The sequence below is a fragment of the Saimiri boliviensis genome, chromosome 1 (genome assembly GCF_048565385.1).
Source record: "Saimiri boliviensis isolate mSaiBol1 chromosome 1, mSaiBol1.pri, whole genome shotgun sequence".
NCBI classification, from domain to species: Eukaryota; Metazoa; Chordata; class Mammalia; order Primates; family Cebidae; genus Saimiri; species Saimiri boliviensis.
Window position 1 is genome coordinate 249,364,223 of NC_133449.1, and position 72,089 is coordinate 249,436,311.

A 72,089-nucleotide genomic window follows, 5' to 3' on the forward strand; every position below is an offset into this window, starting at 1 on the left:
CAGAAAAGGAGATACATTGAAGATAAAATATAGCTTTATGGTAAGTGCTGATAACAATACATAGAAAAAGGCAAATAGAGAATGTCATGCTTTCTAGAGAAATGAGTTCCCTACTAAGCTCCTTTTTGATGTTTTCTGTAAGTCTTGTGCACCATGATGACTTCATACTAATAAAAGGAGTCTTCGTTTTATTCCATGCCGTGGAGTCCATGCTTGGAGGCAGACTGCTTGGCTTCCATCCCAGCTCTTCCAGTGTGAACTTGAATAAGTTATTTCACTTCTCAAAGCTTCAGTTTTCAGCCATAGTGTCGTGTCATTTTATAAACATGCAGTGTATGTTCACTGTCATTATTGGGGCTTCTTTGGTGGTGATTATGCCATGCAAATGAACAGTGAGAATCAATAATAGTTACTGATCTTTTAGCATCTATTATGTTTCAGACAATGAGTTAAGAATTTTACATGTATTGTTGTTAGCCCTCCCCAGAACTAAAGGCAAGACAGAGCAAAAGCTGTGCTGAGGTTCCTTGTTCTGGAGAAAGTGAGTGTTCAGCAATTGTTCAGAAGGATGGACACAATTAGTAGCTAGTCAAATGAGAAAAATGTACCCATCTGAGAATGATGTAGCATCCTACAAAAGGAAAGCTTCTTGAGATGAGATGTGACTCTTCCCACCAGGAACCTAGAATGGAACAGTAATATCAAAAAAAAGGCACCGTTTTATTTGGAGTTTCAACAAACTTCAGCACTCTTTCAATATAAAAGAGCATATTAAGTCATGTTAGATGAGAGAAAAGCCAGTTCAGAAAACTAGATTTTGTCAGCATATCTTGGATTTCTAAAGAATTGCTAGACCAAATGTTGAAACTATCAGTGATGATCAATTTTCAAACATCTGGGTGGTCATAGAGGACCAAAAAATAATGACATGGAACTCAACTTAATCTCATTTTTCCCTGCTGAAGTCATCATGGCAATATTTAAGCTCTGAGTCAAGTGCTTTCTGTGTAGTTAGCATGCTTGGTTGTGGAAGAAGCCCATTGGAACAGTGCTGACATTTTTTTTTTCTGTTGCTATTTGACAAAAATGGGGAAAAATAAGAAACACATTACTTCACAAGATTTGGCCATTCAACCCATTAATTATAGGGTGATATGTCAGTTTTCACATCTTCTTGGTATTTCAATTAGATAAGATTTTAATATAATAGTAAGAACAGACAGAACTGGAAAAAAGGGAATGTTGACTGGGAAAGTTGAAATCTTCAGGTAAAGCAGTTGGGTTGGAGTTATCTGTGGGTTGCGAGGAGTCACAATATTATAGGAGCAGTGAAGGTCCAGAAACTGTAAAGAAAGAACATTATAGATGGGGAAAGTTTCCAGAAATAAAAAGAGAGAGAGAGAAAGAAAGAATGAAAAAAATGGAAGAAAAAGTTGAAAAGAGCCAAAGATAAATTTACCAACTTTCAAATTCCATGTGACTATAATACCAGTAAACCAAAAATTTCCTTGCAAAACTATCTTGCTACTTAGGGCAAGAAAATTTTGGAAAAATTTTCTGCATTATATGTGTAATAACTGATTCAAGGTAAAACTATAGCCTATGCAGCTTCTGACCACTTCTTCATCCACACCGGCCTTTTCCAGGGAGCAGGGCTCACGTCATTGCTGGAGGGAATTTAGCTGGCTTAATGCAGTGATTGCCAACCAAGATTCTCAAGCAGGGTGCAGGGATTCATACAATTGTGAGGTGCTGCTACTTGTGAGTTGTTGCTGGTTCTATATTTAATAAATTAAACATAGTTAATAAATAAACTTATTATGGTTAGAAAAGATTCAAATAATACAAAAATATGGATGTATGGAATAGCATGTCTTATCTCCCACCCTAATCTTACTCTCTTTCCTTAATATAAGCACATATTCACAGCTTCATGTTTTTCTTCTTGATATTCATGATTCATGTCTCTATACCCCAGAAATCATAATAAAGAAAAATTCTCACATTGTCTTCTAATACTTTTATAGTTTTATTTCTAAAAGTAGCTTTTGTTTCACTTGTAATATAAAATGTTTATATATGGCATGAAGTAGAAGTTTGTGTTTTATTTTTATTATTTTTTAAACAACAAATTGCCAATTGCCCCAACATGATTTATAGAATGGTCCTTTTCTCTACTGGTGAGGAATGCCTCTTTGATGATATAAGTCATAACCAAACTTGGGCCTGTCACTGGACTCTATTCTATTGATCTTATTATCTATTTGTGTGTAATTATCACTCTTACAGTTTCTACAATTTTATCTACATTTTGTCCTCTGTAGGGAAAGTCTTTTTCTGTGTTCCTTTGGGGTAAAAACAGTTAGCTATTCTTGCAATATCTACTAGATAAACTCAAGAACCACCTTCTCAGGTTTCAGTTTTTTAAATCTTCATGGAATTTTTGTGAATTTTTAATATTAATCTTAGAAAAAAATAACATTTGTGTGATTGCTTATTCCCATGTAGTAATGTGGATTTTTTCCTAATGTATTAAAATCTACTTTCATGCTAAGTACTGTGGTTCTTGTTATATGTCTGTCTACTTTTTGTAAAATCCTCTCTAAGATATTTTGAAATTTTGCAGCTATTGTAATGAAAATATTTTTATTGAATATTTTAATGTAAGCATCATGATCAAAGAATTACCTTACTAATAATTTACTAGTTTTCTATATGTTGTAAAACAAGAAGAAAAACAAAAAGATTAAACTTAATAGAATAAAAAGCAACCATCTCCTGACTCACCTGTTCTCATTAGGCACTTAGTTATCCTAGTGCTCAGTATCACAAGTTTTTGGTTTTGGTTTATCACTTTTGGATACTATGCATTATCTCCTGCTTTAAGGATGATATCATCCTGCCACCTATTTCATGTTGGTATCTAAGAAGCTCTGTTAATCCATCAGTGACTGCTAGCTGATAACAGATTTTGCCTCCGATGATTGTGGGTGTCTTTGCTGGTCTTGTTGGGATATTCTAAGGACCCATCTTCTAGCTGCATTATTTCTTCCTGGGTTCAGTGGTTACCTATAGCACTGGTCCTCCCTCCCTCCCTCCCTCCCTTCCTTCCTTTTTCTTTCTTTCTTTCGACAGAGTCTTGCCCTGTCCCCAGGCTGGAGTGCAATGATGTGATCTCGGCTCATTGCAACCTCTGCCTCCCAGGTTCAAGCTCCTGCCTCAGCCTCCCGAGTAGCTGGGACTGCAGGCGTGTGAGACCACGCCTGCTAATTTTTTGTATTTTTAGTAGAGACAGGGTTTCAACGTGTTAGCCAGGATGGTCTCAAATCTCCTGACCTCATGATCCACCTGCCTCGGCCTCCCAAAGTGCTGGGATTACAGTCATGAACCACCACGCCCTGCCGGCGTTTTGCTATTTTCTGTGCTCATGGTCACCATTTCAATACAGGGAAAAATTCTGCTGCTTTTGCAAGGCCTCACATAGAGCTAACCCTTTTCTAGTGCCCCTGAAAAACCCTCCTGCTCTTTATACTGGTTTTCAATTCTGAGCACTCCCCAAAATAGCTTGCCAGTCATCTCCTGTGTGTGTTTCGGGCCATGAGGCCCTCTAGTCTTGTGTCTCTGTCATTCCAATCCTATTTGACTTCTATACTTCAGAAACGTCTTAAGACTTCTAGTTTTCTAGGAAGATTCCTTTTTCACAGCTTGTTTTCTTTTAAAAATATAGGTAACTTTTCTCATTTCGAGGCATTCAAAAAGGAAAGGGGCACAGATACACATACACCCAGGTAGCTATCTTAGTCCAATCTTCAAGTAACTAAGATTATTTTAATATTTATTTTATTTAACATAGAACAACATGAGAGCTTTCAGGAGCCTATTAAACAGGGTAAGATGGTAGGAGAGCTCTGATGAGTATAACCACGACTCAGCTCAACACCTCTGCTTCCATCTCTGATCATACAGCGTTATATGCTCTTGCTTTATAGTCACCAATTGTTTAATTTAGACTTATAATTGACCATTGTTGAAAGACAGGAAGCATAAGGAACACTGACCTTGGAACATAAATGTTAAGGACAAACGATGAACAATGACAATTCTACAAATTTGCCTCAGTGATCTTTGCCATATCTATAGGTTATATTCATTTAATTCAAAATCTTTTGCATAATAATAAGACGGTTTTACAACCTTTAAAAAATAACAATTTTTAAGGCAAAATACGTTATTATATCCATCTCGGTTTTCATTTGTTGGCAATAAAGAGTAGCTATATCAAAGTGGGATACTGGTAAAACAAGGTTGGCGTTAGCAGTTTAAAACATTCTCTCTCATGTGGTATTTTAGAAAATATAAGACATCGGCCGGGCGCGGTGGCTCAAGCCTGTGGTCCCAGCACTTTGGGAGGCTGAGGCGGGTGGATCACGAGGTCAGGAGATCGAGACCATCCTGGTCAACATGGTGAAACCCCGTCTCTACTAAGGGTGCAAAAAATTAGCTGGGCATGGTGGCGCGTGCCTGTAGTCCCAGCTACTCCGGAGGCTGAGGCAGGAGAATTGCCTGAACCCAGGAGGCGGAGGTTGCGGTGAGCCGAGATCGCGCCATTGCAGAGCGAAACTCAAAAAAAAAAAAAAAAAAAAAAAAAAAAAGAAAATATAAGACATCAGTATAAGCCGCCAAAATTAAAAAAAAAATCAGAGTTTATATTGAGTTATAAAAGCAGTTTGGTATAATTTTGATTTCTAAAACATGCTAACGTTTAACCTACATTTTCATATAAACTGTCACTAAACCAACATAATCTGTCACTAAAAGTTTGTCTGAAGTTTATTTTTTATGAAATAATTTCAAAAAAATTAAATTATGTGCCTTTATAAGATCAGTGTGAAAAGTTGCAATTTTCTTTCATATAATGACTGTTATTGAAAAGTGCATTAAAGTAAAATTCAATTTTTACTTCAAATAATATTTTAAAATTTAAACATTAAAATAATTTTTAATTTTATACCTGAAGTAAAAGATTTTTATGAAACACTTTTTTATTCAATATTCTGCAAAAATAATGTAAAGACTAAAAAGTGCTGAGTATTCAGAACATTGTGTGTTACTGTGAATGTGAGTCTTCAGTCAAAAGATGTTGCAAAATGATTTTTTAAAATAATGCTAAGGAATACCTTAGGGATTGGACATACAGAGTAATAAAGCTATATTAGAGATTGTTCTTTGGAGAGCCTCTTTGAAATACTTTGCTTAGTTTTCTAACATTTAGATGAGTGTCGCTAGTCAGTACTTTGAAAATCAGATCAGTTTCTAAATATTTAGCTATGATCAATCTCAATAATTATCAGTGATTCAACATTAACCTGAAGACAATATAAAATTGTATGTTCATTAATTATTTTGATGAACGTAATATCTATTGAGTTTGGCAATATAGCAATAATGGGTGATCTCCGACTACCAGTTTTATAATTCTGAATGAGTTTGTTAATTTAGTAAAAATAAACCTAGTATAGTTATGTAGTAATGGCTAGAATAAATGCCTCCTTTTTTGACTATTGTATCCTAGTATAATCAAGTACCTATAGCAGTGTTGGTGTGAATTCCATAATGATAGTATGGAAAACAGAAATAATGTCCTGAATAACATACCAATCACTTAGAAAACAGAATTGCAGGTGTGGCAACTTCTTTCAAAATGGCTCTATTGTGAGAGCAGTTATCCTTGAAGAGTTGGTCTTACATGGCAATTACACACGCTAAACATTTTACTATGCTTAACCAGGTTTGTCCCAAGCACGTTAGCTATATTTCTATTTTACGAATTTCAAGGAAACGTACGAGAAGTTACATGGACGAGAGTCATGCATTTTATAATGGAAAATCTTAACCAAATCCTATACCTAAGACAAAAAAGTCTTAAAAGATATGTTCTCACTGTAACTATTAATACTTAGAACAATGATGTGTAATAAACCTCACACACTGTTCTCACACACCAGTGTATTGAGATGTCCTAATTAAGAACCATCACCTTAGGGTACCAGGAAAGTATATCTTAAAGATTTTTAATATGCTGGGTACATTAGTTTGCTGGGTCTATTGTAACAAAGTATCACAAACGGAGTGACTTAAACAACAGAAATTAATTGTCTCCCAGTTCTGGAGATGAGAAGTCCAAAATCAAGGTGCTGGCAGGATTGGTAACTTCTGAGGGCTGTGAGGGGAAAATTTGGTCTAGAACTCTCTCTTTGGCTTATAGGCAGCCATCTTCTCTTCGTCTGTGTTTCTTCATTGTCTCTCTGTGTGTCTTTCTGTGTTCAAATGTGCCCCTTTCATAAATGTAGCAGTCGTATTGGATTACAGCCCATTCTAAAGATCTCATTTTAAGTTGATTACCTCTGTAAAGACACTGTCTCCAAATGAGGCTACATTCTGAGATACTGAGGTTTATGATTCCAACATATCTATTTTTTCATTTTTGTCAGAGACAAAATAGGATGCTAGTCTCCCCAGGGTGGAGTACAGTGGCTATTCACTGACCCCATCATAGCACACTGCAGCCTTGAACTCCTGGGCTCAGCCTCCTGAGTGGCTGGGACTACAGCACATGTCTAATCCAACATAGCTAATTTCTGAAGGGCAGGACACAATTCAACTCATCCCACTTGATTTGAAACTAAAAAATGCTTGGAATGTTAAAATTAATCTCTGAGAAGATGAGCACACAGCTGCTTAAGTCCAGAGTACCAGCAAATGCCAAGTGAGGAAGAGAATGCAAACATTTTTGTGAACAATTCTCACAGAGAGAAATTAAAACATGAAAGACCAAGAAATAAACATGGGAATCGGGAGCAAAAAAACCAGTTTGAGGAAAGATGTTGAGGTAAAACGTTAGTTGATCTAGGTGATAAATGTAAGGAAATCTTTAATTACTGATGCTTCTCTTAATTTAGGCCCAGACCTATGAGTATTCCTAAGGGAATATATGGCTATTCCTCCTCCAGGTGACCCTAAAAGCTGATAATTGTAGATGTATCCCTATTCATGTATTTCTGTCTGCCATTCAAAATTGCTGATAATAAAAAATAATTAGTTTTTCATTAACACATTTTTCTCATGTATTTTCTCTTTACCCACTAAAAATTAGATGAAAAACAAATACATTGGTTAAGAATGATGTGAAATATTTCCAAGAAGAAGCAGGTACATTAAATAGGTTATAATTTCTAAATATAAACATCCTTTTTAGAAATGATTCTAACAACTATTTTCAAAGATTGCAGAACACACACACACACACACACACACACACACACACACACACACATTCACATACTTTCTGTTAAATGAGGCTATCAAGGCTATAGCCTAGGGCTTGGCTTGATGTCCAGGACCAGCTGTATAATTTGTGGTGTCCAGTGCAAATGAAAATGCAGGGCACCTGGTTCATGAATTATTAAGAATGGAAAGACAAAGACAACAGAACATCAAGCCAAGTGTGGGTCCTCCCAAGCATGGGGTCCTGTGTGGCTATGAGTCATGAGACCATGAAGTTGACCCTTTAACATCACATGGCCCCTGAGAGGTGTACAGCTCTTCTCTAAGCTCTTATGCCTCAGAGAATAATTTTCACTCTACGAGACTTTTCTCATTATATAAGAAGAAGAAGATCTTAAAATTTAACAGTTAGACTAACAAATTATTTGAAGACTTAATAAAATTTGAAGGATAAGGAAAGGAAAAACAGGATGTGACCCCATTTTTGCATACAAATAAAAACTTTTGCTCTCTTATTATTTGCTTATTGTTGACTCTTTCCTCTTCTCCTTCATGCCCTCATCTCCCCCTTCCACACATCTAACCATAATGAGTGGAAGCATGATCTCATGTGCTTGTGTAATTAGGAAAGCATTGGTTATGTTTTCTGTTTTATTTTTAAAGGAGTTAAATCAAGAAAAATAATAAACGTTGTATAGCACCTTACAGAAATGGATTTGCATACATTACTCATCTTTGCTTTAGGCACCATCAAGAATTCAGATGAAAAAAATGTTTTGTGAATAACAATTGTGCCTTTATAAAGGCTAAATGAGACTTTCTCCTGGGTTAGAGGTAAAAAACCAAATGAACTGAGTGAGTTTTTGTTTAACTCTCTACTTCTCATTAAAGACATGGTGCTGTGTCATATTAAGGCATGATGATTTGACAACTTGAATTCCTGAGAACCTGTTCAGCTGGGGAGAAACCTCTTGGTCACTATGCATCTGTGTGCCCTAGAATCTCCCCTAAGTTGCTGCTCTTATCTGCAGCTGCTCCATGGGCTTTGGAGAAAACCCTGTCCTTTCTGTGATGGCGCATCACTTTTCCAGGGACTTCTGCCTATTCAGCAGACGCAGGGAAATCCCTGAAAGAATAGATGAAAGGCCAGGTTCACAAGCCTTCCTCAGCCCCCACCCAAGAGTGAGTGATGGGGAAAAAAAAAGATTAGTGTGCTTATAGTAAGTAAATTTTAATAAGACCATTCAATAGGAAATGTTTCTGTTTGCATAATATAAGATCAGTAGCATTTATGATTTCAGCAAAGCAGGCTAATCTAATTTCTGATATTTCAGGTAGAATGATATGTAAGATAATTTCTCTCAAATATTTACTCTGTAAGATTGCATTTCTAGAAAGATTGTGTCTTGGGGAGGAAAACAGAGGAGACTGTTCTTTTAAAAAGGGTATCTGGATCCCTTTACTTTCTCCCTCAAACCGCTGATGATTGACAAGTGATAGCCATTACTTTGAAGAGCAGGAATTTGTGACTTCTTTGACCTATTGCTTGCTATAGGTAGCATCACTTTCTAGCAATATTCTCAAAATTAATATTATTTAATTTTATCATTAAACAAATAAAATTAATATTTGTTCTGCATGGATCAAATTATAAAATATATATAAAAATAATAAACCCTAATCTCTATGATAAGATCATTGTATTTTGATGCATATACCTAAATATAATATTGTTAGCAACATGTAATACCCATCCCAGTGGAAAGAGAAGTATTAAAATATTTTCTATTCTATGCTGACTTTGGCCCAGAACTTCCAGCACCCATTTCTCCACCCAGGCTGCTTTTAACAGTTGAAGATTCTAGATGCATCACTGATCACACATTTGAAATAGCCGTTTCTGTTATCTTCAGAATGTGAAACCGAGTTACACCTGGCAAGATTCAAAATCCTGACTAAACAACTTCCATCTCCCAAATTTACTCTAGAATACAATATTTTATCATTAAAAAAAAAATCTACATTCAGGCCAGGCGCAGGGGCTCATGCCTGTAATTCCAGAACTTTGAGAGGTTGAGGCGGGCTGATGGCTTAAGCCCAGGAGTTCAAGATCAGCTCCGGCAACATGGTGAAACCGTGTCTCTGCAACAAAACAAAACAAAACCAAAAAGCAGCCAGGCATGGTGGCACATACCTGTAGTCCCAGGTACTCTGGAGGCTGAGACAGAATAATTGCTAGAACCTCAGAGGTCAAGCCTGCAGTGAGCCATGATCACACTACTGCACTCCAGCCAGGGAAACAGAGTGAGACGCTGTATCAAAAAAAAAAAAAAAAAAAATCTACTTTTAAGGCGACTTTTCCTACACTGCAAAACAATGTGGCTATACTGTACAAATAGCAAAGGCTATTGTAAAAATAATCATTAAGCCACAAATCTAAAGCTATAGAGAAATTAAAAAGAGTTTAAATGTGCTCTGGACATTGACTTAAAAGCATCTTCACAGAGATGGTTTAAATTTTACGAATTGCAAATGTAACATTGGCTTAGCTACCAGGATTTAGATTTGTCACTCACGTCTGCAGAGCACATGCTCTGAGAAATAAAAGAAGATTGGCTAACTTGAGTTCAGTTCAATTAAATTTCCCTTGAAATTTTCAAAAAGGGCTATTATTTGAAATAAAGATGTTGAAATATTTGCACCCTAGTGCTTTATGATAATTTCTATAGTATATTTCTTTACAAAGCAATTTAAAAGTTCTTTATTGTTAACACTGAGTCATGCAACTCTTTACATTTCTTCTAATTCAATCTGTCATATTTAGACATGTGGCAATGTTTAAGATTTCCACTCCCTTGTAACAAGCTTATGAGCATTGTTGCAAAAAATGAAACCCACGAAAGCCTGAGGAAAGACACATACATGATGTATTCAGGCGATATAAAAAAGCAATTACCCTTTGAAAACTGGTGAGTGATTGAAAACATACTTGTGGTGATACAAGATGCTAAGTAAAACATGGCTCATGCTTTGAGTTTTCTGAGTCTTTGGAAGCAGATCGGGGTTGTTTGAATATGAGACAGCTGTCATCTGTCTGCCTGCGTTGGTCAGTGACTTAAGATCTCACAGCCAGGCAAGGACTTATTTTCAACCTCTCATTTCATGAATTCTTCTTTTACCAAAACAGGACCAGAAAAGCAGAGGGTGATATATCTGTCAAGACTAGCTAACAGGTCACATATGTGCTTTTCAGGATGATCACTAGCTGCTATCTGTGTCAACTTAAAATAAATGGTTAACGTGCATATGGGCATATGCAGTAAAAGTAGAAGGAACAACATGAACAGAATAGTCCTTGTTGGGTAAATTGCCTTGCTGGCTATTTTTAAAAATGGAAAACACGGTACTCATTGTCAGCTTTTTTACACACGTTTCAAAGTTTAACACCATCGGAGGATGAGAGATCCCCTTTGTTGGTGGAATACCCATTGGATTTAGCTCCTTGAGAACTTCAGAATTCTAAGCCTGGTGTGCCACCAACATGGCTTGACAGTATCAGAATCAGCCACAGTATGTGGCACAGATAGCCAGTGTCTTTTTTTCTCAGAACGTGACTCTGGTAAGCCTTGCTTTCTGTTGAAATATTCTCAACCTACTGATATGCACTTTGAGTTTTTGTAATTAAAAGTATTTTAAAACACTCTTTGTCTCTATTTTGGGGCATTGATAAGACATCCACACCCAATTAATTTGATTGGAGTTGTAAGTATATCATCACATGACTACAAATAAGTAATTAGACTAATTAGAAAATTTTCTGCAAGATCTAGACCTAAAATAGAAATTTGGTTTAATATGCAATGACTTAACCAATTGTATCACACTCTACTTAGGGAAAGACAGTAAAGAGCTACGTAGTTTATTGAGTGTTTAGTCAGCGTTGGGTTTACAAATATCATTGCACTGAATTCTTCCAACATCCCTGATAGGAAATTATTATCATACCTATTTTATAGATGAGAAAACAGAGGATCTGAATGATTGTGTAACTCTCCCAAGTTATTTTTTATAAGTGACAGATCCAAAATTTTGATTCATGGCTGTCTGATATCAAAGAACAGGGGTTACCAAAAACAGTGTCTGTCTGTATCAGAATCCTCTCAACAAGAAGATTTCTGAGTTACTTCCATTGAAATTCAGTCGATCTTGGGTTAGAGAGGGAATGAGTGAGTAAGGAATTGGTGTCTATTCAAAGCTCAACAAGATATTCTGCGGCTTATTTAGGCCTTGAAACCACTGACTCGTAGATGGAAAAAGAGAAGCTATGCCCATTCCAGCACACTATTTAGGTGAGTAGTACCCTGTCAAGCCAGGAAAAGGACTACCCTTCCAACAGATGTGACCATTATGAAGATGTAAAAGTATGAAACCCTGAGATGATTTAACATTCTTACTTTATAACGAATTTCTTTTCTTTTGGTTCTAGTTCATCACACTCATGAAAACATGTCTGCCCAGGTAGCTCATCTCCTGGGAAAGAATATATTGACCAGCTAATCTAGACACGTCAGCCCTTTCATTAAGGTTTAACACAGTGATCTCTGTGAGTGGTGGTTTTGTGACTCCCCAGCTTCTAGACAATGTGTGTACCAAGAATTCACCTTCAAGTTTGAAGGCTGGACCCTGGACCTTTATGCATCCAAACAAGCAAGTGCCACCCTGAATGAATGTCTAGCAGTAGCCTTCTCTGGGTGATGCACACACCCTCCTCTCAGAAGGGGACAGCAAGGCTTCCACTCATGCCTGCAGCTCCTGGTGTTAGAATTTGGTGGGGAAAAGGGTCATTGACCTAGTGCCAACAAACGAAAATAAAATAAAATGTTTACAGATTGGTAGACAGTCAATAAACTGGGTGCTCTTCCCTCAAATATAGCAAATTACAATTAAGTTTTTGCTTACTAAAATGCAACTTTATTTTAGCCTGAGATATTCCCAGAGCAATCTGACAGAAGTCTTGAATGCAGAGACACAGATTTAGAGACAAGTTCTTAGTTGTTTGTGACATTTTGTCAATCATACAAAGTATATGTGCTTTGCTAGTTAAAATCTGAGATAATATTATTTTCTCTATTAGGCAGGGATTACCTCACCAAAGGCCTCATACATTAAAAAAAAAGAGTTATATTAATTATTTGAGAATATTTGCCCTAACACTAAGACAAAAAGTTTTACCAAAAATAAGTCTGTAGAAATTTTTACAATGTTAAATGATAGTTGAACAACAGACTAGGAAGATAATATTAGAAACCATGCTTTCTAATAGTATTCATTAGGGTGATAATGTGAACTTTGTTATCACTTATCTTTGGTAAAATCACATAGGTATGTCTTGGTGTTGGCAGCAATAAGATTATCTCAAAATCAGGTTAAACATTCTCAAGTGTAGAAATCCATTCAATCCTTAAAGCAAGGCAAATATTTGAAAAGTAAAATAGAAACCGATTACATATTATTTTCAGCTGACGGCTTCCACTGCAGAGAGTTGGGATGGGCAATAGATTCACAGGAAGCTATTTCCCTTCTTGACACACCTGCTCAGAAGTTTACTTGGAACCAGAACATGGAGCAAGGCCAGGCGTTGGGCCCAGCGTCCTGTCGCCTGTGATTCTTTCTTGTGTTCTTTTTTTTTAGCAATACCCTTGATTTCAGAGTTGGTGGGGATGAAGGAGCAGGGCTGCAGGAGGGAGAAGCTGAACCTTAACAACTTTCATGGGGAGCTGTACTGAATGCCAGTCACCAAATCAGCTCCGATGTCCCTATTTAAATGAAGACATTTTTGGATGGAAGTATTTTTACTCTGTGCCTACCTTCTGCCTATTTTTTTTTAAAGTAAATGTATGTAGTTCATAGACTTTAGAAAATATAGTTCCAGGGCCAAACACGATGGCTCATACCTGTAATCCCAGCACTTTGGGAAGCTGAGGTGGGCAGATCGCTTGAGGTCAGAAGTTCAAGATCAGCCTGGCCAACATGGTGAGACTGCCATCTCTGCTAAAAATACAAAAATTAGCCAAGCATGGTGGCACACACCTGTAATCCCAACTACTTTGGAGACTGAGGCAGGAGAATCACTTGAACCCTTGGAGGCAGAGGTTGCAGTAAGCTGAGATCACACCACTGAACTCTAGTTTGGGAGACAGAGCAAGTTGAAAGGGAGGGGAAGGATGAGTATAGTTCCTGAAAGGAGAAGTTGTAGTGCATATTATTTACACAATAATAAAATATCTATCCCTCAGTACTAGAGGGTATGTGCTTAGTTTAGTTTTCTGATGAGGTATATACTTTTAACATTGCAAAATCCAAGAAGCAGAATATCTTTTTTTAAAAAATGGTTGGTAAACTATGGCTAAGGAAGCCAAATCCCTGCTGTGGCCTATTTTTGTAAATAAAGTTTTATTAGAACATAGCCACACCCATTCATGCAGTATTGCTTCTGGTGACTTTTTTTTTTGCCCTCATGAACCTTAAATTTTATTTTTTTATTTTTATTATTATTTATTTAAATAGCTTTTGTTGTTATCTGGATGAGTTACATAGTGATGAATTCTGAGATCCGGTGTACCCATCACCTGAGTAGCGTATGTACGTTATACTAGTTTTTTTTATCCCTAGCACCCCTCTTACCTTCCCCCTTTAAGTCTCTAAAGTCCATTATATCACTTTGTGTGCCTCTGTATGCTCATAGCTTAGCTCCCACTTACAAGTGAGAATATACGATTTTTGATTTTCCACTCCTGTGTTACTTCACTTAGAATAATGGCTTCCAGCTCCATCCAAGTTGCTGCAAAAGACAGTATTTCATTTGTTTTAGCTGTTGAGTAATATTCTATGGTGTATATATAGGTTATGCTAGGATTAAAACCGGCACATCAGAAAGAAGAGGCTGTGCTGGAATTTGGAGGCCATTCAAAAATCCAGCCCAGCAAGTCGAATGGTTTGTTTTCAACATTTATTTAACCTCCTTCTGCTATCAAGAAACCTGAGAGCCCTCTGAGGAAGTTTATGCTGACGGAAATGGAGAAAGTGTACATTGTTTTTGAGTTGTTTTGTTAAAGCTCCTAGATGGCAAGAGTGTGTGTTTGATAATTAGGAATGTTTGCCCAGCTTGTAGAGATGTTATAGGCTTAAATCTTTGAACCAACCAAGACTGGGTATCCTGCCATGCTGACTTAGGAAAGCAAATGTTGTTAGAAGCCTTGAAATAATCTTAAATTCTGTCCTTGAAATAGCTATAAATGAACTTGGCCTCTGTTCAACATAGGCCAGTGAAGAGAACATGCCAGGGGGAAATGTTTTTGTCCACCCTGGAATGGCCAGCTGTCGCTGCGTGCCAGCAAACGGAGGGCACAGAATGGCCGGATCTGTGGGAATAAGCAAACAGTTCTGTTTGCTCCACAGAAACTCATTTCCCTGGGCTTCATATTGACAATTGTGAGCTATATTTACAAAGGGATTTGTATGCAAAAGAAGCATCCACGAGTATAGTGGCAAATATTTATCTCAGCAGGTCTGGGAGCTACCCCACCCAGCTTGCTTTTTATGGAACCAGGTGATAACACATTTCAAAGAGCTGGTTTGAGAGGCAAGTGTTTACTAGCATGAAAATGTTCTTTAATTAGTATTTATCTCAGAGCCAGGGTGACATAAGTTGCTACTTATGCTGATACAGGAAGAGATAGAGATATTCTTGCAGGGAGGGAGAAAGGCGTAGTAGACATGCCTTTTGGATTTGGGGTATATGTTTATATTGGCTTGATTTGCCCCTAAATTATCTGGACCCAGTCTGGTCTTTGGTTAACCTGTATTTGAAATACGTAGTCTTCATGGTATCTAAAGGCACCGTGCCTCCTTTGGTCTTGAGAACAATGTCAAGTTGTACACTGCATAGGCAATTCAATATTTCATCTTGGTGCTTCATAAAAGTTACTTTTTATCCCAACGTGGATGAGTGGGAACTTTATACATCTCCCAGGAGCTGATTATCTCAGTAACTGCTAAAAATAAGTCATTTTTTTACTCAAAATAGTCAATGAAGAAATATCCTTTGCATCTTCCTGGGCTTTAATAATAAACATTAAAAACCTTGTTTCCATATAAAATGATTTAGAATCTGCGTGTTGCTTATAATAGCTTGGCACATAGTATGGACTCAATTACCTATTTCTCTATTAATTTTTTCAAGTATTTGCAAGAATGATTATTTATAGCATGGTTTTTTAAAAAGGAGAATATAGACTACATTTTCTATTTTTCTCATGGCCAATAATAATACTTACTGCTTGCATAGCATTTTTATGTGCTAGTCTCTGTTCTTAACACTACCATATAATAATTTATTTCATTCTCAGGCAACCTTATGAGACCCGCATTAGTAAGTATGCCTATGTTTTCTGATGGGGGCACTGAGGCACAGTGTTCAATCATTCGTCAGGGCTAATATAGCTAATAGGTGGCACAGCTGAGACAGAAACCCAGGGTGTCTGAGCACTGATTGTGTGTATTTGGCCATTGTTCTATTCTACCAATCCAGAGGTCAAATGTATTCACATACTAAGAAATGCCCCAGAAACTCACTCTTCTTCAGCACTCTCTTAAACTAGCTTCTTGTTTATTGGTGCTTCTGCAGCACTTTGATAGGTGTTCATTATGGCGAACACACACCAAGATCCTGAATTCCATGTGAATCAATAATAGACTGCACAATACTTCTGTGATATTTAGAGTTGAGAAGGTAATCAACAGAGAGCACAATAGAATTAACTTATTAAAACATGTCATTAACTAGGACGTCTGTTTACTCTTTTCAGCATGATAGATCAAAAGTTGTTCTTACAGTATTTGGGAAGATAGCTTTCAGATGATGACTTTTAACCTCATAAGAAGATCAGAGTTAATGACTCTGTTTATGGGAAATTTTGCCAGTCTCAGTAACACTGCATGTTTATTTTCAAAACTAAGTAATCATTGCCATATTTCTGGTGCCTTCCCATAAAAGCAAGAATACTTGTTCTACTCATTTCTAATATAGCCTATTAAGAGGACTTTTTGTTTTTGATTTCTAGCAATTCATGTCTGTAACCTCTAACATGCCAATTTATGATTTTGAAGTACTTTAAGGATTTTTTGTCTATCATACTTGTCCTTTATTTCCTTCTCTACTAAATTTAGAAGATAGCATATGCCTAAAAATATCCATCCAGTCAGTTTTTATATGGAAATACAATTATTGTTTAACTAAAAATCTCTCCTGTTATTTTGTTATTTCTATCTATAGCCTACTTCAACAATAAAATTTACTTACAAAGCACTTCAGAGTCAAGCCTATTTAAACACATATTTAAAATGAAATATGTGTTAGCCCTACAAGACCAGCATAACACTGGTGTGATTTGTCGTCTCTATTATGCTGCTAGTAGCTTCACATGCTCCAGGAAGAGCAATGATATGCTATGCAGGCTTTGAGAAAGACCAATTTTAGGTTTCTTAATTACCGATAGTTGGAATGTGATTGGAATTTTCTGAGATTAAGTTAGATATCTAATCTACATTGTCTCATTCACATGCTCACAAACTCAGATTTATAAGAACCATGAGTTCCTTTGTTTTCAACAACCCAATTTAATATCTATTTTGAGACACAATCCTACTGGACTGGCAGGACTTTTAAACCAAAGTGTTTTAAAAAATATCCTCACCTTCATTCCTTCCATCCCATCAACCTGGGCACCATCAGACAACCATTTCAGACTCGGGGTCTTCTCTGTTCCCAGGAGCTAAGGGAGAGCCAGCAGCTCCTCACTTCAACCTTCTGACTTCTCCCCCATGACTAGGGAGAATCACTTGTTAATTCAGGAGCAGTAGTGCTATTCTCATTTCTTATGACCAAGCCGTTTCTACCCCTTCCCATCCCATTTTGCAATCCTTGTTTTAAAAAATATTATTTTAGCCGGGCGCAGTGGCTCAAGCCTGTAATCCCAGCACTTTGGGAGGCCGAGGCGGGTGGATCACGAGGTCAAGAGATCGAGACCATCCTGGTCAACATGGTGAAACCCCGTCTCTACTAAAAATACAAAAAATTAGCTGGGCGTGGTGGTGTGTGCCTGTAATCCCAGCTACTCAGGAGGCTGAGGCAGGAGAATTGCCTGAACCCGGGAGGCGGAGGTTGCGGTGAGCCGAGATTGTGCCATTGCACTCCAGCCTGGGTAACAAGAGCGAAACTCTGCCTCAAAATATATATATATATATATATATATTATTTTAACCTTCTTTGCAAAACTTTATACATTTCCATAAAGGCCTGGACTTTTGCAATGCAAAAGTTTAGTTCCCAGCCTGAACTGCTATGATAACAGTGAGAAAATTTAGAAATGGAATAAAGAAGTCCAAGAAGAGCAACAGAAGATAATATTTCAAAATATTGCCCTTTTCTATAGGAATTATTATAAACTAGGCTTTTGACATCATCCTCAACTTGTAACTGAGAAAACTGAGGCACAGAGAGATTTAGTAATATACTCAAGGCAACTCAGTGAGTAAGTAGCAGGGTTGAAAGTCAAACCAGGCAGCCTGACTTCAGAGACTGTTCTCTTAACCACCACACTCTACTGACTGTCAATATATAGAAAGGGCAATATTTTGAAATATAATCTTATGTTGTTCTTGGACTTCCTTTTTTCCATTCTGAAATTTTCATTTTATATTTGAGTTTACAGGTTTACGGCATTGAGAACAGTTCCTGGTACAAAGTAAGTGCTATGCCACCATTACTGCTATTATGATTATTAGAACAAAAGTCTTATTTTTCACTTGTTCCTTGTGGCTGAACCAAAAAAAAAATCCCTCGATGTAGAAAGCTTGAACCATGACTTTCACGCATATTACATTTCATTCAGTAAGTGTACAAAACACTTGAAATCAGGTATGTGTATAGAAAATGATTAGTTCTTAGACTCCAGGAAGAATTACGTAAGATTCAAGAATTAAGTAGGAACTCTCAGTTGAATGCTCAAAGCTGTCATGTTGACAAATATTTAATTATCCTCATTAAGGAACAGAGAACAGTCTTCTTAGTAACTCTCATGAAGAAATGTAGTGAAAGCTTTGAGAAACAAAAATGCCCTCAGTAATAACATTCTACTATATCATGTAAGAAATAATAAAAAGAAAGAAAATAGGGTCCTAAGTGACACATTTCCCTTTACAATGTCTCTGACCTGCCATTCATCAGACACTCTTCTCATAGAAACATGGCCCTGCATCCATGGAAGGACTTGCTCATTACTGAGCTCTCCACCCAGGGTGCTCCTTCCCCACATATTTACACGGCTCACTCTCTATGTGCCAGGTATTTAATCAACAGTCATCTTCTCAGTGAGGTCTTCTATAGTCATGTGTCTTCCTTCCACGCCAGTTGTCCATGCTTAAGTGTTTCTCTTAGCACTTACCACAATCCAACATGATCTGTGTTTTCAGGGAAGTTCTTCTGGGTCAGGGATATTTCTTCGTATTCTTCACTGCCATCTCCCCAGCACCAGGCACATAGTAAGCACTCAGTAGATAGCTGTCCGGTGAATGGATGTGTACTGTATGTTTCAGACTATGCTGAGTCTCTTATAGGGGATATCTGATTTGACCTTACTACAATCCCAAGAAGTTGGAGTCACAGGATAAATAACATGAGCTGACTTATGTTTTATTAGAATAACTTTGACTGTTGGTGACAAGTTGGGAAACTATTGCAATAATCCAGGGCAAAGAGGCTGGTGTTTTGGCGCAGGGCAGCTGCAGTGGAGTTTGTGAGAAGCAGTCAGATGTTCAGTAAATCTCTCAGTACATGAGGACAGTGAATTAGAGAAATTAAATGCCCTGTTCAAGGTTACCTGGCTATGGAATGGCAGACTCTGTGTTTAGATGAGAGAAGCTGGATCTTATCTATTAGTCTCTGCTGTTGCTTACACTACAGACTTCAGGAAACAGCAAGGCTTCAGGAGAGCTCCTGCTCATAGCTAATCATTTAGTTTAACACTTGGTTCTCAGCAAAATGTGGTTAATATCTACACAGCCAGATTTTTTGGACTACTAAATAAGATACATGCAGCATCTGTCAAATTGTCAGAGAGGGTTCCTTGATAAAAATGTGGCTACCTAGGGATCAACTACTTTGTGTAGCTATAACCTAAGTTTTTAAAAATATGTATTAAAATAACTTGTTATATAGCAATTTTATTTCAGCTTTCTTTTGCTGGAAGCGTAACTGAGAATATTAAGAAGGATATCCCAGTTTCTGCCTGAGGAATATTTTAAGAGAAAGAAAAGAGGGACTGGGGAATGATAAAAAGATTCACAAATAGCAGCTGCCATCTTGAGACCAGCATGAATCCCCATAAATAATTTCTTTAAGTTAAGACTCATAAAATTCTAAAGAATCTGACTTTTTAAGATTTGGTTTGTAATTAATTTGATAACAGAGCCAATCCTTTGAGTTGCTCTGGCAACCAATTTTAGTAACATAAAGAAGTGCTAGATGTTAATTGGTATTCAGAGTTAGTAGCTGGTGTCTCTGCTTCTGTCTCCATGGTAACCTAGCTGTCATGTTTTCATCTCTAGCATGGTGGTGTGATTTCATATGTGTGTGCCTTAATACACAGGTCCATGGTCTCTGGCACAGTGTTTTAATTTAGTATCTCTAAATGTGATCATTTTTGAGCTATTGGGGTTATTGCTGAAAAACATTTGCTCCAGAGAAGCCAGTTTCATCTTCTCTCATCATCTTCCACACGTTGCTATCTTCCATTTTGGGGGATGTGTGCATTAGTGCTTGTATGAATATCTGCATGGGAATAAGTCTGCCCTAACTCTGCATACATGTGTCGAATATAGATGTTTTGAATATGCAAAATAGTGCCAAGTGGTATAAATAAGAAATGATGTTTCAAGAGTGTTTATCTGAGACTAGAGGTCATGAATATTGTATTTGAAAGATAAATGTCAGACTAAAGAAATGAGATTCAGTGTTTTCTGTGTTGAGAAAAATACTCTCACACTGTTAGATAATGCAGAGATGCTTCATATATCTAATTTCTAACAATTTTCTATTTAACAGAACGTATGTCTTTGCTATGTTACCATCTCTCTCTTCATTTTTCTACTTAAAATTAAAGTTAGCTCTTTTACTTTTTGATTTTTACTAGTCTTTTTTCCAGTATCTGAATTAAACGGAATTCTTTCCCAACCAGAAATGATCAGCCAATTAGCTGTAGTTAGTCCTCATTGTTATCGTAAACATAGCAATACCATGATGGTGGCAAGGAAGATGATTCACGATGTATAGTAATTAATCCTCTTAGAGAGGCAGCATACATACTAAAAACAAAGCTAGCTTTAGATGCATTCAACACTGGGTTCAAACTCTGGCCTTTCCATTTACTAGCCCTGGGAGGAAGATAAAATATCAGCACGATTTTTAAAAACAAATGTAAAAACCTCTCATTCTCCAATTTTCATTATCTGTAAATTAGGGCCAATTATACAATGGAAATTGATAAATTCTACAAATCAGGGATGCCCCTTAGTATCTGATATTTTCACCATGGTTGACTTTAAACTTCCAGTATGGTGTTATTATTAAGCATGGAACTTTATAGAGATGCTAGCAAGTGTTTCCCACAAGCCAGTGTGAACCGGCTCCAGCACACCACTATTTTATGTTTGTTTTGAGGTTTAAATAAACTATGCTAGGTAAAGTACAGGGCATGCAACAGGCTCTAAAGATCTTAATTATCTCTCCTCTTAATAAAGTACACTCTCCAATTCTTTCTATTAAAAATATTAACATCTTTAGTGAAATATAATTCACACACCATACAATTTATCCATTTACATTTTCATTTCTATTACTATGTCTGTTGATGGCCATCATATGCATCTAACATTTATTTGTTGAAGACAAATTTGGAAGTGTGGTGGTTTTAAAATATGCCCCAAACTATTTGATACTTTTTCCTCCAAAATGTGAAGCCTAATTCACCTCCCTTTGAGTATGGCTTGTACTTAATGACTTGCTTCCAACAAATAAAATATCGTGGAAGTGACAGTATATTGCTTTCTAAACTAAGTCATGATAGGCACTGTGGTCTTCTCCTTGCTCTTTCTTTTCAAATTCTGATTTTGGAAGAAGGTTGCTATCAAAGGACTCAGTAGCCCTGTGCCCTATAACCTATGGAAAGATTCATGTGGGTGGGATCTGAGTCCTCCAAACAACAACTATGTCCGTGAACCATCTTGAAAGTTGATTCTGCAGCCAAGGCCACCCTCCAGATAACTGAAGTTCTCAGAGACATTCTGACTACAAACTCACCAATGTTTCTGGGCCAAAAGTACCCAACTAAGCTGCTTTCTAATTCCTGACCACCAGAAACTGAGATAAGAAATGCTTACTGTTTTAAGCACTAATTTTTTGAGTAACTTAATACGAAGCAATAGATAACTAATACAGAGTAATTCATAGTTTTCCAAAAGCCTAGAATTTAGGGACAATAGCATTACATTTTAATTACAGAGTACAGAGAACATGCAGATGAACACTTTAATATTCGCAAAGATTGACAAAGAGCTTAGAATGCTGTCAAGAGGAGAGTTGCTATTTAAATTCACTAATTTACCAGGTATTAATAGCTCGTCACTGTCAAGGAATTTTTGTGTTGTGTGTGTAGGTATTTAAAGTAGTTTTCTAGATCATTTGTGATCTGTGACATCTTTGGGAAGACGTGCTTATGTATAACATGAAGGTCGACTTGATTAGATTCCCAGAAGCATGTGAGGTTAATTAATGGGTAGCATCAATCCAAATTCTTGGAAGCTCAGACACCAAACTTAAGGCTTAAGGGCTATTACAGAGGCCATTATGATGGTCAGTGATGCAAGAAAGAGATTATATATATTTCTTTTAAGGCAGAAATTCCTTTTATGCTTTTCAATCATTTTTAAATGGATATGTCCTTGATATCTTAAATAGATTTTTCTTTTTATAGTAATACCTACCAAAGAGGTAAATAAAATACATTTTAAATAATAACAAATATATGACCTATATTTTACCTGGAGTTTCACACCTTAGACAGTAGATTTGGCCTATTTATATTTTATTTTCAAACAGTGCACAGCTGATGGGAAGTCCTCACATAGTAACCCCATGGAAAAACTGCCTCATAAGGCAGTGATTTTAACTTGAAATCGCTGAAGTGGCACAGCAGTGACACCGACAACCCCAAAGCCTAACATATTGGAAGAAAAATCCTAAGTGAGTCTTAATTAAGTGGACCAATAAGTAGAGTATGCTAAAACAATACGAATTGCACTGATAAACATAAGCACTGTAAACAGGAAGTACACAGATACACTTGCGAGGGGTTTATTCACACTTGAAAAAAAAAAAAAAAGAGAAAAGAAAAAAATGCTTTACATTTTTTTCCATGAGGTCATTTTCAGTGGTTTATTTCAAAGATGCTGCACAAATTCCAAATAAAGATAAGATGAACTGAGATGAAATAAAACTAAACATATTAGGTTATTTTTAATTCAGCATATTAGGTTATTTTTAAACTCTTCGGAGTGGACTTTATTTTAATCCCACTTTCCCAGAAAGAACTTCTTAAATGTAGGAAACAAATCACAAGAGGACTATCTCGTTGTGTGATTACCCATATTTAAAGTTGGCCTTTTTGAAGTCTAAAGTCAAGTCACTTTTTCCCCCATACCTTCTGCTTTGATCTTGTTTATTTTTAAAAGTACTGTACTGCTAAAGTCAACAACTGGTCCTCTTCTCATACGCTCTTTAAAAATTAAAAATGTATGAGAAAGAGTTATTTTGATTCGAACATTTATTTTATTAAGGGCTCTGTAGAAGCCTGCTGAAAAATTATGTCTCTAATAAATAACTCTTTAATTCTACTCTTGTGATTTTTAAATAAATTAGCCAGTTGGAAGAATTAGGTGATAGACATGTAAAGCAAAAACTTGCTGGTGAGAACAGCATCCTGACTTCTACAGAGTCAAGCTACTTAATAGTAATAAGATGAGCACCAGTCTCTACCCTGGCATCGGGACTTAAGATGTGATCACTGTCTTCCAGGAACTCTTCGTCTTGAAGGGAAGACAGGCATGACTTTAAAAATTACAGTAATCTCTAAGAATACTATGAAAGACAGACATAAACAAAGCAGAATGAGAGAAAGAGGAGCTGCTAGCTTTTCCTCTAGGGCTTGGTGGAGGGTTTCCCAAAAGAGGTGAATCACTGTCAGAAATCACACAAGAGACATAGAGGGCTTCTGGGAGAGACGATACTTGAGCTAGGACTTGAAGGATGAACAACAATTTGCCAAAACCTGTTCTTCCCTTTCTTTCAGGTTAGTCGTAACTGAATCTTTCAGGAGAGGGAAGAGCAGGTAGGCAAAGTCAAGCAGTTAGGATACACTCTGTGTGTTTGAAGAGTAGACGACTAGACCGTACATTTGTGTCTGTGGGTCATTTAGATCTGATGGGATATGATGGGAGAAAAAAAGAGGAGTGATGAGATATGGGGCTTAAAAGATATGTGGAGATTAAACTATGAGGACATGAGTAAGCCATATTGTGGGTTTGGATTTGGTTTCATATATGATAGCTGTTTGAGATTTTCAGCAATGGTGCAATATGATCATATTTGGTTTTATGAAAAGTACCACATTTAGATAGTAGGTAAGCAGTGTGGTGGATGAGACCATGGTTTCTGGAAGATCACTTAAGATTTTGTTTACGTATATTGATTCTCCAGTACAGGTAGTAGAAACATGGTCACCAAATTGACATATTAAAATACATACAGGTAAATATTTCCAGATATGAATTCCGGTACTTTAGAAGAGGCTCTGATTCTCTGATTGGCCCACTTTGGGTCCAGTGTCCACCCTTGGAACAATTACTTGCGGCCTACTTTTGCAGCACAGCAATGGGGGCCTCAGAGGAAGGAACACTGTTGTGTTCTGGGAAGACAATTCAGTAGGTTTCCACTGGGGAGTACAGATAATATATTTTGTTTGGGGCACGTTATTCAAGTTCTTAATGGTTGTAATTTAACCTGGGCTTGGCGTCAGAAGCAATCAGAACAGGCAGACACAGATTGTCTTCAAATATTTGAAGATGCAGTAGCCTTGGTGATAATGTTTGTTCTCCATTGAAGGTGAAAGATAACATTTTCTAGAAATTTGGAAATAGATGGCTTCCAGGAAGCTTCAGTATTATGCTTCAAAAAGCAATCCATCCTTCTGCTTTGCTTTTTTCTGAGAGTGAAGGGGTACTCTACCTTCCTAGAAGTGTTTTTGAAAATCTGTAGCTTGGAATAGCACTGGGAAACCAATTTAAGAGACTTACTGTATAAACTACCAGTTTTTACTGCAGTTTTTAAATGTTTACACAGTCAAGAGTTTATGCAAATATTTGGCTAGAGTTGGGTTTGCTTGAACCTCTACAGGCTTAGGTTCCTAGGACCAAAACGAATTTATCTTAACTGGGTGCATTATTTCTTTCACCCTCTGATCCTGCTTAATATTTTCAGTAATGTGTGAGTTTCCCACACATGGATTATTTAGCTTGGAGACTGTTTAATATTTTTTAAATTCTGTATTTATTTGTCTCATTCTCTCAGGCAAATTTTGGGATGCGCCCTTCTTGCCCCTTCATCCACACCCGTGGGATATATTTGAAAAAAACAATATATTTTTTCAAATATATTGTTGCCAAATAAGGGCAAGTAAAAAGATAAATATCCATCCCATTTTACCCTTCCAAAGCTCTACCTAATATATTCCAAAGAAAAAATGTGAAAAGTGGGTTATTTGGAGCCTTGGAAAAATCTCTTTAGCTTTTAATATTCAGTTTCTTCCTATAAAAATTTATATATAAAACAAAGAGCACTAATAATTTTCAAGACAAGTGCAGTTTTAGACATTATAGATAATAGTATTATTTTCTGTGCACAAATAGCATGTGTGGGTAACCTTCAGTATATATGGGTTGAAGGAATCAAAGAAATCAAACAGTTGCATCTTACACTATTAGTGCCTGCTATACTCTAGATTGGCACAAATGAAGCCTCAGTTTATACCCTAAGTATAAGCAAATCTTCCCCACAAAAAAATTTAAACCTTCTTTCCAGACACTAGGCACAGAACAAAGAGCAAATGAAACAGGAATTGTGAAATAACACTGCTCTCCCAAAGAAAACACAACTGCTGTAGATCACAGAATGAAAGCCCCAGAGCATGCAGCAGAGAAGTCCAGCAACTGGAGTTAACATTTACAGAAAACCCTGCAGGAAGACTGTAGCACTACCAATTGATCAACATGCAGATAATTTATAACTATATTTAAACAAGGAAATCATAATCAAATTATGAGACCTAGGAATCAGAATCCTGAGGCAGGAAGCAGGTACCTTGGTGTACGTAGCGTATTCCAACTAAACATGGAATTCAGGTTGGATCAAAATGGATTAGCAGACATGAACAGTGCCTTATGAAAATCATTATCTACTGTAAATTTTTTCTATTTCATTGACTATAACATATAGAATAACCTTAGTGGGATTCAATTACAGAGTCTGGGCTGTCATTCACCACACATTTAATTGCCTTCTTCAAAAATTCACAGATTAATTCTTAAAGAGTTATGAATGTTGACTGAGTGAAGAGACAGTGACTTACTCCTTGCCTGATTCTTGCACAAAGTATGGACAGAAACAAAACCTTAGAGCCGAACAGAGCACCTAGCACCTGTTTGGTGCTCAAGTGAACAGATGCACTTAATCTCCCTGGATAACTCTGTTCTTAGGTTACAGAACTCATTTTATACTGCAGCCAGGCTGAGAAGGGCCCATCACCTTCACATAAATATTTGGACAGTGGCAACAGCCTGAAGACAGCTAGCTGCAGAGTGATATTCCAGGTAAGAGTTTTGAAGCTCTAGATGGTGAGAGATAATTGTCTATAAGTATAATTGGGGATAAAAGAAAGTTATCAACGTGTAGAGGCAATCTCTGCATGGTGAAGGATTATAGACCCCTTTCCCCATGAAATGGAAGGGTAGTTCAGGAAAGTTCTGTGTTCTGTCTGGAGATGCCTTCAAATCAGAGCAGCATAGAAAAGAAAGGTAAGTCTGGAGTTGGTGGGAAAGTCTGGTGCTCAGACAGAGAGAAAGGACTTGACTTTCTTGGAGATCATGGGAGTTGACAGAATAGCTCTTACAGTGAACACAGTAAGTAGCAATAAGATTGAGGAAACTAGGAAAGACCCAGTGAACAAAAGGGTCCTCTGATGGGCAGAGCTGGTGGACAGCTGGAGAAGAGGAGGGGCAGAAACAAAGAGAGCCCGGAGAGAGTAAGCAATGTCTTAAAGGCCAATCAAATTACATTAAATGATGAGAGGAAGATGGTGTGCTGTAAATAGAGGGCCAGGAACTAACACTGAGAGTTAATCGTAGGCACATGAAAAGCATGTTATATATTCCTCTCTTTTGATTATCACCACGGCTGGAAAAATACAACGGATTAAGCAACTTACAGGCATCAAGTCGCTCATAGGTGCAAGGTGGCAAGAATAATCCAGAAGATGTAAACAAATTATAGATGCTTGAGTCACATTTATAAGATTATCAGTTGGGGTTCTGCCAGAAAACAGATGACACCTTCAAATGGGGAAAGTGTGTAGAGAATTTGAGAGACTATTCACAGAAATGTAGGCAGACAAAAAAGCAATAGAGAAGACTGCAGTAGTCTGAAACCAGTAACAGAAACAAACATTTTTCACCCAGAACCTAAATGACACTTAAAGGAAGGTGTGGAGCCTGGAATATGGAGATTTTCTGATGCTGAGAGGGCCCCCTTGTCAGGTGTGGTGACCTCCGGGAGTGTGAGACAGCCGGTCTGCAATGACTGCATAGGAAAGAGCCTGAGGTATACAGACCATGCCATCACTTCTCTCTTTTCCTTGATCTCCCCTTAATGCCTCTCCCCACCCCCTCATTGCCTAAACTCACCTGGAAGCCAAAGGACAAGGAGCTTGCTGAAGAAATTCATGCATCCTCCCTGATGTGGCAGAGGACAGGGAGGGGAGGAGTACACAGGAAATCCAGAAGAGAAAATCGGAGCTTCCCAGCCCGGGGAGTCGATCACTTCTGACAGCGTAAGTCAGTGGTTCCAAAACTTTTCGGGGCAGAAGAATAATCTGAGTTTTTAAAAGATGCGTATACTTGGGTCAGTTTCCCACATGTTCCAGAGATTCTGATTCATTAGGCCTGGGACAGGACTTATGAGTTTACTTCCTCAACAGTGCAAGTTAGTAAGCAGATATTCATTGGATCACACTATGAGAAACACCTTCTGAATAGAGAAAGAGAATCTTCTCTTTGTAGCCAAGTTGGCCTTTGGGAGCCAACTTTTACTTCATGGTGTTCTGTTAAGGGAATTCCTGGCAGGGGAAGGGATACCAGCATCATGTAGCATCATGGTTATCCAACTATCTATCTATGTATCATCTATCAATCTACTTACCTACATATCTATTCATCTATTATCTATCTATCTATCTATCATATATGTATCTGCCTATCTATGTATCATCTGTCTATCAATAAAGGCTTTGAGGTTAGTCAAAACTGAGTCTGAATTTCTACTTAAAATATGTGATCTTAATCTCTAAGCCTCAGTTTCCTTTTCCCAAAATAGAGTGATGAGACCTAAATCATAGGGCTGCAATGAGGACTATGTGTGATTAAACGTAAGAAAATAGAAAATAAATAGCTTGCACCATCTTTGGCACGGAGTAAACATACAATTAATGACATTTATGGTATTATGATGATTAGGTTGTCATCTGCATTGTTTCATTGTAAAATGTGTTCTATGTTAGCATCAAATGTGGTATTCAGAGTCAAAGCTGCAGTAGGAATCAAAACTCAGTAGAGAAGACTATGTGCACTTTACTCATTTTCAGTAATGCAAATAATGATTTACTCTTTGTATCTAGAAGCTTTTGATGTAAACAGGGGAGAAATGGCAAGATCAACAAGAGGGAGGAGACCTACTCTGGTCTCCTTTGCCCGTTTTCTATTCAAAGACAATGAAAAAAAAAAAAAAAAAAAAGACTGAGTAGCTTCTAGTAAGCTGGGGAATTAAAAAGTTCTTTTCAGAAAAAAAGTAAAATGTGTTCATGAGATCATTTTTATGAGAATTGACTTGTTTGGCTGAAGGGTTGTGCAGAACTAGGGCCCTACCAGAATTTGTGTGTAGAAAACAATCGAAAACGTTTCCTGTACAGTCAGTAAACAATGAGTCCTATTGTTTTGTTGGAGTTCAGGTGGCCCCAGTTTAGGGGTGAGGTCTCTAAATACCTTCCTAGCTCCTCCCTTTCCCCCCACGCTTAGTTTCAGAAATTGCTGGGGCAGCCCCTTCAAGCAGCCCTTCCAGCAGAGGAACAGCAGAACTCAAACATTCTAGCTGTGGGTTGGGTCCATGCTGCCAGGGAGCCCTCCACTCCAGAAAGCAGCTTGGCCGTAAGACAGAAGAATGAAGAATGAAGGACTTCCAGTTTGAAGCGGGGATTTTTGCTTGTTCGTTTGTTTGTTTGTTTCTCAGAGTAGAGAGAATAGGGCTGAACAGCTTGAGATAGGCACTGGACCAGATGGAAACGTGGGCATTTTTATAGGATTCATTCCCCGATAGTGTAAAAAATAAAGGCAGTAAAAACACAAAGTTGTCAGAGATTTGCCATATTTTCTGGTATTAAAGAAAAAGAATGAAGTATTTAGAAGCTATTGTAAAAAAAAAACTTTAAGAAGAAAAGAATAAATGGAATTTAAGATGAATTGTTTAGCCTGTCTGCCATAATTTAAAGCAGTGTTCTTCAAATGGGGGTGATTTTGTCCCTGAGTGGACATTTGGCCATGGCTGGAGACATTTTTAGTTGTCTCAACTTGGGGAAGGAGGTGTTCTATGGCACCTATTCTGTACAGGCAAGGATGCCATTAGATCTTCTAATGATGCGCAGCAAAGAATTCTCAAATTCAAAATTCCTGTTGGATTGAGTATTTCCACACATTCTAACTTGCTATTTCAAGTCTTAGCAAGCCTCAGAATTCTACCAAATTATTTGTGTCTTTAGATAGATTCTGACTATCTGATTAACATTAATAGGTATGTGTACTAGGAAGAGTTTTGTCATGGCCTTATGGCACGGAATGTGGAGAATTATTTAAGCCATCATTTACCTAATGCCACTTTATCTTGAGGGACACTGATAGTTAATGGCCAAGTCCATTCTCAGAATAGTAAAGTTTCCAGAACAAACAGAAATTTCACCAGCCACAACTAAAGCAGTTTATTGTTTAAGATTTCATAGACCCAAGCAAATGGTGTCAGAGCATCAATATGTGTGGAAGGAAGGAGGATCTGTGGTGTGATACTGTAACAAAAACAGGAGAAATTATATATATTTTAAAATTAATTCTATTTTAAGCACCATACAAGCTCATTTAGAGTAACTAGATAAATATTTAATCAGTGTCTGTTTTTCTTTTTTGTCACACACATACACTAGGGTATTAAAAGTATCTTCTGGATTGCCAATTTGCTGTAAGGGTAAAAAACGCTTCCTTTACATTTTGGCCCCTCTCCTTCAAAATGTTCTGTTAATAGATTTTTCTTGTGCCTTTGGGGGAACTTTCCACTTCAGGAAATACTTTTTGATATGAACTTGGTTGAAACTTGCTTTGGCCACTACTCCTTCCTTGTGGCATAGTAACAACTTTTACATTTCAATACTTGAACTTGAACATTCGTGTTGGTGAGAAAAACCCTACCCAGCCTCTCCATGCCTTTGAGGATATTAGTGTATGTTTTGCATAATGGGCTTCTTCTTTTATTGAATATTTTGGATCCAAGGGAAGAAGGGCATGGTAAGAAAATTAGAACTTGTTACTGTCAGAGAGATCATTGAATTGGTAAGGATTCGTGAAATTCACTAGGTAAAATGTAAAGCCTTAGCCACAGTTCTGTGTGTATTACAGTTTTCCCTAAATTGCATTTTTTTAGAGACAAGAATAAAAGAAAAACTATAATAGAGAATACAGCTTGATTATGAATGACTTCGATTGAGCTGTCTTTACTTAAATATTGTATTAAAAAATTAAAATCTATTGAAAATTGTGAACTTGAAATTATTCATAATGCTTTTGCTTTACTTGGTTAAGGTTTTCTCTTAGAAAGCACTTATCAAGGTAATGTGTTTTCTGTGCCCCTACTTAGGAAAAAATTCTCTCTCTCTCTCTCTCTCTGTCTCTCTCTCTCTCTCTCTCTCTCTCTATATATATATATATATATGCATTTATCATACATGTATATACATATACATTAAAATTTATGCATATCTTTTGATATCAAAGTGCTATCCTATTTTAAAGTAAATTAGTTGACTGACTAATTTTGAGCTATTTGGAAAGTGACAAATTGATCATAAGGAAACTAAAATGACAAATCCAAAATGGCTACATTTACATAGTTACTGAGCTTTCGACTGACATCTACTAGTCCTAACTTTTGAAAAAGAGAAGTAAGATTGACAATGACCATGTTGATCCTTAGTGATCTCTACCTATGATATCTTGGTAGTGAGGAATTCTTTAAGGTTATGGTTTTTTTTCTTTCATTTTCCCAATGCTGCTCATTGTCCTTGTCTTTTAAGCTTGAAAGATCAAGGCTGTTTCATGGTAGATTTCAAGTCCTGCCTGCCTGGGATTCATTTCCTGGCCAATATAATTGAGAACGCCATTTCCAACCCTGCTCAGTGCTCTTCATTCTTTTCACTGACCTTTAAAAAATAATCATAAACTCAACATTCCCTGGGAGGCTCAGGCTACACCAAGGTTTACTCCTTTATGTAATAAGAATGTACAGAAAGTCTACACTTGGCAAAAGACTTACCACTCACTTTGGAAAAACTTTTTCTGGGGCTTTTTGTAATTATCTGAGGGGAACAGTCAGTAATGTAGATTCAAGAATACTTGAGAGAAATAGACTCTGGCCAAGCACATATGAGACTTTGGAATATCTCCAGATTAGAGTAGAAAAACTAATAAAAATTGTTTTATTATTTGGTGTATTTTTCACATAGTCCATTTATAGAAGTAGAAATTAGGCTTAAACTCATGAGGAAATCCAAACACAAAATACCATAAAGAAAGTGATTTTTTTTCCATAATCTTCAGATATTTTGTTATTTTAAACTCAGCCTTCACTAAATAAAGGTGAATTTTTAATTCTATATTATAAAATAAAAAGATTAATTTGATTTTCTGTGTCAATAGAACAAGAGAAGATGTTTATAGCTAAAATCAGTGCTCTTGATCATACATTTTGCACACAGTAGAAAAGCAAGAGTCTGGGTCAGGAGACGATAATTCACTTTCCTTCCTCTTACTCGCCCTTTTGTGGGGAGGCTCCAAAGAAATGAAAAAGGAAAAAATGGGCAGATGAAAAAACAAAGAGGAAGGAGAAGTAAAAGGAGGCCAGGTGGTCTGTGGACTGAACTAACTCTACTCTTGTTTCTGAAGAGCCGGCTGTGCTAATATGTGGATATCCACCAAAGGTGCAAGGAAGGGCAGAGGGAGTGTGTTCTTTAAAATCACAGTAGATGGACTACCATGGATGTACCTATGCAACAATCTTGCATGTTCTTCACATGTACCCAAAACCTAAAATGCAATAAAAAATTAATTAATTAAGTAAAGCACAGTAGAGGCTGTGTAATCTTTTGAGTGGTTCTCAAATGGAATTATTTTTAATAAGTAACAAGTTGTTATTTTCTGGGAGACACTAAAATGTAAGGTGAGTGTCATTCCAGACAGAGGGAACATGGATCATACTGTAAAACTGCAAATCCCACAGCATAACCTCCAGCGTTTCCTCCTCTCCCCCACTTCTCTCCTTTCACCAGCTCCCTTCCAAGTCTTTTGATAACAAAGCCTGCACATAAAGCCATAAACCTGTTCACCTGTGTTTTTCTCTTCCCCTTATACCAATATTAGCTTGTTTATCCCTGGTTCTGAGTTTCATTTACATTTCCTATTGCATAAAACATGAGCCAAGTAAAAACTGATCCACCTGTGGGTTATGTAGAAAGAGGCAGATTGGAAATCAATGAGCCAGAAACATTTCAAAATAAAATAAGCTTAAGGGCTAGACTTTTAGCATGCTATCCAAAAGCCCTGAATGTATCCTAAAATAACACAACACAGGTCAAATATACGTCTAGAAATTAGAATGCTTTGCTGGACTTTATAGATTATTTGGTGCATTTGTTATTAGCCTTCTTGGGTCAAAGACCCTTGGAGGACCTCAGAAAAGGCAAGAAAATTTCATTTTGAAGAAAACATAAGCACACCTGACACAACAATGTGAATACAATTTCTGAACTGAGGCCTTAAAGCTCATTCACACATACATGCTAAGGGCTCCAGAACTCCCCTAACTGCCTCAGTGTGTGTGAATGACTAAGTCAAATCCAAAATCAGAGCAAGCTTCTAGAATAAACTGGCCTCCAGGTTCCCAGTCCCACTATTCTTGATCATGATACCATCTCTCTACAGAGCTCTGAGATGAGGGGACACTGGTAGTTCCTGATTGTACTGATTGAATAGCATCTTCAAAATTTATTCTACTTGGAACCACAAAATGTTACCTTATTTGGAAAAAGGATCTTTGCAGATGTAATTAGTTAAACTAAGAGATCATACTGGATTACGGTAGGTCCTAAGTCCAATGGCTGGTGTCCCTTGAGGGTGGTCCCTTGGGGATACATGGGAAGAAGGCCATTTGATGACTGTTGCTGTGAACTGGCAGCACATTTAGGGATCATGGTGAGGCAGAGTTGGAATGCTGCAAGGAATGTCACAGCTCACTGGCAACTACCAGAAGCCAGAACAGAGGCACAGGACACATTCTTCCCTGGAAACTTCAGAAGAAACAAACCCTACTGACTCCTTGACTTTGGAATTCTAGTGAGAGAATAAACATCTGTTTTAAGAAACTCAGTTTGTAGTAATTTAGTGCTCTCTGTTTATGCTTTTATTAACATTGTTTTTAAAAACTTTCACCTGTTGTTCACATCACTGACCTACTTGGTCTCCTTCCATTTTTTTTTTTTTAGACTAGCTGACCTGGGTATTAATGCTGGACATACCAACATCCTTCTATGTTTTTCTAAATTTTCTTCATCAGTAGTGATAAGTTATGCTGAGAAAAATTCTTGAATCTACAGTTGTACAGCATTGTTCTTGTTGCTTTTCAAAAATGGACCATGTCTCCCATATGGAATATCTGCTGATGATCTTGTAAGAAGGTGATTAAAAAATCCAATGAAGACAGAAAAGGAAGTTTCATTTATACTATCTGGTAAAATGGAAGTTTGCTTTACACAAACAGTAAAGAAGCTTTGGAAGATAATGTTGTTGACTTCCCATACTCTAAAGTACTCTTTGACTCTGGAAGATAGCTCAGACCCTACAAAGGAAGGGCTGTCTAAAATAACTGCTCACAGAGACCTCTCAGCAATTCCATAATATAAATGAATTGGCTTAAATCAAATGTTTTGCAATTCCATTTACAGAGCCCGGCCATCGTGTACTACTCGTTACTAGAACACTAAGTTGACTCATGCTTGGAAATACTGGTTTTATATTGCCATCAGAGTATTGTCATAAATCCATAATTAGAAAAGAATCCTCCTACTCTACCGCTATAACTACCTTTAACTCCTTGCCCTCAGCAAATCGCATGCTTAGGTAGGTGGACTACTTTGGCCTTGAGAAATTTCCAATTAGGTCATTTTGAGAAGTCTGAATGTGTGGTCTGAAATAGTATTTTCAGTTGTGCCTAATTTTATTTTTGAGAACAGCTTGCGAATAAATATCGCTGAGTTTGTTAGGAAGGGGTTACTCTTTACAACCTTTGGGAATTATGCCTTACCCTTAGGTGGCACATTGAGCTAGCTTCTATTTTTTGAGCCTTTCTGATTTTCTCATATGGTTGCTGCAAATTGCAAAATCACTGTGAGCTTCTGTTCCTTCGCTAGCAAAACGAGAAATAATAACACATCTACAGGTTGTGAGGATGAAGTGATGACTTATAGCCATTGGATTGTTTCTATAAGGCTCCTACAAATTGATGACAAAAAAGACCTGGCCCTTTGAAAGAGCCTATCATCTCCTCAGATGTGTACTAGTGAGTTTTCAAGAGACTATAAAGGCAGTTGAAGTTATCTGTGTTCAAGTATAAATATGGACTTGGAAAAATAAGTCAGGAATCTATGGAACTGCATTGAAGACTCAGCTGTGCATTGCTTAGTCATATAGGAAACACGGTAAGGAAATGCAATATGATCAGAATGGCCTCACACCTAGAGTGCAAGCTGGATATGGGAGCAGGATAGGAAAACTGAGGGGATGGAGGCCTTTTATGAGAAAAATAGGGAGAACAAATCCAGGAAAGAAAAATATAAATCAGAGAAAAGGCTTCGAAAAGAAAGAGAACCAATCAGTCCAAGAAGCCAAGATAGTTGAGTAGCAGGCAGTGTTTGGAATGTGCAGTGATGACACATAATCCTGAAGATGGATGTGTGTCACAGGCCGGAGAGCAGTGACAGAGAAGACGGGATGTCTTTAAGGCAGACCTTGGTTTAAATCTCAAGTCTGTGGCTTATTAACTTTGCACTGTCAAGCAAGTCATTTCATTCTTCTGAGACTTATCTATAAAATATGGATAATAGCTGTCTTTCAGTATTATTGTGAATATTTTAGTTAACATAGGTATCTTGGTCCCTAGCAAAATGCAATGAATAACAGTTATTAGTCTCATGAGGAAATAAAGGGAGGGACAACTAAGAGGAAAGTTGTTCACTTTCTACCTTCAGCTCTCCCCTCCAAGGAGAAAGGTGACAGGCTGGTGCTAAGTCTGACTGAAGGCACCTCAGTCACATGTACCCACAAGAGTCCCTGACTAGTGTGTAGCTGTTTGCTGCAATCATCTCATGTGTATTAGAGCAGGTTGTTCAACAGAGTAATACATGTAGTTATTTAAATTTAAATTAAAACCTCAAATATGCTTTGTTTCAAGAACTGCATTCAATTAATCAAGAGCCACGTGGCTGTTAGACAGTCTACACATATGCACACATATATTTACATATATGTGCATATCTTTGTGTATGTATGTATATTTCTGTCATCACAGAAAGTTCTATTGTCTGCCCTTGCTTGACTACAGTGGATTATGTGTTTAAAAAAAATGTAAACCCACAAGTCAGAAAAGTGGGCAAAGAGTGGGGAGAGAAACTGAAATAGGAAGATAGGGCTTCTACTGAGGGAAGTCCCTCTCTTTTTAAAAAATACCTGAGGTGTTGGCAGAAGAGAGAAGACCTTAAGATTAGTAAGGTGAATTAACTGTAAACTGTCATGTCTGTGGCCTGGGGTGAGGATGAAAGGATTGCAGCCACACTTGAAATTTGCTCTAGGAGTGGTATTGTGGTACCAGGTAACCTATTGCATAGTGACTAACATGGAGAGCTGCTTACCTAGAGTGGTGGTAATGTAGTGACGTCGAGAACTACATGGAAAAATAAAAATCAAAAGAATATTGGGACCCAATATAAGACTTTTCTATGACTTTTTTAAATCCAAGTCCCAAGAGAAGAAGAAGGAGAATTCCCTATGCTTAATCCACCCAGTGTCTAACATGCAGTGAATATCTACATAAGAATAGATGGATAAGTGTAGAAAACGATCTCAGAAACCTGAAGATAGACCAACAAAGGTAGCACTACAACACCTCAAAGAGGAAGACAATGTGCAATGTCTTTGTGCAGGTAGCTCTTGAGATCTGAAGCTAAACCAGGGTCACAGCTAACATTTGTGCACACTGAGCATATGCCAGGCCCTGGGCTAGGCGTTCGGACGTGTTCTACAACAGTGAATCTTCACAGTATCAAAGTGTTACTACCTCCATTTTATAGATCACACAAATGAATCTTAGAAAAGTCAAGGCCTCTGTTGGGTTATAATGGAAATATCCAAATTAAAGTTCCTACTATTGTCTTTGTAGTTGACAAATGCCCACTTAAAATAACAAAGCCAAAATACAAAAAAGAAAGGAAGGCAAACATATTTGAAATGACTGTACATTCCTGCTGTCTTCTCAGCTTTACCCATTTATGCAACAAACTACAACTAAAAAAGTTATAATGAAAAATGAAGGGGAAGAGGGCACGAGACCTTTACTTCTGATGTTTGCTGCTGATGCTTGAGGCTTCTCTGACAGTGCTAGGCAGTTCCAAGGCTCTTGAAGTCATATAAGCTGAAAGAAGGAGTGTGCCAGATGGGATCCTGAAGTGGAAGGGTCCCTGAAGCCGTTCCCTTCTGCAGTGGTTTATTTGAGGACTTTATTCCTCCATGTGTGAGTTCTGATGCCTTGGCAGACGGTCTTTCCTAAGTATTACAGATGATTTCTTTCTCTAAGCAAAATCCTACTCCCCAACTTATATTTAACATTTTATCAAACCACCGTCTTCTGCAGGACACAGAATTAAACATGTAGTTAGCTCCACATGTTCTGCCCTGTAAAGTCAATTTCTACTGCTTTAATTTTCATGTGCAATTATATATGCTTATAAACAAGATTTTGATAGCACTCCTGAAGTGGAAATTGAATCTCGACCAAAGTATTGTCACTGGAAGAAAAGGGAGAGGGATGAGAAAAAAAAAATTAAAAATGTTATAGTAAATTTCACTTTACAGGCATTTACGTGGAGCTGACAAAGGCCTATGAAAACTCATAGAAGTCGCAGGGGTCAAGGTCATAAAACCTGTGAGAACTTAGTCAGATTCTACGATCATAATCCTGTTAGTGTTGGATGGGAGAGCCTAGGTTAGTCTGATGTGGAGCCCATTCTCTTACCCACTTCCTTATGCCCTGAAGCATGTGAAGAAGAAAATGCCCACTGAATGGACCCATGCAAAACAAAAGGCTTAAACAAGTGAAAATCTCCTTAAAGGAAACTTAAAAGCAAAAGCATCCATATAACATCCTTTCAGATTTAACGGTCACAGTAGTTTCAATGACTAGAAATAAGAAAAACCCAAGCAATATAATATAAAAATGACATGACACATCTTCTTTACCTTCAGTAAGATGGTTTAACTTTGTCGTAATTTTTCTCTATGCTAGGGCTGCCATACAGAATGCCACAAACTAGGTGGCTTAAACAAGAGAAATTTATTTTATCACAGTTCTGGAGGCTGGAAATCCAGGATCAAATTGTTGGCAGGTTCAGTTTCTTCGGAGGCTTCTCTTTTTAGCTTGCAGACAGGCACCTTCTCGCTGTGTCCCTACGTGGCCTTTTCTCTGAGCACGCATCCCCAGTGTCTCTCTTCTTATAAGAACACAGACATCTTGAATCAGGGCCCATCCGCGTAATCTCATTTAACCTTAATTATCTTTTTAAAGATCTTATCTCCAAATATAATCACCTTCTGTGGTGTACCAGGTGTACAAATTTCAACATACGAATTTTGTGGGGACACGATTCAGTTCCTAAAACTAAGGTAGACATGTTACCGGAAGCTCAGAACTGCCTCAGAAACAACTTCTTCCTCCAACCCCTCAGCTACGTATTAATGAACAAATTCCTGCGTAGTGTACATCCAGTCAGGTTTAGGAGGCGGGAGAGCTTAGACCTCAATAAAATCAGTGGGGAAAAGGGCTTAATATGGTTGACTGCATTGCAGCAAGGTTTCAATCCAGTATTGGTATCTAACTTGGAGTCAGTGGGATATCAATTTGCCAACCAGGTACTATGCTTGGTTTATAGTGAAATTGGTTTATAAATCCAAAAATATGCAATTATAGAAAAAGAAACATTGGACTTATATTTTCCATGTCCAGGACAACATTTTTCTACAGTCGCTACCAAACAGAGCTGCTCATGATTGACTTTCCCAGCAGAGACCTCAAGTAACCAAAGAGTTTGGGCATAAGGTTGAACTATTTGAATTGGGTCAATATTATGAGCACCATTAAGTCTAAGAGATACAGTAAAAGAAGACACAATCTGACTATAGCAGTTAAAATTCATGTGGATGGGATGCTCAAGTATAGTATTTCTGTGACACACCATGTCCAGTCTCACTGACCACTATGAAGACACAATCAAAATACTCCAGTGTAACAGCAGCAGTGGCAATGGCTTTATGTTTTCTGACTATAGTGTGGAAACCTGATGGTCTGAGGAAATGGAACACTCTATCTTAGACTTCTTGCATCGATCAATTTATCATCAATCAATCTATCTATCTATCTATCTATCTATCTATCTATCTATCTATCTATCTATGTATCTATCTAACACTCCTAAGCATGATCGTAAGATTAGTAGGGAATATTTAGGGAGATCATGTTTAAAGGAGGTGAAACAAATTGCAATACAAATTTCTCTTCAACACAGCATTAGGAACGCTTAAGAAAAATATTAGAGAAATGATGACATTTTAGATGTCTGGTTTCCTGATCCTTTGGGAAAACTATGCATTTTTTGGACATAAATTAATGTTACCACTCACGGATGTGGGCCTTAGGAAATTCACGAGATGACAATTTTCCTGAGTATGGTATACTTTGGTACAGATTTTCTTATCCACACAAAGTTAGCAACTGCCCTGCTACCCATACAAATATACCCCTTCTTTGTATGTACCCATACAAATACTCCCCCTTCAAACATGCATTGCCCACTCTTCTCCCAGCACATGCTCCACCCAATTTTTCCTCCAAAATAACACATCAGCAAATACAGCAACTTAAATAGCTGCAGTAGCAGTATTTGCAGGAATCTAAAAATTATTTCTGTCTATGAAACTGAAGTAACTTTTAAAAATCATAGCAAACAGACTTTAATTTTCACTCCTCTGAGGAGTTTCACTTCTCCTGTAATAACTCCTTAATTGGTTATCAATTTCCCATTATTTAGAGAAGTCTAGTGATAGTGGTTGTACCAGGACAATGATCCATGAATAACAGCAAGAAGCTGAAGAAACTGAGAGTCCTGTGCTTGAATCTACTATCTGAGGCATGATAGCTCCAGAGTTTTGATCTTCATACATGTTCATATGTAAGAAGGGAAGAAAAGGGAAAGCAATAAAGTTTGCAAGAAATTAAAACTATAGTTAAGTATTCATGGCAAGTCCTTTAAAGGGGGGGTGATAAAAAGTTGGAGCCAAATTTCAGTTAGGAATGGAAATAAAACTCGTGCAACATGTGGTTGACTGCAGTCTGAATATCCATCACCAAGAAGGGGAAGACATCTTCTCCAATAAATTCCTACCCCTGTCTTAGCACACTTACCATCAAAAGCAGTTCTTTTCTGGACTTCCCACTCTTGCCTAGAAATGTAATAAGAAGAGCAAGCATTTACTAATAAATTACTGTGGGACAGACACTATGCTATGGATTTTACTTGCACAATCTCTATAATTCTTACAACCCTCTGAGGTGGATAACTGGACTGTTTACATTTCACAGACCAAAAGACTGAGGTTCAGAGAAGGGAAGTAACTTGCCTGAGTTGATACAGCTAGTATCAAAGCCAGAACCAGAATCCAGACCTGTTATGATCCTGCCATGTCCAGGAAATAGCATTTTATTGCAAAGATTAAAAGTAAGGACATATATGCAATTTTTTAAGACTTATTTACTTAATATCTCATTGGCATGTACCTTTTCTTTTTCATAGACAATGTCATTAATTACTTCCTAAGTCAACTTTTCACAGGTTGCATTTAGAACCCTCCAGCTGAAGACTGTTTATATTCATAATGATAATTGAAATAGAAACAGATACATCCAGAATCTGTTCTGAAAATTATCCTTCATGCATTTGTCATCCTTAGGGGTGTCTTTACTTTTTAAATTTTTGATTTGGAACCTAAAAAGATGGGAACAGTGTTCTTAGGGTCAGAAATATTCTCTGGGATTTTCTCTCTCCTGTTGGATGATTTCCTTGTAAAACGAGGAGCTGGGCAGGGCTATGTTCTATCTCTTGAGCATCATACTGCGTCTCTGGGGTAAAGAGATTGGTTGGTAAATTGCTGCTACATGTTCTATTTTGAAAGGATCGAAGAATGGGGGATTTGAGGGGAGCATTGAACACTCATGAGGTCAGAAGCCCTTTGGCACTTTAGGCACAGCGCCTGGTACAGAGAAGACATCACGCAAGGATGCACGTTTACTGCAAGATAGTCTCTGCCCTGGGCTCTAAAGGCACCACACAGTCTTTGCTCTCAGGAGCTGATGAGGACACAGGTGAATAAATAGGTAATAATGTCAAATTGTCATCACTAAAGGCATTATATAAGCACTCACGGGAGCACCTGGGTCTTAAAGCCTTCTCAGAAAGTTCCATCTAGGTGAGGTCTAAAGAATAAATAAAAGGCATCCTGAGATCGTAGGAGAGAATGCTTGAGGTCAGTGCTTTGTAAAATTGGAGGCACTTAGAGAACTTTTAAAAAATGTATTGATGCTTGCGTCCCATGCTCAGAGATTCTAATGCAGTGGGTTTGAATGTAGGTGAGCACTGGGATTTTAAATGTTTCCAAGTGAATTTAATGTGCAGTCAAGGGTGAGAATCTGAGCTGTTGGCTTTTGATACAGGCTGGGTTTTAAAGTCACCTGGGAAGCCTTCAAAGTCTACCTTAGAGATTCCTAAGCAGTTTTTCAGGGACACTGGTATCTCAAACGATTTTCTGCAGTTGAAAATCACTGCCTTAGGTATTAGTAGTAGTACGTGCAAGGGTTAGAAACAGAAAATGTGACCAATTCTATGGTTGAGATGTAAGGTGCAGAAGTAAGCTATAAAAGAGAGGAAGGGTCCAGATTACGAGGAGGCCGTTAGTCAAATTATTATATTTGATCTTAATTTGAGGGATGATATGTAGTGAGTGAAATGTTTAAGAAGAGGTAGCGGCAATGTAAAATTTGCTTCCAAGACGGGATGCAGGAAGGCAGGCCAGCAGTGTATTTGGTTGGAAGTAATTCATGAGCAGAATGATGAAGATCTGGGATGTTGGGTAGGGGACCCAGATATTTTTGGCTCCAATCTCTTTACTTTTGGAGGGAGATGGGAAAATCAACTTAGTTTTTCTGTTCTTATTTAAGTGCTCTACAGCAAAGAAAAGCATCATGTGTCATCCTCCACAGGACCTCCTACAGATGGTAGTGGGTGAGGAAGAGGCTGTCTGGAAGGCTCTGAAGAGGGGGAGCCCACAGCCCTCCAGAAGAGCCCATGACTTCTAAGGGAGAGTGGGCAATCAGACAGATTGAGCTGTTATGGGACTGACATTCAAGAACTGCATTAAACATTCTCCTGGTGTGTGCTCAGCTATAAAGAATATCTTTGTCCTCCTTGTATTTACTCTTGAAAACTTGGCTCCCAGGGTTTGTCCTTGGGATTGTTCAGGAAAAAAGAGGACATGGGAAAGGATGCTCGTGGCACTCTCTTTCCTTGGCCGTTGCTCAAGCTGAGAAAATAGCCCTGAGCCTTTTATGATTCAGAAGTTTGAGGAAAGAGAAGGTGGCTGCTCATGGGAAAACGATGACTTGTCATCACTCAGCAAAATATGTCATAAGAATAGAGTGTGAGGAACACCTGCACACATCCTGTTCACATCCTTCCTGTGGGTGCCACTGCTGGTGAGCCTGCTGAAATCAGCACAAGTCAACTCACAAGGCATTGTGAGTCTTGGCCTTCCTTTAAGTTACAGCTGGCTTGGCATGCCAGGTAATTGATGCTGCTGAAATAAGCCTGTGGGCTCTTTTGAAGCCCTCTTCTCATGACATTAAGTAATTAAACGATTTCAACAACTTTTCTGAAAATTGAGAAACTTGCATCAGTATGAGGATGCATCTGCTGAGAAGAGTCCTGGTTGTCCTCAGGTGCGGGATTCATTATGTTTAAGGGAGAACACTGGAGTCAGGAAGGCGCTCCAGCACCAGGGCTATGGAAGCCTGGTCCAGATTTTCCAGGTGCGGAATACCCATTAGATCTTTGTATTAAGGTTTTGGCGTGGCTCTTGGTTTTTTACACTTACATGAAACTTTTTTTTTTTTTTTTTTGAGTTTCGCTCTTGTTACCCAGGCTGGAGTGCAATGGCGTGATCTCGGCTCACCGCAACCTCTGCCTCCTGGGTTCAGGCAATTCTCCTGCCTCAGCCTCCTGAGTAGCTGGGATTACAGGCACACACCACCATGCCCAGCTAATTTTTGTATTTTTAGTAGAGACGGGGTTTCACCATGTTGACCAGGATGGTCTCGATCTCTTGACCTCGTGATCCACCTGCCTCGGCCTCCCAAGGTGCTGGGATTAGAGGCGTGAGCCACTGCACCCAGCCCACATGAAACTTTTATTAGATCAATAGACAGAGTGGCTTGCCCTTTTAGTGACTAGTTAACAATAACTGACTCATTTATTGATCTTCGGGTCATGTGCTTTGAAAACATTACTTCACTAATTTTTTACAACAATCCTGCAATAGTTTTTTTATTTCCAGTCTTCTTTTTTCCTGCTGTGATGGAGGTATGGAGAGGTGGAAGGCTTTCCCAAGTCAGCATACCCAATTAGTGGCAAACTGAGTTGTGAAGCACATCTCCCTGGCTTTCCTCCACATCAGTTAGCTTTCCTATAGCAACTTGGCACCTCTTTTCTCCTGGAAACCAAGTCTTCAGAACCCAAGGCTAGAATAGAATTTAAGTAACAATGTACTGTTCACAGAATCAACCCCTTCCCTAGGACCCAGCTTTACCTAAAAGAATCCCCCACATTTAGTCATCTCCTCATTGATTCACAGGCTGCTTAATGACCAACATCTTTGATTCAGGTGATGGGATGCGGTGATGAACATGGTCGTGTCCCTGCTCCCATAAAATTTGTTGTCTGGTTGGGTAAGACAGTAAAAAAATAAATTAAATAAATATTTAAGATACATTTGGAGTGATAAATGCTGTGAAGACAAACAGAGAAGAGGAGATGATAGAAAGTGATTTTGGTGAGGAGGGATGAACTGGGTGGTGAAGAAAGGCTTCTGTGATGAACACTATTTGAGCTAGGGAAGGAATGACAAGCAGCCAGCACATGAATCACCGGGAAGAGAGCATTCTAAAGAGAGGAAACGGCGTGTGCAAGGGCGTGGAGGCAGGAAGGATTTAATGTTTGTACATCTGCTGCTTTCTCCCCTCTGAGTGGTTTATTCCTCACTATGATGAAGGAGTGCCCAGATCATCAAGGGTGAGAACCCAGATCATCAAGGGTGTTTCCCGGTACCTTGTGGGGTCTTAGCTATAAAATGTGGAGGTGTGGATGTTAACCTAGAGCTATCCTTTAACACTACTGTCTTAGGGCTCAGTGGACCGTCACGTAAATGAAGCCCTGACCAGCCACCTCCACCCCCACCCTCACCCCCAATTGCTGGCTGGTCAAGACATGCCTGCTCATGCTCGAGTTCTCAAAGGGAATATGCACCACACTCTGCGAGTCTCTCTATAAACAAAAATCAATAACTTGACTTTGAGTTGTTTAATGAATGAAAGGGAATGATCTACTTAACTTCGCATGTGTTTTGCCATGACAAATGATTTTAAACACTTCAGAAAATAGAAGGCTTTGAGTTCTACTTGAATTTTGATTACATTTAGGTAAAAGTTGGGGAGGGGAAGTAGATAGATAGATTGGATGGAGGGATGGATGGATGGGTGGATGGATGGGTGGATGGATGAAAGAAGGACAGACAGACACAGAGAGAAAGACACACAGACAGACACACATGTTGAAACAGTGCCTTCAGGTCTTCTCTGTGACAACGCGTTTTCAGTCTGAAAAGCACTGTCATGCATATTCTCACATATGTGTGGCACAAGAAGCCCTAGGTCACGCCAGGTAGGTACTGTGTGTTGCGCTTTCCTTACTCCCCTCCTCCCTCTTGAGGAAACTGAGGCTTAGATGCAGATAGTGCCCTTTGAGATTCCACAGCTAGTAGGGGTTAAAGCTGAGATTAGAACCCAGGGCTTCACAGCTTCTTAAACTGTAATGCTCAACTCTGCTTTCTAAGTTTGCTGTCAATAAGGCCTCTGCTGGGCAGCATGGAAAGTCGCCTACATAGCACAGGTCTTCTCACACAGCCAGGCCTGCTCTGTCCCTTGGCAGGGACTTTGCATTTCTCCCTCCCCTCTGCAGGAAAACTTTTCCACAACCTTGGCACAGGGCTGGCACCTTCCCCTCTCCCAGGTTTCCAGCTCAAGATCACCTTTCTAGAGAAGACCATTGGAATTCTCCTTCTCTAAATGGGGACTCCCATCTCCTGACCCCACTTAGTCATGCTTTGTTACATTGCCCTATTTATTTCCTGTAAGGTACTTACTGTATTTGTGGAGTTGCCTCGCATGTGCGTTTGCTAACTTGCTTCTTATCTGGGTCTTCTACGACACAGCAGGCGCCATAAGAGAAGGAGCTCCCTACCTTCAGCATTTGCAGTAGTGTCTGGCACAAAGCAGGTGTGCAATAAAGACTAGCCAAGAAAACAGGGCTAGCACTGTTATTTAAGGTCACTCTAAGGCTTATGAAGTGAGAAGAAGGGAATTGCACATCCTGGCTTATCCTCTTACTTTCTATGTCATCCTGAAACATCTTAACCTGTTATGAACTGTACTGCGCCACAACCCCCAACCAAAGAAAAATAGATATGTTGAAGTCTTATTCCCCAAAATCTTCGACTATGGCTGTATTTGGAGAGAAGGCCTTTAAAAAGGTGATTAAGGTAACTAGGGTAGACCTCGGCCATTATGACTGGTGTCCTGGTAGAAAGAGGAAACGCAGACACAGATACATAGGAAAACCATGTGAAGACACAGGGAGAAGATGGTCAGTAGCAGGTCACAGAGAAAGGCCCCAGAAGAAGCCAACTTTGCCAAAGTCTTGATATGGGACTCCAGCCTCCAAAACTTGTTTTGAGAAAATAAATTTCTGTTGTTTAAGCCATCCAATTATGGTATTTTATTATGGCAGCTCTAACAAAGTGATGCAACCTCTGTAAGCTTCTTTTCTTCGTCTCTAAAATAAGTCTAGTGATAGTTACTGCTACTAAATGAGGATTAAAGTAAGATTAAAGGAGATCATAGGCAGTCATGTGTCACTTGACGATGGAGAAATGATGCAAGAAATGTGCCATTAGGCAATTTCATCATTGTGCAAACATCATAGAACATACTTATACAACCCTAGATGGCGCAGCCTACTACACACCTAGGCATATGGTACAGCCTATTACTCCTGAATTACGAACCTGTACCGCATGTTATGTACTGAATACTGTAGGCAATTATAACACAATGGTAAGTATTTGTATATCTAAACATATTTAAATATAGAAAAGGTACAGTAAAAATATGGTTTTAAAAAAAGATCAAAAGTGATATAGTTACGTAGGGCATTTACCATGAATGAAGTTTGCAGGCCTGGAAGTTGCTCTGGGTGAGTCAGCGAGTGAGTGGCAAGTGAATGTGAAGACCCAGGACCTTCCTGTATACTCCTCTACATCCTAGAAACAATGTATACTTACACCTTATAAACACTTAGGCCACACTAAATCAATTAAAAGTATTTTATCTTTCCTCAATAATAAACAAATCTTAGGGAATGCTGGGAAGATGGCCGCCTAAGAACAGCTCAGGACTTCAGCTCCCAGTGAAAGTGCAGAGGGTGAGTGGACGCCGCATTTCCAGACGAACTCTTATTGCCCACAGACCAGGAGATACCCAGGCAGAGGGGTCGCCAGCGTCGCAGTCCCAGCCGGTGCGGCTGTTTTGGCCCCCGCGGGGCTGATTCTGCCCGCGCGGCTGCTGTGACCACTCCCTGTTGCTGCGGTTCTCCGTACAAAAGCCACTGGTCTGGGAGCCCTCTTAGCTGGCGAGCAGAGCCCTGAGACGGCAGAGTTGCCCATTCATCTGAAATAGCGAGTCAGGCCAGGAGATTCCTAGGCAAAAAGTCCGCCAGGAGCCGGCGCCGCGGTTCGAGCCGACTCCGTGAGTCGCAGCACGGGAGATCCCGGCGCCTTTTCAACAAGCGACCGGAACGCGGGGTCCTTCAACTTAAAAGAAAAAACTCTGAGTCAGGGAGCCAGGTGATCAGGCTCCGTTGGTCCCACCCCTCCACCCCCAACAACAACCAAAACAAAAACAGTAATTGGAAACCCTCTGGGTTGAGCCCTTCAAACCAAGCACAGCTGAACCCGGATGGTCCGGCTCTCTGGGGGAGGGGCTTCTGCCATTACTGAGACTCTCCACCGCTGGGGAGGCAGGCTGCCGTTGCCGAGGCAACCAGCCGTTGCCGAGGCAACCTGCCACAACAGACAGAGTCCCCCATAACAGAGGCGGGGCCCCCATTGCCCAGACAGTTCTAACTACGCCCATATAAAAAGGACTACAGGGAAGAGCTCAGGGCAGCTGGGCGGAGCCCACAGCAGCTCAGCAAAGCCCCTGCGGGCAGGCAGAGGCTAGGCCTGCTGATAGCTGGGCGGGTCCGACCTGAAAGAAAAATCAAAAAAGGCAGTAGTGCAATGGAAACTCATAAAGCTCCAACTCCCTGGGACAGAGACAGACAACAGGTGGATAAACCCACAAAAATGGGAAGAAACCAGCGTAAAAAGGATGAAAACTCCCGAAACCAGAACACCTCTCCTCCTAAAAGTGATCACAACTCCTCACCAGCAAGGGAACCAGACCGGATGGAGAAGGAGGGTGATGAAATGACAGAATCAGACTTCAGAAGGTGGGTAGTAAGAAACTACAATGAGCTAAAAGAACATGTTCTAACCCATCGCAAAGAAAATAGGAACGTTGAAAAAAGATTGGACGAACTGCTGACGAGAATGGACAGCATAGAGAGGAGTATAAGTGAATTGATGGAGCTGAAAAACGCAACACGAGAACTTCATGAAGCATGCACAAGCTTCAACAGCCGGATTGACCAAGCAGAAGAAAGGATATCAGAGGTCGAAGATCAACTCAATGAAATAAAAAGAGAAGGCAAGAACAGAGAAAAAAGCGCAAAAAGGAATGAACAAAATCTTCAAGAAATGTGGGACTATGTGAAAAGACCTAATCTACGTCTGATAGGTGTACCTGAATGTGATGAAGAGAATGAATCCAAGCTGGAAAATACTCTTCAGGATATTATCCAGGAAAACTTCCCTAACCTAGCAAGGCAGACCAATATTCAAATCCAGGAAATACAGAGAACACCACAAAGATATTCCTCAAGAAGAGCAACCCCAAGGCACATAATCGTCAGATTCACTAGGGTTGAAATGAAAGAGAAAATGCTAAGGGCAGCCAGAGAGAAAGGTCGGGTTACCCACAAAGGGAAGCCCATTAGACTCACAGCAGATCTCTCAGCAGAAACCCTACAAGCCAGAAGAGATTAGGGGCCAATATTCAACATCCTTAAAGAAAAGAACTTTCAACCCAGAATCTCCTATCCAGCCAAATTAAGCTTCATAAGTGAAGGAAAAATAAAATCCTTTGTGAACAAGCAAGCACTCAGAGATTTCATCACCACCAAACCTGCTCTACAAGAACTCCTGAAAGAGGCTCTACACATATAAAGGAACAACCAGTACCAGCCACTCCAAAAACACACCAAATGGTAAAAAAGCAGCAACACAATCAAGAATCTGCATCAACTAACCAACAAAACAGCCAGGTAGCATCAAAATGACAGCATCAAATTCACACATAACAATACTATCCCTAAATGTCAATGGACTAAATGCCCCAATCAAAAGACACAGACTGGCAAATTGGATAAAAAGCCAAAACCCATCAGTGTGCTGTATCCAGGAAACCCATCTTACATGCAAGGATACACAAAGGCTCAAAATAAAGGGATGGAGGAAGATCTACCAAGCAAATGGAGAGCAAAAAAAGGCAGGAGTTGCAATTCTCATCTCTGATAAAATAGACTTTAAAGCAACAAAGATCAAAAGAGACAAAGAAGGACATTACATAATGGTAAAAGGATCACTGCAACAAGAAGAGCTAACGATCCTAAATATATATGCACCCAATACAGGAGCACCCAGATACATAAGGCAAGTTCTTAATGACTTACAAAGAGACTTAGACTCCCACACAATAATAGTGGGAGACTTTAACACCCCATTGTCAATATTAGACAGATCAACCAGACAGAAAATCAACAAGGATATCCAGGACCTGAATACAGACCTGGAACAAGCAAACCTAATAGACATTTACAGAACTCTCCACCCCAAATCCACAGAATATACATTCTTCTCAGCACCACATCACACCTACTCTAAAATTGACCACATAATTGGCAATAAATCACTCCTCAACAAATGCAAAAGAACAGAAATCATAACAAACAGTCTCTCAGACCACAGTGCAATCGAGTTAGAACTCAGAATGCAGAAACGAACTCAGAACCGCACAGCTTCATGGAAACTGAACAACTTGCTCTTGAATGTTGACTGGATAAACAATGAAATGAAGGCAGAAATAAAGATGTTCTTCGAAACCAATGAGAATGAAGACACAACATACCAGAATCTCTGGGACACATTTAAAGCAGTCTCTAGAGGAAAATATATAGCAATGAATGCCCACATGAGAAGAAAGGAGAGATCTAAAACTGACACCCTATCATCAAAATTGAAAGAGCTAGAGGAGCAAGATCAACAAAACTCAAAACTTAGCAGAAGACAGGAAATAACTAAGATCAGAGCAGAACTGAAGGAAATAGAGACACAAAAACTCTTCAAAAAATCAATAAATCCAGGAGCTAGTTTTTTGAAAAGATCAACAAAATAGACAGACCACTAACCAGATTAATAAAAAAGAAAAGAGAGAATAACCAAATTGATGCAATAAAAGATGATAAAGGGGATATCACCACAGATTCCACAGAAATCCAAACCATCATTAGAGATTATTACAAACAACTCTATGCACATAAACTAGTAAACCTGGAAGAAATGGATAAATTCCTGGACACCTGCAACCTCCCAAGCCTAAACCTGGAAGAAGCCGAAACCCTGAATAGACCAATAACATGGTCTGAAGTCGAGGCAGCAATAAAGAGCCTATCACCCAAAAAAAGCCCAGGTCCAGATGGGTTCACAGCTGAATTCTACCAGACATACAAGGAGGAGCTGATACCATTCCTTCTGAAACTATTCCAGACAATCCAAAAAGAGGGAATCCTTCCCAAATCATTTTACGAGACAAACATCATCCTGATACCAAAACCCGGCAGAGACTCAACAAGAAAAGAAAATTTCAGGCCAATATCCATGATGAACATAGATGCAAAAATCTTCAATAAAATACTGGCAAACCGATTGCAACAGCATATCAAAAAGCTCATCCACCATGATCAAGTAGGATTCATGCCGGGGATGCAAGGCTGGTTCAACATACGCAAGTCCATAAACGTAATTCACCACATAAACAGAACCAAAGACAAAAACCACATGATTATCTCGATTGATGCAGAGAAGGCTTTTGACAAAATTCAACAACACTTTATGCTAAAAACCCTCAATAAACTAGGTATTGACGGAACGTATCTCAAAACAATAAAAGCTATTTACGACAAACCAACAGCCAATATCATACTGAATGGGCAAACACTGGAAGCATTCCCTTTGAAATCTGGCACTAGACAAGGATGCCCTCTCTCACCACTCCTATTCAATATAGTACTGGAAGTTCTAGCCAGAGCAATCAGGCAAGAAAAAGAAATAAAGGGTATCCAAATTGGAAAGGAGGAAATCAAATTGTCTCTATTTGCAGATGACATGATTGTATATCTGGAAGACCCCATCATCTCAGCCCAAAATCTCCTGAAACTGATAAACAACTTCAGCAAAGTCTCAGGATACAAAATCAACGTGCAAAAATCACAAGCATTCCTATACACCAGTAATAGAGTTCAAGAGAGCCAAATCAAGAACGAACTGCCATTCACAATTGCTACAAAGAGAATAAAGTACCTAGGAATACAACTAACAAGGAACGTAAAGGACCTCTTCAAGGAGAACTACAAGCCATTGCTCAACGAAATAAGAGAGGATACAAACAGATGGAGAAATATTCCATGTTCATGGTTAGGAAGAATCAACATTGTGAAAATGGCCATACTGCCCAAAGTAATTTACAGATTCAACGCTATTCCCATCAAGCTACCAATGACCTTCTTCACAGAACTGGAAAAAAACACCTTAAACTTCATATGGAACCAAAAGAGAGCCCGCATAGCCAAGTCAATTCTAAGCAAAAAGAACAAAGCAGGAGGCATCACACTACCGGACTTCAAACTATACTACAAGCCTACAGTAATCAAAACAGCATGGTACTGGTACCAAAACAGACATATAGACCAATGGAACAGAACAGAGGCCTCAGAGGAAATACAACATACCCACAACCATCTGATCTTCGACAAACCTGACAAAAACAAGCAATGGGGAAAGGACTCCCTGTTTAATAAATGGTGTTGGGAAAACTGGCTAGCCATGTGCAGAAAGCAGAAACAGGACCCCTTCCTGACACCTTACACCAAAATTAACTCCAGATGGATTAAAGACTTAAACATCAGACCTAATACCATAAAAACCTTAGAAGAAAATCTAGGCAAAACCATTCAGGACATAGGTGTAGGCAAGGACTTCATGACCAAAACGCCAAAAGCAATGGCAACAAAAGCCAAAATAGACAAATGGGACCTAATCAAACTCCACAGCTTCTGCACGGCAAAAGAAACAGTCAGTAGAGTGAATCGGCAACCAACAGAATAGGAAAAAATTTTTGCAGCCTACCCATCTGACAAGGGGCTGATATCCAGAATTTACAAAGAACTAAAGCAGATCTACAAGAAAAAAACAAACAAGCCCATTCAAAAATGGGCGAAGGATATGAACAGATACTTTACAAAAGAAGACATACAGGAGGCCAACAAACATATGAAAAAATGGTCATCATCACTGGTCATCAGAGAAATGCAAATCAAAACCACATTGAGATACCATCTCACACCAGTTAGAATGGCGATCATTAAAAAATCGGGAAACAACAGATGCTGGAGAGGATGTGGAGAAATAGGAACACTTTTACACTGTTGGTGGGAATGTAAATTAATTCAACCATTGTGGAAGACAGTGTGGCGATTCCTCAAGGACCTAAAAATAGAAATCCCATTTGACCCAGCAATCCCATTACTGGGTATATATCCAAAGGATTATAAATCATTCTACTACAAGGACACGTGCACACGAATGTTCATTGCAGCACTGTTTACAATAGCAAAGACCTGGAACCAACCCAAATGCCCAACGATGATAGACTGGATAGGGAAAATGTGGTACATATACACCATGGAATATTATGCAGCCATCAAAAACGATGAGTTCACGTCCTTTGTAGGGACATGGATGAACCTGGAAACCATCATTCTCAGCAAACTGACACAAGAGCAGAAAATCAAACACCGTATATTCTCTCTCATAGGCGGGTGTTGAACAATGAGAACACATGGACACAGGGAGGGGAGCACTACACACTGGGGTCCGTTGGGGGGAAATGGGGGAGGGGCAGGGGGGTGGGGAGGTGGGAAGAGATAGCATGGGGAGAAATGACAGATACAGGTGAGGGGATGGAAGGCAGCAAAGCACACTGCCATGTGTGTACCTATGCAACAATCTTGCATGTTCATCACATGTACCCCAAAACCTAAAATGCAATAAAAAAATAAATAAATAAATAAATAAATAATTAAAAAAAAAAAAACAAATCTTAGCTTACTGTCACTTTTTTACTTTCTTAACTTTTCAATTCTTTAACTTTTTGACTTTTTTGTAATATCACTTAGCTTAAAAAACAAACGCAAAAATGTTCTTCCTTTGTATATTTATTTTATAAGTTTTTTAGATTTTAAGTTGTTTTTATTTTATTTTTCACTTGTGTAAATTTGTGTTAAAAACTAAGACACAAACACACATTAGCCTAGGCCTACGCAGGGTCAGGATCATCAACACCCCTGTCTTCTACCTCCACATCTTGTCCCACCGGAAGGTCATACAATAACACTCTTGGAGCTGTCTCCTATGAGAACAATGCCTTCTTCTAGATACCTCTTGAAGGACCTGCCTGAGGCTGTTTTACAGTTAACTTTTATTTCTCTGTAAGTAGAAGGAGAATACAGGGAATATGGTTATAAAATAACAATAACAATATGACATAGTAAATATGTAAACCAGAAACGTAGTTGTTTATTATCATTATCAAGTATTATGTACTGCACCTAATTGTGTGTGCTATACACTTATGTGACTGACAGTGCAATAGCTTTGTTTACAGCAACATCACTGTAACCAAGTGAGTAATGCATTGTGCCACGACATTACAACGGCTATGGCTTCCCTTGAATTTTTCAACTCAAAAATTTGAGCTTGTTTGAGGCTATGGCTTCCCTTGAATTGTTCAACTCAAAAATTTGAGACCAGGCTGGCCAATATGGCAAAACCCCGTCTCGACTAAAAATGCAGAAAAATTAGCTGGGCATGGTGGCACATGCCTGTAGTCCTGGCTACTCAGGAGGCTGAGGCAGTAGAATCACTTGAACTTGGGAGGCAGAGGTTGCAGTAAGCTGAGATCACACCACTGCACTCTGGCCTGGGCGACAGAGCGAGACTCAGTCTCAAAAAAAAAAAAAAAAAGAAAATGGTTCAGATGGTTCAGAATTATTCATAATTACATATAATATTGAAGTAACACACCATTTTATATTAAGTATTACATATATGTTTGTTCTATGAATAAATTAATTTGTAAATATAATAGGAACACTGATCTCTAGTCTCTTGGTAATTCTCTTCAAGCTCTATAACCCACTGAAGCACCTATCTAACGCTGAGGGGAAACTCCCAATACAACAAAAACAGCAGATCCAACTTCATGACCTTATCTATGGTGTACATTTCACTGTGAGCCAAATCATTCCCCTCTGAGAAGAAAATAATTTCTAATTCCTTTCTGAAGCAAGAGCATACCACAAATCAATCCTTGCTTTGTTTAAAGCCAACTTCTGCCTTCAAGAGAAAACTCTTAACTCTTACATGTCTCAAGACAGCCCTTTACAAACAAAACAGCAAAGACACAGGCATTTCCCAGCCTCCTGCTTCCTGGAAGAGTTTCCTGCTTCTCAAAGGTTTGCTCTGTCCACTGCCAGCACCACCCACTCTGGACACTCACACCTTGCATTTCCTGTTGTTAATATCTACCGGGGTGTCTGGTCACGTGGATGGAAGAGAAAACACACACTCACACACACAAATGCATATGTGTCAGAGGAAGTGAACTTGGGGGTTAGAAAGGTCCCTCAGTCTACGGTAAACACACATTGTTATTATTAACTTATCTTCAGCATCCTTTGAGAATATCTCCGTAGGGTAGTTTCCGCCTTTGAGACTGCAAACACCTGGGAACCTACGTTACCTTCTGGACACACCTCTACATTTAAAAGTTCTGTTTGCCAGCTCCCCATCTGTGTATCACCAAAGAGAATCTGTATTTTCCAAATCTCACATTAATTAGAAGTACCTGCAAGGAAACGTGATCAGATACAACCCATGTGCCCCTAGAATTCTTGCTGGCACCGCATCTTCTTTTTTCCCCTCATAAAAGGGGGAAGAATGGCTAGAAGAGAAAAAGCACTTTTTTTCTTGTCAACTGACAGCATGTAGTTTACACACTGTACGCTGCCAAGTTGTATTTCTTTTCATTAAATGCCTAAGCTAGATTCAATGTACTGAAGAAATACAGTTACCATATCTATCTATATCTATATCTATGTATCTATCTTACCTTTAAACACAATCTTTTGTCCTGAAATATCTTAAAGTTGTTTACAACCTGGTAAAGAAATTAGACATGCACCTCACTTTACTCTCCCCCGAAATGTACCCACTTCCTGCAGTGGAAACCAGCAGCTGTGTAACTACATGCCTAACCCAGCCTGAGCTGGCTTTAATGACACAGGGGGCTGGATAATGCATACTCAAACCATCCAGACATGGATGGATATCACCAGGCAGACATGATACTAAAAGGCCCTGAGAGACAAGTCGAACAAGGTTGTTTTTGAATTATGGGCCTTGATCAGAATCCTAGATAGGGCGAGAGATAACTCGTCTTCTCTTCTGAAACCAGGTCTAAGTAAGTTAAAGGTGCAAGCCTATAAGTATGTTATTTCTGCTAATGTTAAAGATAAAAAGAAAATGCTTGAAGTTTTACAAGAAAATCAGCATTGTTAAGTTAGGGAGTTAACACTATTGAGACATTTAACCTTTGAGAGTGATTTGAAGTACATCCGAATTCCTGATTTTTAAGTACATCCTTTATTATTCACTTCTTATGATGAGAATATTGAGACCCTGTTTGAATCCTGTTTAATTTTATGTGTTGTTTTTTGTGTCCCAGAATATTTGTATGACCATCATTAACCTTGTTTGCCTTTCCATATCAACCACAATACCTTTATCTGCAGGGCTACGCACAAAGAGCATGGTAAACTTTGAAGAATTTTAGTGGAAAGTGTGTGCACTAGTCATCTCCATCTCCAATGTTTCTCTATTCTGCTTATTTGGGAGAAAAGTGGCCTTCTTTGTCACAGATGTATTTTTGAGAGTCTGGATAGATAGCAATAATATTCCAGCTGTTATGATATATGAGTGAGGACTCCACTGTCCTCCCTCATATATCGTAACCATCCATCTATGAACACTCTGAATTCCCCTTCTGAGAAAGGCCCTAGCACCCCTGACCCAGCCCCATTCTATCTTTACACATGAAAGACCCAGAGAACAAATCCCCTAGGCTTCAAGTAAAACTTACTAAACTCACTCCCTCCGTATCCAGCCTATTCCTCCTGCTACTACTCAATCTTCTGCCATGCAAAGAGGTCTCTGGAAAAGAGACCCTTAACTGGAATTCAATTTCCTGATCAAGTCTGGAACAAATTTCTTGGACTGTTTTGATCATATAGATTAATGCAAATACCATGTATTATGGACCTGAGCTTTAGAAAGCAAAACAAACATGATTTTTTCTTACAGATTTTTTTGACAATAATTTTCAATGAAGTTTTAAATCCATTTAGTTACCCTGCTAAATGTGTTAAAAAATATTTTTAAAAAAATCAACACAGGAATTTGTTTATTAGGATATTTGTCTTTAAGTTGGAGGAAGAGAAAGTCTAATGAAGAACTGATTTATAGCTGAAAATGATGCTTTGCCCATACTTATTCTCATGGAATCTGGAAGGTTTCAGTTAGTCTGTTTTTTTTCTACATGCAAATTAATATTCAGCTGTTATAAAGGTGAGGTTACTATGTCATACGCCAAAACTCAAATTTCTTTTTATGTCATAAAATCATGTTAGAATCTTTTATAATATGCAAATAGCTTAAAGGATTATGTCTATACACAAGTCTATGGAAAACTTGTAAATTTTGAGGATGACAATAACAGCACAGTTTAATATAGCTTTAACTGACCTGATTGTAGGTTGCCATAGGCTATATTAACCAGACATTAGGCTTATCCAAATGTCTCAAGAATCTTAAACCTTTAGGGCTATAATACCAGATAATTTCTATTTATGAGTTGGATTTGATGAGGTGGAAAAACTTGGGTTTCCGTTAGTTATTCTATTTTGCCTAAAAGAAGGAAGACAATGAAACATTTAAAAATAATGGCTGCTGATTCTCACGTGCCCCAAATCCCTTCAGATTACTGAGCCCATGGATTAGTATTACTGGATTTTTCAGATTCAGAAATTGTAGTCTTTTTCTGCAAGGCTACACAAAAAAAGCATGTTAAACTTTGAAGAATTTTAGTTAAACTTTCTAGTAAGAAGTCTGAGACATCACCCCTTTGTACTTGACCTCAAGGTGCCTCCATGATTAGCTGCAGGATCCCCAAAACCTGCCCACACAATGAAAAACACTCCAGGATTTCAGTTCTTTCTCAGATGTTGGAGTGAATACATGGAGTTGTTGGTTTATTGAGATAAGAGTATCCTCATGAATGCACTTTATCATAGAACTGCCTGGACTTAGAACTAGAACAGCATCAACTCTGTCCATTTGTATAAGGGGAAGAGTGTGTAGGCTGAAGCCAGCTGGCCCACAGTTGGCACAGCTTCCCCCGCTGTTGACTCAATGCCGCAGGCATGCTATGATTCATTTGACTTTTCACCTGGCCATACACTTTATTAGAGTGGCCCATGAAGTTGGATGTTAAGGATTTTTCCTGAGAAAGATTTTCTCAGATGAAAACAGACCATGGATAACATCGAGGCAGAAACCTCAGGTAAAAGCATTAGTAACGCTAAAGAGAGATAAATAGCATTTTGGAGCAAAATGGTAATATTTTAATTTTCCCAGAATATTATACATGCTCCTTTCATTTTTAAATTATAAATAAACATGTATCATTGAAATTAACAGAAGAAATGAGCTTCAATAAAACAAATTAGGTTTTTGGAAAATCATTCTTTTTTTTTTTCTTTTTTTTTTTTTTCTGTTTTAAATGGACAAGATGGAGCTGCTCTTGCCTGGAGTATTCTGTGTTGAAAGAGGAGGAAGACTGAAAATATCATCTTGGAAAACATGGGTCAAGTTCCTCTTTTGAGTGTTTCTATATGTCATTCACATACAAAACAAGGATGGCTGTGTGGCAGAGGCCTTCAGTCAAAAGCAGATCAAGCTGTGTAGAAAGAGAGGCAATTCTACCAAAGTCTTACGCAAACTGAGGTCTGAGCCGTGAACCAAGTAAGTTATTTTCTGCTGGAAAGCAGGCGTGTAAATACCTGGTGTTGGCCTCGGGAAGGATAGGAGGAATATGCAGCACTTATACTGAAAAGAAAAAGGCAAGGTCAGATAGTCGAGAAGATTCAAAGCCAGAATATGGTAGAAATATTACTATGAGAAAGAAGGAGCAGGTGGGTTTCCCGACTGGCTTCACGGATTGGAAGTAACACTTTGCTCTAGCTGCCAGTAGAATCATGAGGCAGAGGGAATGTGTGCCTGAGAATCTGGAGTTTAAACAAGGAAGAATGGACGTTATGGAAACCCAGGAAAGTCTCCTAAGCTATCTTATTTGTGTTTTCAAATGACTTTAATCTCTGAAATTTGAAGAAGAGTTACGGTAAGTGGTGATAGCTCTGAGACTTTGATGGAAACATAAAATGAACATGTCTGTGAAGAATATTTCCGAACCAAATGCTGTTATTTTATAAAGTGAAAGGTCCAGGACACATAGCTAATTATAATAAACAGAAGTACTTTGGGCTGTTCAAATTTATCTTCTCATAACTTTTCACAGTTATTTTCTCTAAAGGCTATTTTTGTAATAGAGATAATTTGCTAGAATTTTCTGGGAATGTTAGCCAATGTTTCTATTGTTCCGACAGAGAAAGAAGGGAGGAAAAGACAGCAACACACGTTCTTGTGAGCACATAGAGGAAGCACACTTGAGAGCCATCTACTACACCTCAGTAACACCATTTTTCTCCATGGAGAATTTCCTGATTCTTTCTCTACCCAATTTTGAGTCCTGCTTGTTTTAAGACATGTAGCAATGAACATCTAAGGAAAATGAAAGCTGTTTAAAGAACTTAGAATCTTAAATGTTTAATTTGCTATATGTATATTCCTTAGTCTACAGAGAAACATATTATTTGAACTTACTAAGAACTCTTTGGTTGCCTCCTAGACCCAAAAGCTATTAAATGTACAAAGATCACTTGTATTTCTAAGAGTCGTAAAATTCTGTTTCTTATATAGTCAAGTTCTACATAAAAGAAGCTATCAAAATCAGTTACCATGTAAATTATATAACAGTATCAAGCACTTCTTCTATGACTCATTATTTCATTATTAATTGGAATTTATAAAGATGGCTTTGCAAAATTTAACACACTTGCACTTTTTCTATGATATGGCTGACTGTAAATTAGTGGTTCTCAAGAAGGAGAGAGAAGCATGTATACTTGAAACAGCTCTTCAGGTGATTTGAACCATTTTCAACAAAACCACGGCTCTGGATCTCCACTTTTCACTAAAGACTCAAACTTTTGTAGAGACTATTAACTTGCTCTTTTCAATTCTTCCTTTGATGATGGTGTGGAAATTGTAAGCAAAGGAGCAATCAAAGGAGAGTATTTTTAACTTGTTTTATTTTTTTATTTGTGAGAAATTACATAAAATGGGGATCTTAGAGTTGGCTTCTGGGGGTTAAGAATAAAGTACTTTTAGGGTAGATTCTATTTTTTCTAAAATGAGTCAAACATTCATTGAGAAGCCTATTAAATAACAATTTTAGTCAAAAGAGTAAAATAAAGCAAATATTCACCTGATCTTTGAAAACATAATAAAGTCACCATAAGATTATATACGGATGCTGCAGAATAATATATTAAACAGTGTATTACGCAAACTGGAGTGTATTTTATTAGCAAAAAATTTCCCCAAATACGTAAAATAAATATGTATGCAAACTGGAATGTCAGTACACTACAAAATTCTATTTAAGATATCAAGGCTTTGGATTCACTATTGCAATAGCTTTTTCTGGGTGGAGAAGTTCTAGTTATATATTGTAGAAGTTTTAATTACATATTGTTCTAATTACATATTATGGATTCTAATACAGGAAAAAGATTTACCCCTGTTAATAGCAGGGACAACTGGAAAGGAGAAGGTCACCTATATTGGGCAAATGACAAGAAGTGTGAGCTTTCTAGGTTCAAAATTATGAACAAATTAAGATTTATTTTTCGCCAAAATGAAAAAACCAACCTCTAACACTCGGTCTTTGGATGGGAACTTTGAGCCTGATAAGACATCAGCAAGTGCTGAAATTCCAAACTTACAATAAAAAGTGTTCAACAGTATAGTTTGGTTTAGGTGGATATTGGACTGTTAAATCTGCTTGGAGTAAATTGGTACCACGAGATGAAACATTTAGGAAAAGCCTTTCCTTGACCACATATGGGAACTTGGAAATCTCTGAGATCACAAAGCATTAGAAATGTGTTTGTGGGACAATCTAGAAGTCATTCTTAATCTCACCCTCATACCTTGTCCAGGTCTCAGCACACCTCCAAAACATTTCCCCATGGCTTCACACTTCTCAACTCCCCTCTGAACCTCACCTGAACCATTTTCATAGCTCCTAACTGCCCACCCTGTTTCGAATCTTGCCAGCTACAATCTATTCTTCATACAAACACATCTTTTGGAGTTACTAATCACGCCATGCCACTCCCCCTGCTTGCGAGGCTCCAGTGATTTCCCATCACAAGAATATTAAAATCTACATTACCATCAGACTCTCTAGGACCATCCCTGCTTTCCCCTTGCTTTCACCCCCACGCCTGTGCTCCAGCCAAGGGGATTGCTTTCTGCTCATTCAGACCTCACCTTAAATCCCCTGCCCTGGGGAAGCCATGTCCTGACTACCCCTTACTATTCATCACATCACTCAAATTTAACTCTCCAATAACACTTAACATGTTCTTTGTTATTTATTTATCAGCTGTTTGCCTGTTGGTCATTCTGTTGATTTGTTGGGTTATTGACTGCTTCTTCCAACTAAAATGCAAGCTCTGTAAAATCTGGGTATCCTTTCTATCCCTAAGGCCTGGAACAAGGTCTGGTATTTAGTGAGTGGACAAATATTAGTGGAATTTACAAGTGAGAATTCCTCAGGGATTGCCAGACATTGCTTCAAAAGAGAAGTCTCACCACATACCTCCAATTTTGAGAAAGTTGGAAAATCAGAATCATTATGGCCGAAACCTCAAAAAAAAAAAAAAATCCCTTTATTTTGTACTCCAACCTGATGAAGTGGGAGATACCATTTAATCATTTTCTGCCAAAATTAGTTTTAATTATTTAAAGCTTTAGCTTGTTTTATTTTATTTTACTTGATAGGTAGGTAGGCCTAATCATATCAAATTTCTTTATATTTGTCATTCAAAGTTCTATTGTTGCCGGAAAAAATGAAAGCTTTTACACTGTTCGTGGGAGTGTAAATTAGTTCAACCATTGTGGAAGACAGTGTGTCATAAAATAACATTTTAAGCACACTGTTAACTAATTGGCTTAAGATTGATTTTATTTACTTGCCCAATTGCATTTAAATTGGTTAAAATCCATCCAATTAGTTCAATAGTATAACTGTGACCAAGTCTGTATATAAAACATTCGAAGCAATGATTGCAGTGTATTTCAGAAAGAAAATCTAAACAGCAAGGATTCAGCTAATTCAGCAACATACTTCAATAAAACAAAACTCTTCAGTCTAGCCATGGATTTATTCAACTGTGCCTTTGTTTTCACTGTATTATGTATATTCCTAGGAATATTATTCTCTGGGGTCAGTTTCTATTTCAACCATGGGAAAGAGATTCTCTGGAAAAGACAATTTCTAATTTCTCTAGGCTGTACAATATGTTTCTAGCAGATTTCAGCGATAGATTGATGCACTTTGAGCCTCTGCAGAGAAGCAACTCCAGCTGGTTAAAGGCCCCAAGCCTTCTGGAAATTTAAACATACCCATGTGCATTTCTTCTTTTTTCCTAAGGTGGACCATCAAATTGACATACCTCTGGGTGATGATGAGTGAGAAAACACAAGGCCAGCACAAGGAAGCAGTCGCTTCCTTTAAGTTTCCTGATAACAGTTGCTTCTCCTCTTCATCACTGTCTCAGTGCCTACACAAACCGCAGCCACTTCCCTGTTTATATGCCTCTGTCTCTTAATTCGATGATGAGCTTCATGAGATCAACTTCTGTTTCTTAATCATATGTATCCTTAGCTTCTAGTCATACACACAGTACACAGCAAATGCCTGAACAAAGATTTCTTGCAGTGAAAAAGCAGAATCAATAGTGATCTCACAAGGCTGTTGGATGTCTGCTCTTCCTTGCAGCCAAAGGATCCTCTAGCAAAGACTCTCAATTCTTTTCTTCTTTTTTTCCTGTTCTTGAACTCTGTAGAGGAGTTTGAGAGCTCTAACACCTCCTTTAAGATTATTAATATTACCAAGCCATATGGGGTGTGTTGGAGGTGGGGGAAGCCCAATTGTTAAAAAGGCGCTCATCTTAAATAAATAATTAAAGAGAAACAATTATTTAGTAAAAAAAATAATGACTCAACCAAGAGGACAGGTTTGTCTCTTAAATGAGTAGGCATTTGGGTGAGATAAACAAACATTGCCACAGGCAGGAGCTCCTGCTTCCTGTTGCTAGGCAGAGAACATGCTGGCTTTACTTAGATGGTGGTATAAGTTTCCTAGCTGCTTCAAGTGCTTACTCAGGAGAAGCTGAAAAATAAAAAATAAAAATGGAGCAGGTGACAATGAGGGACTGGGATCCCCCTAATCTGCTGAATAGGTCTGCTGTGGTTGTCCTCTGATAATTTTGTAAAAACTCTCCTGGGCGAAACTGAGTTAGCTATCACCGGAAACACAATGAGATCAGATAAGACAGAGACTGAGAATGAGGGCCATTGTTTCTCCAAGAGAGAAAAGCACTTGATTACATTATGATTAGACTATTAAGACAAGATTCACCTGTTAGAACTAGTAGGTGAACAAAGGTGGTAAAGAATGGCCATGGTCATGAGAAGGGCAGCCTCATGGCAAAATTGGGCAACTCTTCCAAGAATAAAGAAAGAAAACATTTGAAGCCACTTGAAAGACCCCCTAAGCTTGGATGGAAAAAAGTATGGGTTTGGAATCAGATACAGCTATCTTTAGAATCCCAGTTCCATTCAACTTAGAAGTTCCTTAACTATTCAGAGCAAGAATAACCCACTTTTTAACTGCTGAGGGCAAGTTATTTAATCTCTTTGAGCCCCAGTTTTCTTATCTCTATATTGGGTGTAATCACTTGAAAGTTATCAACTCTCTTCCCGGAAAAATGCATATATCCAGAAAAACATTGCATGCAGCACTTTTTAGGAATTAACAGATACTCAGCGGCCCAGTCAGTCTCTCAAGAATATAAACACATACCTTACTTATTTTTTTTTTGATGCTGAGATAAATTTTCTAGTTCACAAAAGTTTTATTAAAATAGATGATTTATTATAAGGAAAAGACTATAAAGAAATGCTATAATTTATCAGTTAGAATTCTCTTTTAACAAGGATCACTATGATTCACCAGCATATTATTATTATAATGATAACTATAACTTAATACTTTGCAAATTATGGCCCCAATTTTTCTTGTCAAAATTACATTGGTTGCATGCTTAAGAATCAAGAATTGTGCCTCCAGAAATTCTTATCCAGAAGGTTTGAAGTGTGTCCAGGAATCTACATTCTTAACATGATGAAACCACTTTAGTTTGTATATAAAGTTTAAGACTAGACAAAATTTTGATTCTAGCCCATCTGCTTTTACTATTACAGGTATTATCTACATATTTGCTTTTCCACATTTTACGTTCTACTCATTTAAAGTAACGGGATCAAACTGTACTTAGTGTTCCACCATTTTGACAAACTCTTTTGAAAGATTCAATTCGATATCAGAGTAATGTACACCATAGTTATATGTGAAACAGAGAAACCAGCTGAATCCAATGTTCTCAAGAGAGCCGGCAGTCAAAATATGTTTTGATGTCCATGCACCAGAGCTCAGTTGTTAGCTAAGGGCTCTCGGCAGTGCCCAGAGCAAAGCGAGAAGTGAAAGCAAACAGAGATAAAAGCAATGAAGACCATAGACAAAATCTATGGTTTACAAAAGCCATACAAAGGATTGTAAAAGACCAGTGGTACTGGACCATTTGAAATGGAGCAAATAGCCACAAATAGCTTAATCATTCCAAATACCATTATGTTTTAGACAGAGGAAAACAGTCGATGTCCACAATGATTATTATAGTTATTTAAAAATTTGGAAATATGTATCAAATAGTTTAAGAAGGTAATCAAGTGCACAATGTATTTTAGCAAACTTGCTATCCAAAAATTAAAACATTTTATTATTCAACTCTCAAGAAAAATGCTACCTTCTGAAATTGTCTTTGAAATATGAAAGCGTATGTTGTCCCTTATTATAAAGATATCACAAAAGGTACAAAGCAATTAAACAGTCTCATCACAAACCCTTGCCAGACTCAAACTGCAGCAGAAAATATATTAGAAACTATTGAGAGCTATGAAATTTTTCTGACAGCTGAGAGCAAACCTAGAAGAGATTAATTTTCATCCTATATAAAACACTAGATTTCATTTTCAAAGAAATTTTCAAATTTCTCTTTAAAAATAACGTAATAGCACATCATGAAGACATTTCATAGTAATTGATAAACAGAAAACTTTAGACCTAGTCCCAAATGTTAGAAGATTGCCTAAAGCCTCAAATAGAAGAACACAGAACTTCAGGGAGAAAGTGTCCCATAAGAGGAATTAAAAACCCCGCCATTTAAGGTTCTGATTAATTATAATTGCTCAGTAACCAACCTGCAGTTAATGACGGAACTCTGGCTAAGCATAGGGCAGGTTCAAGGAGAGTAACCTCAGAGTCGTTCAGACATTTGGTGGATTCTTTCCAAGACTAACAACATAAACCCCAGGGATAAACACTTGATAAGTTTTCTAAAGAAAGTGACACCAAAGATGTCAACAGGGTTATATATAATTAGTGTGCCATTAAAGAGATTTGAGTAAGCCCTACCCAGGAGATTTTCTTTTTGCTCACTAGATGCTGCTTGTCTGAACAGGTTTAGGCTTATTTTTGTCTCTTTTTCTTTCACAAAACCCAAGGACAATGGAGAGATAATGGGATGCATTTAGGAAAATGAAAACAGGAATTTAATATGTACCCCCCCACACGCACTCCAGGTAATCTTTGAGTATTGGGGCTGTTCCCAAATGCAAGGGGAAGAATGATGATGAGTGGTAATTCCTGCTGATGCTGGATGATTAAAAGTTTAAATATGGCTCATAAAAAATAAATATAAGGTACCAGAAAAAGATTATTCTGTACTTGGATTGAATTACTTCCTTTTGGCATATGAACTGTGTTTTCTTGTGAAATTCAGTTTGGTTTAAGTGGTGAGCTGCAGCTGCCAACTAGCCCTCCACCAGTGCGATATGCTGAAAAGAACACAAAGGCATTAATAAGTTTGTTTTTTAGGTCATGGAGCCTAGTGCCTGCCGAGATACCACTGTGTTTGTGTTCTTCCACAATTCACTTAAATATATTATTTAAACACCTAACCTATGAGACTAGAGATCTTGGAAAATTTGAGGAAAAACAAATTGAAAGTCTCAGCAAAATAAATAAAATCCAAAAGGGAAATATAGCCAGTATGGGGTAAGAGAAAGGCAAAGTCAATAAACATAAAAAGGAAAAAAAGAAATCTGCCAGTAACCACCCCAACCCCGCAACAAGTTCAGAAGTTGGTTGAAAGATTTTTTTCACTGCTAATTATAATTCCACAAAAGATATACAATGATTCCTGCTCCTGGTAGGGATGTCAAGGTTGCTGGTTTTTGCAGGCATCCGGGGACTAAACTTACATGCAATAAAGTCACTATTTGCATATTCCAGTGCCCCAAATTGTGATTGTTTTCTTCTTTGACTGTGAAGACAATATGAGTAGGTCCCAGACAGGAGACATAGTGAATGCCTCCAATGAAATGTCTGGGGCTAAGGAACACAATCCACTTTCCAAGTATGTGACTCCTTTCTTACTACCTTTGGTTCAGAGCCTTATGGATTTCAAGAGAGACTCCTTTTAGAGTCCAGACTCTGACCATGTCACAGAGAAGCTGACTAGTGAATATTCATCTTGCTTTATGCAAATGGTCTTACTTCTGACCTAACATTTTGTCTGAAAACTTGCCCACTCTAATGAACTCAGAAAGGATGAGGAACTGGAAAGCTGCCCTCTGATTCATGATTCTAGCTCCGGCTGTACTTATGATAATGGATCCGGGCTAAGCGCCCTGGGGAAAATGTGTATTTGGGGGAGGATGATGCCTGGACAGTATATTGAGATTTCCTGTGCTGCCATGAGCAATTTGTGACTTAATGAGTATATTTATAGGTACATTACAGGTCCTTTATCATTTCAGAAATCAATGAAGTAATTTCCATAGGAAGTTGGAGTGATTTGTGGCTATAGCAGCTGCCTCTATTTATTTTATCTTAAAGAGAAAAAAGAATTCATCCATTAGGGAAAACTGAAAATGGAATAATTTGCCGGAAGGAAAATCTGGCTTCAAGAAGATTGAATGAAAAGTTGTATGAAGAAAAGCTCTACTTAAAAGAAAAAGATGCAGTATTTCTAGTGGTAAAACCTCTTAAAAATTATCAAGACATCCTTTATTTTTCTACCATGACTATCACTTAATGCTAACAGCTACCATTTCAAGGACTTGCTACATGACCAGACCCTTACAAAAAGTTTTGCATACTTTATCTGCTTCAATCCTGTTACCTATTCCATACTTTACAGATGAGGAGACTGAGGCTCCAAGAGATGTAACAATTGCAATTACTACAAGGAGATGTAGTAACTTGCCCAAGTCAGAGAGCCAGTCAAAGGGGCAGAGCTGGCTTTGAACTCTGTTCTATCTCACCACAAACCTGTGCTCTTAGTCACTGTTACTATATTGCTACCACTGAACTGAAGTTATTTGATCATTTGTGTAAACAGCTGTGTTTTGATCTTATAAATTCATTTTACTGTATTGTATGTGTGTCTATTACATCTGTAATTTATTCATCCCTTCAACAGATACTTACCAGACACGTACCTTATATCAAACTCATGCTAAGAACAGGTGATTTAAAAATGAAAACATAAGGTCTCTCTTCTCAATGAGTTTATATCAGGAAGATAGAATAGCATTTAAATTACGATATGCACAATAATGCAAGAATGTAAAGGCCATGAAACAGAGCAGAGGCATGGTCTGAACACAGTACTAGAAGACGTCATCACTTATGTCAAGTTACCAACTATAAAGTTACCGATCTCAATTCAAACTTAGATAACAAGCAAAGGAGTTGATATTGTTTACTTGGTTTGGGGAAAACTCCCATTTGGATTTCTGCAGAGCACACAGGAAGGGTGTATTTCTAGACAAGGGAAATATCCTTCTTCCAAATATAGATACTCTAGGAAACTGTGTTCTGAATTTAGAAACCAACTTCAAACTTCAGTGCTTGCAAAGTGGGTGGGCTGAGGTAAAGCAAAAGCGTGGAGTGGCTACATATATTTCATTTTCATCTTTCCATTTCCTTGGCAATCCTAGAATTATGTACAAAAGGTTTGCAAACAATAATTTTATATTGTTTGCACACAATAGACTACATGTTTCCTTGTTTGGCAAAACAAGTTTCTTTTCAAAATTAAAGCTTTCAATATAATGCAATATAATGCAAAATGGCTTTAAAAAACTGTAATATTCATTTCATGAAAGCCCGATTTAGTAGTCTCTGTACTAACTAAATCCTAGTTTTTGCTCCTGAATAAAAAATGAAAAATGTCTTGTAAATATAAATGTGAAAAAAATGATAAGGGCTAAATTCACATTATAGACAGCATGCTGGAAGGCGTGACATGATTGGTAGACTTTTTCAAAATGCATTCTGGTATGAGTCATATATTTTACACCCTGCATTTATATATCTAAGTCAATCATCAGGACAATCTTATGAAATAAGCTAGGTAAGTTTCTCTTCTCTGTCCTCCAGTTGAGGAGGTAGAGTCTTTAAACTGGTCATGACCTCCATGGAGATCTTCTAGCTCATAAAAAGGGTCAGGGGCAGGACTCAGCACCACGTGAATCTGAGTACAGTATGCTACACTATGTGGTATGCAAATTATAACCAGAATTATGCAGCAAGCTCCTTGATATTAAAATAAAAAATGATTTCTAATTATGCTTATGGGGTAATGTGTGAGGAAAGCAATTTATATTTTAATTTAATAAATATTTATTGAAGGAAAATCATTGTGTTAGAAGCAACAACAGGAACCAAAAAGTAAACAATGCTATAACTCTCTTTAACCAGGAAGATCTATATGTATCTACCTATGCATATAGGAAGAGACATCTTCTCTAAACAATCTGAAAATAGTCTATCATACAAGCAATAAAATAAGCACAGCTCCCTTTTCTGATATGTTTGGGGCAGCTGAAAAAAAGGATGAACATATACAGGGATGAAAGATTTATGTAGGATCCTGTTTATTCTTAAGTTTACAACCCTATTCATTTGGTTGAAATGAGCTTTATGTCACAACTGCCTTTAGACTCACTGTGCCTGGGAGAAAGTTCAGTGTTTTCATTCCTGAATCACGACCAAATTCAGGCAATACTGACACATCCTGACACTTGCTGTCAAGACGTAGCTCATAATGATGCTACTGGATTTGGGGACTTCATAATGAAACTCTTTTCAGAACTTATACTGGTGAATTTGACGTTTTATTCTTTGTTTGCAGACATGAGCTGAGGTATCAAAATTCAGAGAGGCTGCTTTATAATAGGTTACTATTCTTATATGTCAGAGACAAGAAAATGACCATTTGTACTTCTTCAGGCTGTGGATGGAGACCGTCCCTACATGTATATCTGCAAAACCTCTCTCGGTGTGTCTGTATCTCTCTCCCTACATGCTTCACTTTTATCCGTGGCTCTCATTAGAGAATTTGGCCTTTTCTATTCCCCAGAAGCACACGATTTTGGAACACCAATTTCGATGCTTTTAAATAAAGTTGTTTCCTCCCCCAAACACATTTTCACCTTGAATTCATATTCCTTTATGGAATTCAGGCATATCCATCAACTCATCAGTCAGAATCCTGAATATGACTTGAAATAGATTCCCTCAGGTAAAAAATAATTTTGTGAAAGTGTTTTTATTACTTTCAGTTTAACACTTCAGGGTTCTCACTTTGACTTTTTAAAAACTCAAGAATTTCTAATTTTTTTAAAGTCACAGACAGGTAAAATTCTCCGAGTCAGTGAGCCATCATCATGAATCATTTTTAAAAGCACCAGAGTAATTATGCAGAATTAAAAAACATTAAAAGGTTATTTTTGTCATCTCTGACTTTATTCTCATCCTCACCATGCTGTGAATATTACTTTATGATAGCATTTTCATCAAGGTAGAAAACTTGTCTTCATATGCTTGCTGAAACACTAAGTCTCTTGTTCAGTCTAAAAGTGATGTCATTTCCTGTACACCACTTGCAAAGCTTTGTTTTTAAGGAGTCATTGTGTTATTATGCATTATATTGTTTCATAAACAGTTCCATTGTCCTGGATATGTACTCCCTGCATGTTAGTAAAGATGGAGAAGGAGAAGGCAAAGCCTGAGGTCATGTACTCTCATTTTGCGTGGACCTGTGACTCTGGAGAGAAACCATCACTAGCCTGTGGTTACAAATAGTAAGCAACAGATTCTCCACCTAGCACTTGGTGAAATATGCATTTTTAATATCAGAAACACATAAAGCTGGTCCTAATTATTTCTGCAGGGGATGAAGGTAGAATGGAGCTGTTTTGTTTTAACACAGAAAAGCTCAATGGAAGTTTTAGAATCTTTTAAGAAAACAACAGGGAATTACATCAAGATCATTAGAAATGTTTTAGCAAATGCCTTTGAACTGCTAGAATATGGCTCATGTTTTCAAATGTATATGTGTATAAATATATGCTTTTAAAACTTAAAATGTATTTGAGTCAATGACTGGACTGAGATTCCCAATATGCCTATTTATAATTACAGAGATTTTGTTTTCTATTCTTTTGGGATGGGGGTACAGGTCATTGCAATGAGCAATTGTGTCCTTAAAGCTTTGGGTTTTTATTGATTATTTACTTAGGAAAAACTCCAAAAGAATTATTGGCTTGACATCATGACTCCCTTTGCGGCCCTGGCTTCACGCAGCTGTGCTGCTTTTCAGTGAGGTTGTATCATTTTCCACTTACAGTGTTCTTCTTACTTTCACTATTGGTTATCACAGCCCACAGCTGCTGCTAAATGCCATTTTCCTTCCACTGAAGGGCCAGTTATAGTGGATAATACATGTGCTCCCTGAGGCTTTAATTAAATTAGCGTCTGCTTCAACCTTAGCATGTAACAGCTTATGAAAGGAACTCTAGATATTAAACAGCATGGAGCTATTTGAAGAGTGAAATATGTCATCTATGAAGAACAAAAGAATCTGGAGGAGGGTTTCAAACCAGTGAAACTGGAGTCTCCACCATTCTTCAATAGTTGCTGCAATCTTTTGAGGAGGCTCTTGTTCTTCTTCCCCTAGGCGATTAACACCTGGGAAGGAGTGTCTTCTGTCATTATCACGTAAGGGAAACTGTATTGAAGCCTGCTGAGGGCATTGCCAGGCCAGGCCTACTTCTCGCAGATCATAAGCAACATTAGCCCAAAGTGGCTGACCTGCTAGGAAAGAAACTATCTTATCTATTTAGATTGCTCTGGAAATAACAGTGGGGCCATCATATTTCAAAGATGAGCAATATTATTTATCCCATATTCACTGTAAAATGTTTTCCTACATAAAAGTGAGAATTCATCGACCAGATTTTCACCTCTCTCAGAAAAGATAAAAGGCAAATAGAAAAACACCTCAATAATCTAGCCCCAAGAAATGCTCCCAGAATCCTACTTATCTGGCTAAAACTTCTCTGCAGATCTCTCATTTCTGCTCTCAGCAGCACAACATGCAACCTGGTTATTGCTATATTTACCCTTGTTTTCTTGTAGGATGCTCTCACAGGCATAGTGGGAGCTAAATTAGGCTCTGATAGGGTTTCCTCATCCTGAACCCTTTTTCTGAGCTTGCTGCATTCATAAATAGCCTGCCAGGCTTTGGGCTTCTGAGGTCACCGTGCTTCACACAATTGTTCTCTACAGGACTACGTGAAAGACAGTGCCTGGGCTGAGGCCTGCAGTTCCTGGAAGCTGGTTTTCTCAGCATTGAAGGGCTATCTCTCCTCAAAGAAAAGCACAGCCCTGCTGTGGAGGGTGACCTTGGTCATTGTTCTTGGGGCCTGTGACTTCAGAAGTGGAGGTTGCTCCTGAAATGATAGGACCAACCTCTAACCTGATACCATCTGGCTCTCAGGACGCTTATATAAATAGCAAATTGATAGCTGCAATGGAATAAATGCTTTGTAAACTCTCCTGTACTTAAAAGGCATGCAAATTAAGGTATGATTTGAATATTTTTCCTTCCCATTTCCTTGACACTTTTCAGGCTTAATCCTATCAGACGTCAGAAAGAATAAGTAGATAAAATGTAATGACCAGTCATTAATCAATAAGAGGGAGATGTTTGGTAGATACAGACAGAAGTTGAAAAAAATTCTAATGATTAGAAGTTTGATGAAGAGGTTTAAGAAGGTAGTATGGGGGAAAGAATGAAGGAGAGCATTAAGAAATTGCTGATTTGTTGACATAAATATATTAGTTGCCATGTAGCTATATATAATATGCAGCAGCAATTAGGAGATTGCAGTTCAGTCATCAATATCACATTATTTTTTCCCCATTGGCTTTTCTCTTATTCTTAATGACTTACTTTTTTTTTAATAAAGTCCATGAAAATTTCCTAAAATAAACATCCTAATAGTTTTCATTTATTTCCATGGTTGCTGTAAAGTTAAAAACAAAAAACAAATTATTTCACTACTTTTCTCCAATTCAGTAATTCATGGCAACCTGCAAGCTTTAGGGAAGGTCTCCTTTTGAGACAGAGCAGAGAGATCAAAGAAACTGAAGATGTGATAAACAACTTACTTTTAAAACGTGTTCAAATGTATTTTGGACCCATCTCTATAGGAAAGTGCATGAAGCCTTTTTGGGCTGTCAAGTACTTGAATGATTATCATTAAATACCTCAGACATATGAAGCGAATTAAGGTACTATAATGAACTTGTCTGTATCTAATATTTTTGAACAAGGAATAAACCATCCCCGTGGTTATTGTACCCCCTGTATCTCTCTCTGACTGCATTCCCCTCCCTTCTTTGTGAAGGCAGCCATTCAACATTACCTGTAAATGTATTTGAAGTCAAACCACGTTGTAAGCACTGCAATGTCATAAACAGTAGAAAATGTTGACTCCTTATTTTTACACAGTTTCTGATGAAGGCAGAGATACTACTATATCTTAGTTTCAGATATAATTGAATATACTTTCTTACCTACCAAACATAAGAAATGTTTGAGAATGTAAGTCAAAGCAATGGTTTTCATATTGCTATGAATAGATATTCCTAGGAATATGAAAAGGAAACTAACAGTGTCAAGTATCAATACCATCGTATAAATAACAGTCAGTCTTTCCTTTGTTTTCCTTTCTTCAGGTGAGTTGGGTGATATGCCAAGTAACAGGGTTTGAGGGTGGCACATCCCACATCCATGTGTGACCACCCAATCATCATGCTCATGAAATACAAAAGGATCTGATTCAGTCTTTTCCTG

At 38.2% G+C, this 72,089-nt stretch overlaps 1 long non-coding RNA gene and 1 other non-coding gene across 2 annotated transcripts; one reads left to right on the top strand and one right to left on the bottom strand.

The window, feature by feature from the left end:
- The first annotated feature begins 19,934 nt into the window (after window positions 1–19,934).
- LOC141583492 (uncharacterized) lies at window positions 19,935–34,354 on the top strand. The gene is made up of 5 exons (XR_012516120.1): window positions 19,935–19,957; window positions 23,748–23,786; window positions 25,535–25,724; window positions 26,209–26,346; window positions 33,576–34,354. It is a non-coding gene; the product is annotated as an uncharacterized LOC141583492 (long non-coding RNA).
- A 37,616-nt stretch (window positions 34,355–71,970) lies between these two features.
- LOC120365918 (small nucleolar RNA U13) lies at window positions 71,971–72,070 on the bottom strand. The gene has a single exon (XR_005580743.1). It is a non-coding gene; the product is annotated as a small nucleolar RNA U13 (small nucleolar RNA).
- Window positions 72,071–72,089: the final 19 nt, after the last annotated feature.